General features: G+C 36.8%; 4 protein-coding genes across 4 annotated transcripts; 2 read left to right on the top strand and 2 right to left on the bottom strand.

The window, feature by feature from the left end:
• Positions 1-21,467: 21,467 nt before the first annotated feature.
• Positions 21,468-21,896, top strand: K441DRAFT_728277 (uncharacterized protein; the record flags this gene model as incomplete). Its single annotated transcript, XM_067654174.1, has 1 exon — positions 21,468-21,896. A coding segment is annotated over one exon (429 nt), but the record flags the coding sequence as incomplete, so codon positions are not given.
• A 13,298-nt stretch (positions 21,897-35,194) lies between these two features.
• Positions 35,195-37,474, bottom strand: K441DRAFT_698200 (putative cytochrome P450). The gene is made up of 3 exons (XM_067653044.1): positions 36,959-37,474; positions 36,104-36,903; positions 35,195-36,054 (listed from the first exon to the last, which is right to left on the bottom strand). The coding sequence occupies exons 1-3, from the start codon at positions 37,338-37,340 to the stop codon at positions 35,539-35,541; spliced, it is 1,698 nt and encodes a 565-aa protein (XP_067501331.1). The 5' UTR covers positions 37,341-37,474; the 3' UTR covers positions 35,195-35,538.
• Positions 37,475-48,243: 10,769 nt separating this feature from the next.
• On the top strand, positions 48,244-51,523 carry K441DRAFT_573163 (heme peroxidase; the record flags this gene model as incomplete). The annotated part of the gene is made up of 3 exons (XM_067644046.1): positions 48,244-48,422; positions 48,469-49,123; positions 49,178-51,523. The coding sequence occupies 3 exons, from the start codon at positions 48,244-48,246 to the stop codon at positions 51,521-51,523; spliced, it is 3,180 nt and encodes a 1,059-aa protein (XP_067501330.1).
• Positions 51,524-53,767: 2,244 nt separating this feature from the next.
• Positions 53,768-53,959, bottom strand: K441DRAFT_572849 (uncharacterized protein; the record flags this gene model as incomplete). Its single annotated transcript, XM_067644034.1, has 1 exon — positions 53,768-53,959. A coding segment is annotated over one exon (192 nt), but the record flags the coding sequence as incomplete, so codon positions are not given.
• Positions 53,960-72,089: the final 18,130 nt, after the last annotated feature.

The following is a 72,089-nucleotide window of genomic DNA, read 5'->3' as shown; positions in this document are numbered from 1 at the left end:
AAGACCCTAATTTTAAGATGGAGGAAGGATTACTTCTATACTAGGAGCGGCTTATAGTCCCTAACGTTAATAATCTATGGACTAAACTAATCCGCGAAGCTTATTACTAAGTCTCTATGGTATACCCTAGCAAGAATAAGACCCGTAAAATTATTAACTACTGCTACTACTAGCCAAGAATAGTTGTGGATATTAATCGATATATATAGAACTGTAAAGACTGCTAGAGAGCTATAATCCTATAGGATAAGACCCTAGGACTACTTAAGCCACTCTTAATACTAGAGCGCCCTTAGTAGTATATCTTTATAGACTTTTATAAACTACCTAGGGACCATAACAGATATAATATAGTTATAGTTATAGTTAACCGCTTTAGTAAACGCCTATTCTTAATTCCCTGTTATAAGAATATTAATACTAAAGAGGTAGCCCGGCTATATATTTATTACGTCTACTAAATCTACAGACTACTAGATACTATTATATCTAATTATAGGCTATAGTTTATATCGGCCTTCTGGAATAAGTTTACCTAAATCCTAGGTATTAAGCTAAAGCTTTCTACGGCTTATTACCCCTAGATAGACGGTTAGATAGAGATTATAAATTAGTACCTAGACTAAAGGCTTAGGCCCTTTATTAACTATTTTTAGGATAACTGGTCTAAACTACTACCCTTAATAGACTACGCGCAAGCAACCTTACCCTATAACTCTACAGGGTTTACCCTAATTTAGCTAGAAATGGGATACTTACCCCATATAAGCTTTAACTAGAAAAGGCTAGAAGAACCCTAGACTATACAAAAAAAGCTATCCTATACTAAGGCCTAATAGTACGCTAAACGATTAGAGGAAGCCTAGATAGTAGCCCACGAGAACCTAGAAAAAGCTTAGAGGTTAATAGAATAGTAGGCGAACAAACACCGTTAAGAGCCCGATTTTGCCCCTGGCGATATAGTATAAGTTATAATAAGGAATTAGAAGACCGAATAACCTAGCTATAAGCTGGACTATTAGATAGTAGGACTATATAAAGTTCTTAAGAAGATAGGCAACTTATATAAGATAAAGCTCCTAGATTTAATTAGGGTTTACCCTATCTTTTTACNAGATAAGTTACGGAAAGCTATAAANAACCTATTACCTANANAAAAGAANAAGCCTNNCCTACTAGTTTAAGTAAACGGTGATAATAAATAGGAGGTTAATAAAATACTGGCCTATAAGATAGTACGGGGAACGCTAAAATACTATATTTAATGGAAGGGCTACAATTTTAACCTAACCTAGTACCCTATATAGAACTTTATAGGCTACCCCTAAAAGCTTAAGGAATTCTATAACTAATACCCTAATATACCTAGACCCCTAAAGTACCTAGATAAATAAATAGAATGCTAATATAATAAAGATAATAAGTTACCGGAAGAATATAGGGACAAAAACGCCCCAAAGCCCTAATATAGCTATCTACCAAATTCTGCCATATTTTGCCGTTTTCTGCTAGTACCGTAAAATTTCAGATATTAAGGAACTTTAACCGCCGGTTAAAGTTATCTAATTAGTTAGATCCGTGCTAAGACTTTTAGTAGCTACTCTTTCTAGCCTAGTGCTTCTACTTAGCCTATAATTGCCCTTTATACTTAGTCTAGATATACTTATACCCCCTTTATCTCCTTATTTTATATTTTATAATCCTACCCTATTTCTAACTAAGCCTAAGGGTAGGCTTTTCTTTTAAAGAGGGGGGTGATGTAATAGCGCTATCGCACGTTACCTGCTAAATTCTGCCATATTCTGCTAACCTATAATTTGGCCCGCCCAAAGCTAGCGCCTTAGCGGCTCACCCTATATATTTGTTTATATCGGTCCTAGCGACCCCTTTTCCTTCTCTTTAGCTTAGTATCTTTGTAATATAGTATTCGTTTAAGCTTCGGTTTAGAGGTATTTGTTTAAGCCGTAATAATTATAGGTAGTATACCTAGGGCCAAATTTCGTACTTTTAGGATTATCTATTATTAAAACTAATTATAAGGGTTATCTTTAGACTAAGGAAGGTCTTATAAGCGGCGTATTAGGCTATTAAGTTTAGTACCTTATACTTCTAGTCTATATATAATTTTAAAGTTAAAACTAGAGAGGAACTCGTTCTAATATACTTAGCGTTAGTTTAGCTGCTTTATAGTTATAAAGTACTTAAGGTTATAATGGTCCGTAAGGACTTTAGTTAGCTAATTAAGCTCTACTAAAAAGAGTTCTAGTTAAAATTCTTTAAACGCTTATATAATTATAAGGAGTTCTTTATTATAGATTTTATAGTTATACTTTTATAATATAAACTTAGATAAGTAGAATACGATTAAGTAAAGAAGACTGTTATTACCTATCTAAAAGAGAACGCCTACATTAACGTGGTCTAAGGAGTCGGTTTTAAGGTAGAGTTGTTATCTTAGTGTAAAGTAAGCTAGGATAGGTGCTTTAGTAAAGGCATTTTTAAGGTCTTAGAACGCCTTCTTGCATTTAGGCATCTAGGTAAAGCGTAAGTACGTTTTTCTTCCTTTTATAGAAAGGCCCTTTATTCGCATTATTGCTCTAAATAGTACTACTACGCCTAAGAAGTTGTATATAAATTTGAATAGAAGTTAGTGAAACTAAGGAAGGCTTATATATCCTTAATGCAGTTAAGGGCTTACTATTTAGTAATTATACGTACCTTCTTAGAGTCTATATAGATACCCTTAGTAATAACAATTAGTCTAAGGTATTTTACTTCTATAATTAGGGTTTCGCATTTCTTTAAATTAATATAAAGTCTTACGTCCCTAAGGCGCTATAGGACCTTTCAAATATGTTTAGTATACTTAAAGAGGTTATTACTATAAATAAGTATGTCGTCTAGGTACGCAGAGTAGAAGTTATTAAGGTAGTCCCGTAAGGCGTTATTAATATAGCTTTAAAAGGTGCCTAGGCCGTTATATACGCTAAAGGGCATAATAGTATATTTAAATTAGCTAAAGTATAATACGAATGCGGTTTTCTATTTACTATCTTCCTATATTTAGAGCCAGTTAAAGGCAGCAATAATATTAAGCTTAATATAGATTTTGGCTTAACTAAGCCGCTTAAGGATCTTATATATAAGCAGTACTAGGTATTAGTTTTTAATCGTAATAGCGTTAAGTCCTTTATAGTTAACGTAGAATTAAATACCTTCTCCTAGCTTCTTAGTAAGAAGGATAAGGGTAGCTGCTAGTAATATACTAGGATAAATAAATCCTTTATTAAAGTGCTTATTAATATACTTTTTTATAACTAGAAGTTTATCTTTTAATATTAAGTAGGGTCTCTTATAAGGTGGCATTTTTCCTTATTTAATATTAATAGTATAGTTATTAGGTCAATATAGGGGGAGTATATCTACGCTCTTTTATAAGCACATATTAGTAAAATTATAGTACCTCTTAAGGAGGAGCTTATAGAGTTCTTTATTAGTAAGTCCTTTTTTAAGCTTTATAAACTTCTTAAAGTTTAAAGGTAAAAGTCCGTAGAGTTCCGTAGGGGCGTCGTCTTCTAGAAGGTTAACTATGTCTATTCTATTACTATAAAGGACATAGTCCTATTCTTTATTAAGCTTATATAGTTGTAATTAAAAGGCTATAGTAATGGTTTAGCCTTTCTTATATGCTATACGGTAGAAGGCTAGGGCACTTATATAGTAGTAATTAGTTATAGGTAGGATAATAAGAGGTTCCTTAGGTTAATATCCTAGGGAGTAAATAGAGGTAGCTAGGCTATGCCCTAGGTAAGTCTCTCTATAGTATTTAGAGTTAAAGATTACTTTTTTCTTCTTCTAGTTAATGGCGGGGTTATATTATTTAAGCTAGTTTATTCTAAAGATAATAGGGTAGTTAGTAAGTGGAATAATATAGGCCCAGAGTTCTTCCTAGTGCCTATTTATATCTAGGTAGAGTTATGCTATATAGGTAATCTTTTATATAGTATAATTACTATTAGCAAGTTATAGGGCGCGGGCTTTAGTAANGGGTAAGGTAGGTAGGTTATAAGTACATACAAATTAGGTATTTATAAATTTATTAGTAGCTCCACAATTAATTATAGAACGGCTTTTATATTATTTTTTGGTAGTAGTTCCTATTATAGGTAAAACTATCTATTTTCGTCCGTTTATCTTTATAGAGTTATCTATTAAGTAAGCCGATATATAGATCCCTCCGTTATTAGGGTATCCTAACCTACGACTTAGGGCTAGGACTTAGCGTTTTCCGTTTCTGTATTTAACTTTACCGCTATTACTATATCTTTATCTTAAACGGTAGTGGTATATAGTAACGTATTTAGTATTTAGGGTATTAGGTTAGATATTAAGCGGTAGCTACTAAACCTAGCTATTAGGCAGTTTAGGTTATTATAATAATAGCCTTTTTAATGGTATCTATAGCAGCGTCCTAGTTTTTAGAGTAGCTTATATTCTCTATCTAGAAGTTTTTATAGGAAGGTTAGTATAAAGAAATTAATATTAGTTCCGGTAGTACTTAAGGTAGTAGGTATTAGTGGCTTAGTATATATAGGTTTAGTAGGCCCAAAGGGCTTTTATAGAGAGGTATTTAGGTAAGAGTTAGTAGTAGTAATCTAATTTAGTTGTCGTTCGATCTTTTGTAAAGCTACTACTATATTATAAATATTATTATAGTTATGGCTAGCGGCTGCGTAACTAAGGCAATAAGTAACTTTTTTAAGAAGGTCCTCTTAGTCTTTAGTATTATCTTAGGTAAAAACTCTGGTGTATTCCTAGAATTTAATATAGAATTTATTAAATAATTTAATAGGGCTTATCTTTAGGGCACGTAGTTTAGTTTGGTTAGTGGCTAGTAGGTTATAGTCGTAGTATATTAGGTTAAGATTATTAAGGACTTCTTAGTAGGACTGCCACTTCTAGGGGCTACTAGTCTCCTATTAGGCGAAGAGTCTATTAAATAGTATACCCTTTATTCGCCCGATAATATAGCCAATTTTAATATCTTCTATAGAAAAAAGGCAGGCGCTCTAAGTTAGTTTTTTTTTATAGATTTGCATCTTCTAGTAGCTATATTTTTTATAGTCTCCCTAAAAGACTAGGGGATTAAGGTAGCGTATATTAGACCCTATAGTAGCAGTTTAGGTCTAATTATTATGGCTTTTATTATTGCTACTTTAGTAGGGGTTCCTATTAGGTAAAGCTGCTTAGCATTAGCCCCCCGTTAAGCGTTAAGTAGGTAAAGTTACTAGGGGCGTAGAGACTTAAGTGGTGTTATATATAGTAAAGAGGTGTCTAGCGTTGTTATAAATATACTTATTAAGCTAAGATTATAGGTATTTAATTATACCTTCTCTTTTAGTAACTATAGCAATTAGTATAATCTTAGCCTTCTTTAACTATTAAATGTCGCGTTTAGATATACAAAGGCTGTCTTTAGTTTCTTAATATATATTGTTAGTAAGCGCCTTATAAGCTTATAGGTCCTAAATAATATCGCAATCTTAGGTAGTACGCATCTCAGCTTATATAAGCTTTAGGTAGTAGTTCTATAGAAGGCGGTAGTATTTATTAGGGTCTTATACTACCATTTTTACAAATATCTTGGCGTCTTATATTTTAATTTTAATAGGTAGTAGCCCTTCTATTTGCTTATCTGTAGTTATATAGTTAATAAACAATAAGATATTATCGGTGTCCGTCTCCTTAGGGGTTAAGGCTAAGGCTAATAAATTAAATTCTCTTAGGATTAATTAGTGTTGTAGGTTAAGTATAGGTATTAGATTATTCTTTAGGTTTAATATAGTAGCTAATAAGGGATATTGTCTTACTATTATAGGTTCCTTAGAAGTATAAAGTAAGGTAATTTATAAATACGCTGCTTTTAGCAGCGCCTACAGTATTATAAAGACGTAGAATTAGTCGTAGGCTAAACGTTAGTAGTAAAAAAGGCGTAACGTAATATTATGGGACGGGGGCAGTGGCTATAAAGCGTATGTATTCAAGGAGTCTATAAGACGTTACGCGATCGATCGTAAGGGTCGAGGGCGTAAGGAGGTGATATACCTACGCGTAGCTGACATAAGCTATACGCGAGGTGTACGCGAGAGCACGGGGCTCTCCTATAGAGGCCCCTGCGGTGGGGTTCCGTAACAGTTACTTAAGTATAATTACTGTTATTATCTAGGCCTTCTTATTATGCCTCCATATAATATTTATTAAGGCTATATTAATATAATTATATAAGAAGCAATATAGCTTTAGTAATAAGCTAATTATAAGGAAAGAAAGCTTATCTAAGCCATTTATATTAGAGTAATTGCCTAGAGAGATTTATGCCTTTTACTTCTTTATTCCTAATAGAGCCTTAATAGCTAATATAGTATCTAGTATAGCTTTCTAAAATAGCCCTATCTCGTCTATATTGTAAATATCCTTTAGTAAATAAGGCTTAATAATTACTTAAAGCTTTACTATACAATCTTCTACTCCATCTATATTAGCTAAGGCAGCCTTACCATACTACTTTCTCTTATAAATACCGTTATAAGATTTAAAGCCTTTTAACTAGCTAAGCAACCACTTTAGCTTAGTTCTTATCGCTAATATAGGTATTTATTACTATAATTAAGTGGCTGCAGCACGTATAAGGTCGCTAGTAATAGAAATGCAAAAATTCTATAGGCGTTAGTGCCACTTAAAGAGAGCCTCCTCTAAAAGAGGATATTCGGCAGCTCTCTTTTACTCTTATATACTTTGCCTACGTTATAATTTAGCTTAATTAAGCTGTTAGAATTTATCGCTTAATATTTCTAATATTAAAGATTAATTAATATTATAATAGAGGGGGTTACTTACCTAGCAAGTAACCTCTAATTATAGTAGACCGGGGTATTTTTAGTAGTAGGTATTACGGCACTGGTAGAAAACGGCAGAACTTAGTAATAGAACTTAGTAGAACTTTATGGTTATATAACTAGAGGACTATATAAAAGAACCGTATTTTAACCGGCGCTGCTCTTCTTCTCCTTTCCTTTCTCTAGCTTTAGATTTTTGTTTATAGATAATCTAATTATATAGGCTTGCATGTCCCTTATACTATACTTATACCTTAATTAACTAAGTCGCTAATATTATCTAAAGTGTTACAAACGCTTTAAGTACGATGTTATAACTACTTGGGGAAGAGTCGGAAGAAGCTAGTTGGTTAATTTAAGCACGGTCTAGGATAGAGCCGATAGAGCTATGTGATGAGGAATGGTAACTAAGGTTACATAACATGCTACGTATTAAACGAGAGGAATAAGAGGAANTTANNTACCTNANGTATAAGANNTATATTACGTATAAGAAGGATTTTATAAGAGTACGGTTGTGTATTTAAGGACCCTTAGTCCCTACCTAGATAGTTCCTTCCTTATAGTAATTCTTAGAATATAATTAGAGTTAATCTATTAGGCAACTACTCCACCAGTTATTATTATGTTATTAACTTTATAATTATATTTCCTACACACCTAGCCTAATAATAGGACCTACCGTAGTTCTTGCTACAAGGTTCCGTTATACAATTACTACCTAGTTACGGTATTAATAATAATAAGTTAAATAACATGCCACTAAAAGCAGCCACTATAACGCCATTAATGGCGGCAACTATATTAAGGTTAGGTAACGACACTAGTATAGCAGACACTAACTTATAGTAACCTATAACGGTTAGATAGTTATAAGAGATAGTTAACTAGTTAATAGAAAATAATATAACGTTAAAAAATAGGATTAACGGGATAGGCGCAGTAAAGGTTAAGTTACTATCGATTAAAAGATACTTAGGAGAGAGATTAAAGCTTAAAGGATTTCTTACGCAAATGCACTTTAAGGTCGCGTAAGAGGGAGCTAAGCTGGCAATACCTATAGATTAAATAGCATATATAGGATTATTCTTAACAGGAAAAGCACTTAAATAATTTAAGCCTTACCTTATAGAAATCTAGGTAAACGGAATAATAACTATAAACTAAGAGGTACGGTTTATATTCTTAAGCTAGAATGGATTTATAGAGCGACTTATACAAATATTTGGAGACCTAGAGGCAGTAACTATAGCGGAAAGAAAACTCTAAGATATTACGCAATAAACCTTAGTAATTAAGTATATAACGTAGTTCTAAACGTTAGCAATATAAGTTAAGTAAAATAATAGGGCGCTTATAGCATAGTATAAGTAAGGATTTAAGGCTAAAGTCTAGGATATAATTATCCTAATAGAAGATGCGGATACCCTAAGGGAACTAATAGATTAAGCAATTAAGATTAATAATTAGATCTACTAAAGGGAATAGGCTAAGAAGGGCTAGGATAGAGTTCTATAGTTATATAAGGCGTAAAGTATATAACAACTAAAGCTAAGTTAAAAACTATAGTATAGTGTAGAGCTAATAGACCTAAGTAGTACTAAAGAAGCCTATAAGAGATAAAGTAAGAAACCGTAGAAATCTAGCTAATAAGAATTAAGTAATTAAAGGTCTAAGGAGCAGAGGCTAAACCAGGGATCTTAGTAGCAGAAGACGTTTAGGCAGACTCTATAGTAAAAGTAATAGTTTAGAGAAGGAGCTTATATAAATTACGGAAAATAAGGTTAATTTATAAGGGATTATAAAAATAGTTAGAGATACTATATAATAAAGGGAACTAGACTAATAGTAGATAACATATATATATAGAGGGATAATAATATACTGCAAGGAACAAAAGAGTATTTAATTAAAAGTTTTGCGTTTTATTATAATAACGCATACTAAATTTATAAGGACGCTAAGTACGGCGTAAGCTACTAGCTATAAGAGCTAATACCTATAGGATATAGAGAAATTAATAAACTAGTTCGCAGATTAGATATTAAAGACGATAAATTTAATATAGGCGAAATATTTTATAACAATAAGGTAATAAGAGCGGTTTACTAGGAACATATAGCTATTAGAGATATTATACTAAAAGCAGAGGATAATTCTACTATAGAATAGGGAATATTAGTAGAGATCGAAACCCTACTAGACATAATGTCTATCGCTTTATAAGATATAAGAAAAGTAGGATAGTAAACTACTTTAGCACTTAATAAAGGCAAAAGGCTAAAAGCTTAAGATTCTTAAGATAAGATAAGAGATAACTAAGATTCTTAAAATAAGATAAGGTAAGCTTAAGGACTTATAATAAACAATAACCAATAGAGCAAAGTAGTAGCTTAGTTTAAAGATATACAAATAAGCTTAGGACAAAGTTTCCTACAGGCACAAGACTCTTAAGATAAGATAAGTAAGATTTAAGACTCTTAAGACGAGATAAGAATACTAAGTAAGCCTAGTTAGACTAAGGCTAGAGCTAAGCTTAAGTTAGAAGTAAGCTTAGGATTAAAGAATCTAAGGGACTAAGAATTTAGAGAACAAATTAGGACACCTACAGATAAGAGGCAAAGAGCTTCTTTATAGATTAGAGAATCTATAGTATAAATAGTAACCAGACTAGGAGACAGACACATAAACCTAAAGGACTTATTAGTAGAATATAGTGTTTAGACTAAAAATCAAAAAGTTAATACTAAGATTAAGAAGTAAGAGAACTTTAAGGATTAAAGCGCGAGACGTAAACCTAAAGAAACCATAGAAGAATTTAGACAAAGAATTATCGCATAGCAAGAATAGAAACTAGATAAGAAATCTAGCATAGTGGGACATATAAAGGACAGAGCGCTAGTATAAAGAATTACTAATAGGCTAAGAATAGGCACACTAAGAGCTAAGTGGCTTACTAAACTGGAAAATAAAGAGGATTTAGGAATTCCTACTAGGTTTAAAGAACAACATATAAAGGGCTGTTATAACGCAATAATAAGAAGATACTTTCTTATAGATAAGCCGTATATACTCTAGCAACTATATTAAAAGTAGTATAGGCAGAGGCACAACGATAAATAGGAAGATTTCTATATATAGTTAGATAAGAAAGTTATCCAAGACCACCCAATTACGGAAAAGGCTATAAATTATATTAAAGGAGCCTTAATTATGACGTTAAAAGATCTAGAGAAACCATTAGAGAACTAAAGAAGCAAGAGACGCATCTTAGTACCTATAAATAAAGTTATAACATTTAGATTAGCACGATAAAGGTTTAAACTTAAAGATAAAGATAAGTTAAGAGTTAACCTAAAGCATCTAGCATATTACACGCTATTATGGATTGCATACATAGATAATATATGCGAGATACACAAAAATCTAAAAGAAAAGAATTGGAAATACCCTATAAGGATATACTAGATAATAGACGAGTAATAGTACAGAAATGCTAAATATATGCATAGATAGCATCCAGCAGAAGTCTAAAAGGAAGGAGATTTAATACTTTAACTAGGAAGATTCCTTACGGAAGAATGCTTAAACGGATAACAGTAGTAGGATTGCCTAAAGAATACGTATCTATAGTATATTAAAGATAAAAAGCGAACTAGATATTAGCTAAAGAGTAAGCCAAGTATAGCAGGATTAAGTAGCTAATATTTAGGAAAAGTAGAGGCCTATAGGACTAAAGGGAGCCAGTAATAGAGCCTTAGACCCTTAAAGGAATTTAAAGACAACACCTAAATTTAAGAATTAAATGGTAAGATTAGCAGTTTAAAGCGCTAATAAATAGTGGAGCCACGCGAAACTATATCTTACTAACAGTAGTTAAAAGAATAGGACTACCTTATAGACAGAAGGAGTAACCTTACCTATTAGTTACGATTTTAGGAGATCTAATAGCCTATAGAGGAGGGATTATTAATCTTAAAACAGGACCTATTTAGCTAACTATTAAAGGAAGGCAAATTAAGATATCTTTTAATATCCTACTATTAGGATAGGATAAGGTAGTATTAGAAATACCTTAGTTATAGGAATATAATCTAAGGATCAATTAGATTACAGGTTAAGTCGATATTAGAGATACTTAACGCCGTAAGATATAATAATAAGCTAAGTTAGTATAGTACTAAGTAGGAGCGACCTATAAAGAAATAGATAAGGGATTAAGTTACGTACTAAAGAGATACTATAAGTACGGTAAGAAACTATAGTTACCTAAAAGTGAGAAAGTGTTAGAATATACAGTATAGGACTATAAGATAGAGTTAGAACTAAGAATAAGTCTAAAGTTCTTTCCAATCTATAAGCTTACTAAAGAGGAAGGTAGAGTACTAAAAGAGTTTATCTAAGAAAATTTATAAAAGGGATATATTAGACCATCGCAGTTATTAGCGGGTTATCTAGTACTATTTATAATAAAGAAGAATAGCAAACTAAGGCTGTATGTCGACTATAGATAGTTAAACAGCATTACTAGAAAGGATAGGTATCCTTTACCCTTAATTAGTAAAATCTAAGATAGGATAGGTAATGCGTAAATCTTTATAAAGATAAATCTAAGATAGGCGTACTATTAGATTAGGATTAAGGAAGGCAATAAATAAAAAGCAGCCTTTAGGTTAAAGGAAGGACTATATAAACTATTAGTTATATAATTTGGGCTTATAAACGCACTAGCAATATTCTAGAAGTGTATTAATAATATATTAGGAGAATACTTAGATAAATTTGTTATAGTATACCTCAACGATATTATTATCTACTTAATAACTAAGGAAGAATACGGGGAATACGTTAAATGGGTCTTAAGGAGACTATAAAAAGAACAGATACTAATAGCAATTAAGAAATGCGAGTTCTTTACTAGGAAGACCGTTTTTGTTAGATTTATTATTAAACTAGGCTAACTTAGCATAGATCTAAAGAAGATTAAGGCTATAGTAAATTAGTAAAAACTAGAGAACGTTATATAGTTAAGATTATTCTTAGGGCTTTGCAATTACTGTAGAAGGTTTATAGCGTAGTAGTTAAAGGATATTAAACTATTTACACGATTAATAAAGAAAGAAGAACTATAGGTATAGGGAAAGGAGTAGTAAGAACTATTTAAGAAAATTAAAGAGTTATTTACCTAGGAGCCAGTTCTTAAGATCTATTAACTAGGACTAAAGACGGTTATAGAGATAGATATATTAGACTATATACTAAAGGCGTACTTTATATAGAAATATTAAAATAAATAGCACCTAGTGGCATATTATAGTTAAAAGATAACACTACTAGAGTTAAACTATAATATCTATAATAAGGAGTTGCTAGGTATAGTTACAGCACTAAAGAAATAGAGAGCATTCTTATAAGGTATAAAGAAACCATTTATAGTTAAAACGGATTATAAAAACCTAACGGAATTCCTAATAATAAAGGAGCTTAACTAAAGACAGGTTAGATAGGCAGAGATACTTATAGAATACTATTTTGAGATTTAGTATACTAAGGGTATAGATAATATGCGGGCAGACGCTCTGAGCTATAAAGCTAAACTACAAAATGATAAAAAGCCATTAAGGGCTTTACTGCGAAAAGATACAGACGGATTAATTAGATTTAATTATCTAAAAATTATAGCAACTTAAGAGAGTAACGAACTAGAGAAAGTCTATAAGATACTAGAAAGCTTTTAGGTATAAAGAATTCTAAAAGTATAACTAGAAGATCTATAAACGGATATATATAAAAACTAAGAAGTAAGGTATATCCTAAGAAGCATAGTAGAGTAATTTATGGAAGAGTTCTATAAGGGATTAACTTAAGGATATAATAGAGTTATAAGCTTAGTGTCAAGACTCTAGGAAGAGTATATTATTAATAGAATCTAGAATATTATAAGAAAAGTAATAAAGGAGTATCTAAATTGCTAAAGGAATAAACTAACGAGGTATAAGCCATATAGAGGGCTATAACCTATTAAAATACTAAAGAGACCATAGGAGGTTATATTATAGGACTTTATTATTAAGTTACTAAAGTTAAGAGATCCTATTACCGGATAAGATTATAATACGATTTTAGTAATAGTAGATAAGCTTACAAAGTAGGGATACTTTATAGCATGTATAGAAGAAATCTTAGTAGAAGATGTCGCTAGAATCTATATTAAAGAAGTGCTTATAAGATATAGAGTACTAAGTAAGATTATATTAGATAAAGATCTAAGATTTATAGCAGTATTCTGGGAAGTGTTCTTAGTAGAGTAAGGAGTTTAAGCAGTAACTTCTACCGCATATTATCCGCAGATAGACGGTTAAATAAAAAGACTAAATTAGATACTAGAGTAGTATCTAAAACATTATATTAATTATACATAAAATAATTAGGTATCGCTATTACTAGTTATATAGTTTGCATATAATACAGCACCTTAAAAAGGAATAGGTATATTACTATTTAAGGCAAATTACGGGTATAAGCTAAGAACATCGTTATTACTACAGTAAGTAAAGAAAATAAGTAGTACAGCTAAAGAAAGAATAAAGACATTAATAAATCTTTATGCAGACCTTATAGAATTAGTAAAAAGAGTATAAGAGAGAATAAAAAGGTACTATGATGCTAAGAGATCTAAGGGACTAGATCTTAAGGAGGGAGATAAAGTATGGCTACTATACAAAATTTTTAAGAGTTGATAACTAAGTAAGAAGTTGGACTATGTTAGACTAAAATCTTTTAAAATTACATAAAGGATTTCACTGGTTACGTTTAAATTAAACCTACTAGCTAAAATAAAGATCTACCCTATATAGTATATTATAATGCTAGAACCAGCACACGGGAATATTAAGCCATTAGTTTATAAGGCAGATATATATAGAGGATAGGAAGAAGACAAATAGCAAGTTTTAAAGATCGTTAACTATAAGGATATTAACGACAAAATATAGTACGAGGTTAAGTAGACAGGCTATAATAAGACTACCTAAAAACTACTAGAAAATTTAAAGAATGCTATAAGAAAGGTACAGGAGTATTAGAAGAAATTAGGTTAGGTAGCATTAATAAAGAAGGATTACTAAAGAATAAGTTACCTAAGGGGGACCTAAGAAGAGTAGTTACCGAATTACTTAGATCTATTTCCTTCTCTATTAAAAGAGAATCCGTTCTTTTATTACTAAGTTCCTATAAACCTTATTCTATAAGTTTCTACTCCTTAAAATAGACCTTTTTACGAACTTTCTTAAGACAAAGTAAGCGAGTAAACGCCGCGATCTAAGTATCTAAGGCCTTTTATTCCGCATTATAAGAACATTCTAGCTTAGCTAGGGCGTAAGATAGTTTACTATCTAGCCGCGCAGTAGTAGATTAAATATAAGACCTTAAGACAAATTAATTAAGGAACTAGACGACTATTAAGAGTAATAGGTTGTATATATTTAGCATTAGAGGTAGAGCAAACGTCATAGGACGAATAAATATTTGCTTTAGTGCACTTTAAATAAGAGGATAGTTATTACGAAGATGGGTTCGCTAACGTAATATAAACTAGCCCCTCTTTTAAATAACAAAAATATAGAGTTAGTATAATTTTACCAAGAGATAATATTGCAGTAATAGTGCGAGCACGACATTGGGCGTATAAGGAAGAAATTGCTTTAGGTATAATAAGCAATAATATTAACTAAATTAATTAGACGGATATTACACCTCTANTAAANAACTTANAGATANTNNGNATCTTTAAGGACNAAGATAAANAGGAGGGAGATAGTGTTATGGACGCTTTAAGTACAATATTATAACTACTTAGGGAAGAGTTAGAAGAAGCTAGTTAGTTAATTTAAGTACGGTCTAAGATAAAGCCGATAAAGCTATATAACGAGGAATGGTAACTAAGGTTATATAATATACTATATATTAAACGAGAGGAACGAGAGGAACTTATATACCTTATATATAAGACGTATATTACGTATAAGAAGGATTTTATAAGAGTACGGTTGTGTATTTAAGGACCCTTAGTCCCTACCTAGATAGTTCCTTCCTTGTAGTGATTCTTAGAATATAATTAAAGTTAATCTATTAGGCAACCACTCCACTAGTTATTATTACGTTATTGACTTTTGTAATTGCATTTCCTATACACCTAGCCTAATAATAGGACCCACCGTAGTTCTTGCTACAAGGTTTCATTACATAAAGCTTAAACCACCCTTTCTTCCTAAGAAGGAATTTAAATATATTTATAGGACCTTAAGGACATTAATAGGACCATAAGAACAGAACCTAAAGAAAAAAAATAGAACCCTAAGGAAAGGACCTATAAGATACGCATAGACTAGAACCCTTAAAGAAATTACTTAGAATTACCTAATACCCTAGCACTATGCTATAAAACATAGTAGTAGGTAAAGCAGCTATAGGACCTATAAACGCCTTAGATAAAGAAATAATTAATATCTTAACCCCTTAGGCGGAGCTTGTAGTAGCTAATACTAAAATTAAACGGCTATAAAAACTGCTTAAAACTAAAAGCACCCCTATATCTAGTAAGGACCCATTAAATAGACTTACTATAGTCTTTAAGGCCCTAGCCTAATATATAGTATTAGAATTATTATAGTCCGCAAAGGTTATAAACCCCCTATTACTTATAGACGGAGCCGACCCTATATTTAATAATTAGAAGCTTTAATTATAGGATAAGCTTAAAGTTAATGCGGACCACTTCCCTATTACTTAAGCTAAAATGGCCTACGTTTTTAGCCGTACTAGTAAAGACGTATAGACATATTTACGTCCGCGATACGCCTAAGACTTAGCAAAACCCTTCCTCTCTAAAGAAGAAATAATTAACTACCTATCTTCTATCTATAAGGACCCTTTTAGGGTATAAAACGCCCGCCTTAGCTATAAAAGTCTAAACATAAAAATAACGAAGACCTTTTCGGCCTTTTAAACCCGCTTTTTATACCTAGCTAGATAAGCCTAGATTTTTTTAAAAAGACCTACTTCCAGATCTCTTTAATAAGCTTACCCTAAACCTATAGCGGGCCGTATTACTAGCTTTTACTACTATATAGACGTTAAAAGAACTTATAGACTACTGCCTAGCTATTAACTAAGGCCTTTATTAAATTAAGGTATAAGCTAATTAGATAAAGGCTAGGAATCCCCTAAATTAAGCTATAAGTAATATAAGAACGGCCTATAATACCCTAGTTTAACCTATAATGCCTACTATACTAGCTACTAACCTAGTAACTAGCCATATAGCTAGCCCTACCGCTGGCTAAGTACTTACTTAGCCTACCTATAGCAACCCCTATATATAGGCCCTTAGCGATTAAGGGGCTTACTTTTTATATAGTTAAAAAGGCCACCCTATAAGGAACTGCCTAATAAAGGTAAAAGCGGATAAGGTTTTATTAATCTAGGAGGATAGTATAGAGTTAAAAAAAGAGGAACCCTAGAGAAAGACTCTTCTTTAGGGTTAAAAGGGATTAATATATTATATATTAATCTAGGTTGGCTAGTTAGTAGAAGAAGCTGCACTATCCCTTATACTTTATTCCGTAATAGATATTAAGTTTTAACTTTTACCTTAGCTAACTCTAAAGTAAATACCTTTACCCTAATTAATACCTAGTATGCTATAAAGCTAGCTAACTTTCTTAATATACCTATAGAAGACCTACCTAAACTAATTCTTATTTGCGGGTATAATGGACGGGTAAGGCAACCTATTATAAGTATTTTGCGAATATACCTCCGCGTTAATAGGCGAAGGTAGTATAATATCCCCTTCTTAATTACGGACCTTAGAAGCTATAATATAATCTTAGGAAGGAAATAGCTAGCCTATTTAGGCTTATAGCTTAATATATAAAGTAGACGGCTTATCTAGCCTAAAACCTTACCCCTAACCCCTTCTTTTATAAAAAAAAATTAGCATTATAATAGAAAACCTAGTATAACCCTAGATTAATACTATTTACTAAGCCGATGCTATATGTAAAGACTAGGCCTTTAAGAAGGATATATAGCTTAACCTGCAACGGATCTATATACTACGCCGCCCCTAGACTACCTATATTACGCTACCCGCACTATAGACTTAGGAAGTTAATAGTGACTTACCTAAGTCCCTAGTAGAGAACCTAAGCCCTATATAGCTATAATAGAAGGCTAGGAATATTAGACGGTATACTAAACTAATAAATTAAAAGGATAACTTATAGAAAATAGAATGCGAGCTAAGAAAGACTATAAACCTTATACCGCAAAATACGGCCTAATAAATATCCGTAAAGAAACCTACGGACCTCCTACCAGTTAATATCTGCTATATTAATGCTATAGGATTCTACTAGAACTTAGTTTAGCTAAATACCATTACCTTTATAACTAGCTTATATAAAATTAATTAAATAATTAAAGAAAAAGAGACCCTAGTCTAAGAGGAGGATAAGCTTATAAATAAGGAGCTAGTAGAACGGAAACTACCCTATTAGTACTAAGAGTTTAAAAATATATTCTCTAAGGTAGTATCTAATATACTCCTACCCTACTAACTATATGACTATAAGATCGAGATTAAACTAGATAAGGAAAACGTCTTTAGCTATACCCCCCTTTATAAATAATCTATTGCCGAATTATAGGCTACTAAGTAGTATATTATAGATAACCTAGTAAAGGGGTTTATTAAGCCTAGTTAGGCCCTATTTACCTTCCCTATTTTCTTTATAAAAAAGCTAAATAGAGGACTTTATTTCTATATTAACTACTATAAGCTTAACAATATAACCCGTAAAGACCGTTATCTACTACCTTTACTAGATAAGACGTTGGCCTAAATAAATAGAGCTAAGGTATTTATAAAGCTTAATATCCGCTAGGCCTTTTACCAAATTAAAATAAACCCTAAATTTATAGACCTTATTATATTTCGGACTTAATACGGATTATATAAATATAAAGTACTCCCCTTTAGACTAACTAACGAACCTATTATATACTAACAATATATAAATAATATACTCTTTAACTACCTTAATAACTTCTATACAGCCTACCTAGATAATATTATAATTTACTCTAAAAATAAGTTAGAATATAAGGAGCACGTCTATAAAGTTCTATAACGGCTCTATAAGGCTAGCCTCTAGGCTAATATTAAAAAGTTAAAGTTTAATATAAAGTAAATAAAGTACCTAGGGTTTATTATTAGTATAAATAGAATTAAGGTAAACCTAGAAAAGACAGCCGTAATTAATTAATAGGAACTACTATAGACCGTAAAAGGGATATAGTTATTCCTAGGCTTCTATAACTTTTACTAATGCTTTATTAAGAACTACAGTAGAATTACTTAGCCCCTTAGCCGCCTTATAATAAAGGACCGGCCCTTTTACTTTAATACTGTATATAGGCAGGCTTTTAATAAACTTAAGAAATAGCTAGTCTTCGCTCCTTTACTCGCCTACTTTAACCTAAAATAGCCCTTAATACTAAAAACGGATGCCTTAGATAGTATTATTGCTAGTATTTATTCCCAAAAGCAGATAGATGGGGAATAGCACCCTATTACTTACTACTTAAAGACTATAATAGATACTAAGCTAAACTACCCAATTTATAATAAAGAAATATTGGCTATTATTTATAGCTTTTAGAACTAGCGAGTATAGCTAAAAGGGACCCCTAAACCTATTTAAGTGGTTTTAGATTATAAGGCCTTAGAATATTTTATAATAATAAAAGCCCTTACGGCCTGGTAGGCGCGCTAGGCAGATATTCTATCTTAGTTTAACTTCCTAATTATATATAGGCCCGGCGCTATTAACTATGCGGACGCTTTTATAAGGCGTAAATAGGACTTAAATAACTAGATAGCTGTAAAGATCTTATTACGGATTTAAACGCTACTATAACTAGAGTATCTTAACCCTTAAATACGGGAAGAACTAAGTACTAAATCTTTAAGCGCCGAGATATATCCTATTAACCCTATAAATTTTAACCTTATTAATAAACTACTATAAGCAAACTATACGGACCCTTCTCTATAGGAGTACTGTAAAAAGGTAAAGGATATTACTAGCCTATAGTCCCTTAAAAATAGACTGCTTAAGTACTAGAAACGGCTAGTAGTAGTAAAAGAATAGAACTTATAAACCTGGCTTATTACTAAAGCATATACCTAGGTCTCTACGGCTTACCCTAAAAAAAATAAGACCTATAAAATTATTAGTAACCGTTACTACTAGCCCGGAATAGTTATAGATATTAACCGTTATATATAGAACTATAATAACTACCGTAGGTTTATCCCTTGCAACGCTAGCGTCTAATAAGAGTTAGTCTATGCGTAAACACCATTTTCAAATGTCTGTAAACGCGTCTATACAATTATATAGAAATATAATTAACCACTATGCCTTCTAATCGCGCCTGTAGAATTCCATTCTGCAGAAAGGACGAGTGCTAGGGCTTATATATTACATAACTCTCTACCAAAAATCAAGCTTATATAGCATTTTATATACATATTAAAAGCTTTAAATATCTTATCACGACTTATTTATCCTAACGATTTAATTAGCTAATCCTTATCAATAACCGTTAGACGCGAAGCAGCGTTATAAGGGATAATCCTACAAGATAAAACCCTAGGACTATTAAAGCCACTCCCGATATTAGAGCGCCCCTAATAGTATATCTCTATAGACTTTTATAAACTACTAGTAAACCGTAACGGTTATAATCTTAGTTATAATCTTAGTTAACCGTTTTAGCAAACGCCCTTTTTTAATTCCCTATTATAAGTGTAACGGGACTAGCCCAGTTATAGTAGGAATGTCTCGGTAAAACACTCGACAGATAAATTCTAACGCTTTAACCAAAATCTACTAGATTAATCGAATTACCGAAGTCCGTTAAAGACCGCGTGTATATATGCGCACGCATCGACCACTAAGCCCCTAACTATTTAATTATATAATTCTCTTGTTATTCCTTTCTCTTCTTTACGCAACGTCTTATTCTTAGCGAGAGCTATATACCCTTAAATTTAGATAGAATTTATATCATTCCTTTAAATCTTCCCTAAAGTCTCTTCGCGCCTTTATATTACGTTGCGTTAATACTAATACCCTTAAAATAGCAAACGAACTTAAATCCGCCACGTTAACTATTATGGCCCTAGTTAGGGAATAAATGACTATAATATAACAGTCCTTTATAGATGCCTTGGCCTAGTAACAAACTATACTAAAAGCTTAGTATTAGTAATTAATTAAAGCAATATATAAAGAACTTCACGACGCTAAAGTATTTGCGTTAGAAACCCTAATAATAATACCTATAAATAAAATTAAAATAACTATATGCGAACCCAACCTATTAAATACAAACCCTAAACTAGTAATAGTAGCTTAACCCATACCTATAATAAACCTAGTACCTACTATAAAATTTAAAAAGCTCCCTAACCCTCTAATGTTTAATAGATATTAAAATAACCTATATCCCTTTATAACTAAGCTCTATTTTAAACTTTTAATAAACTATAACTAATACCCTACTAAAGCTAGCAAGATTAGCTATAGAATATCTTATTTAAGCAAAAACGCTATACGAACTATAGACCTATTCTTTTATAACAGCACCTTTATTAATTTTAAAATCTTTATCTCTCTATTAGAACAAATATATAATAACGCCAGCCGCGAATATATAGCTATTATTAAACTTAAAAACCTATAATAACGGAACCGATACTTTACTAGCTTTTTTTCAGAATTTTTAGGCCTTATTAGTAAACTAGATTAAAATAAAGCCGCTAGAGTTACTGCTCTCCGTTAAGCTATTTTAGATAAAATTAGAGTATAGTTAGTAGGTAGAGAACTACATCGGGAAAATATTCGCAGGATGAGATTCAAGTTGACTTTAGTATTCGCGTTTCGCGTAATTGACATGCAATTTAACCAACTCAACACGCAATTAACCAACTTAATACGCAATTGACCAACTTAATATATAATTTAACCAACTTAACACGTAGTTAACCTACTTAATATACAATTTAACTAACTTAATACGCAGTTAACCTACTTAACATGCAATTTAACTAACTTAATATATAGTTAACCTACTTAATATATAATTTAACTAACTTAATACGCAGTTGATCTACTTAATATGTAATTTAACTAACTTAATACGTAGTTGACCTACTTAATATGCAATTTAACTAACTTAATACGCAGTTAACCTACTTAATATATAATTTAATTAACTTAATACGCAGTTAACCTACTTAACATATTTAAAAGTTAAATAATACGCAGTTAACCTACTTAATAACTTTAAAAGCTAACTATATATTCCTTAATATGCAATTAAGGTAAAGTTATATGCTAATTACGCAAATGAATTTTTATACAGTTTTATTACTTAAAGGCTCTGCACAAGGCTTTACACAAAGCTCTACACGAAGCTCTGCGTATAGAGGCTCTGCACGAAGCTCTGCACAAAGCTCTGCACAAAGCTCTACACGAAGCTCTGCACAAAGCTCTGCACGAAGCTCTGCATAAAGCTCTGCACGAAGCTCTGCACAAAGCTCTACACAAAGCTCTACACGAAGCTCTACACAAAGCTCTGCACGAAGTTCTGCACGAAGCTCTACACAAAGCTTTGCATAAGGCTCTACACGAGGCTCTACACGAAGCTCTATGTACAGAGGCTCTACACGAAGCTCTGCGTACAGAGGCTCTGCCCGAAGCTCTACGTACAGAGGCTCTGCGCGAAGCTCTGCGTACGGAGGCTCTGCACGAGGCTCTGCACGAAGCTCTACACAAGGCTCTACGCGAAGCTCTGCGTACAGAGGCTCTACACAAAGCTCTACATCGGGTCCCCGCTATATTCCTAATAGCCTCTCCTATATAGCTACCTTATTTTTTTTATCCATCTATCCTTCCTTATATCCTCCCTACCTAGGGAGGCACTAAAATGGTAGCTAGTAGAGGACCGTCGCCAGAACTAGACAACCGTTACTAGAACCAGACGACCGTCGCCGTCGCTAGAACTAGAACACCGTTACTAGAACCAGACGACCGTCGCCAGAATAAGACGACCGTCGCCAGAACCAGATAACTATCGCTAGAACTAGACAACCGTTACCAGAACCAGACAACCGTCGCCGTCGCCAGACGANCGTTACTAGAACCACACGACCGTCGCCAGACGACCGTCGCCAGAGCTAGACGACCGTCGCCAGAACTAGACGATCGTCGCTAAAACCAGACAACCATTACTAGAACTAGACGACCGTTGCTAGAACCAGACGACCGTCGCCAGAGCTAGACGACAACGACTAGCCAGCGAACACTATAAACGATTCAATCGATCGATTAAATCAAGGCAGCATAGACAGGTAGGCACAAACAGGGAGATACTAACGGGTAGGCAGATGCTGATAGGTAGGTAGATATAGACTAGTAATTAGATACAAATAGGCAAGCAGATGTAGACAGGTAAGTAAATGCTAACAGGTAGGCAGATATAGATAGGTAGGTAGATATAAATAGGTAGGCAATGCAGACAAGTAGGCGATGCAGACAGGTAGGCAATGCAGATAGGTAGGCGATGTAGATAGGTAGGCAATGTAAACAAATAGGCGATATAAATAGGTAGGCGATGCAGACAGGTAGGCGATATAGATAGGTAGGCAATGTAGATAGGTAGGTGATATAAACAAGTAGGCAATATAAACAGGTAGGCGATGTAGGTAGGTAGGTAAATAGGTAGGTAGGTAAGTTAATAGGTAGATAAGTAGAAGAGAACCATTACTATATTATATTAAATTATCTAAAATAATATTTATTTTGCTAGCCTTATAAATAGCCTTAAAGTAGCTTTTATTTATTTAAAATATGCTATTAGTATAAAAGAGGTAAATATAATTATAGTTGCCAAATGCGTAGATTACTGGCAGGTTTCGCGCAGGTTGCATATAGGTTGCGCGCAAACTACGCGCAGGCTATATATCAAAAAAACACGACATAGGCTAGTCGGTCAAGTTACCAAATGCCCTTAACTACGCGCCAATTGCGTCAACCACTAACCATTGAGGCCATTGGTAGGGTACTATATTTTACCAATATACCAAAAAACTTACCCAAATTTACTATAATATATTAACGAATTAATAAAGACCTCTAATATAATAAGTAGACTCGTTCTCTAAAGCTAACTATATCTCGCGCCTAAAACTCTATAAAACTAATATATATTTTAAAGCGCGACCTATCTTTAAGACCTAAAAGCCTTATGTATAACCCTATGGACCTTAACGCCACTTAATCCTATATACCCTTAGGAACTAATAAATAAAGAATATAAGCCGTAAATAAAGAATATTTCGGATATAGAAAGAAGGGATATATTTAAAGGGATTACCAAACTTACCCTTTTAAAAAGGTCCGCCGTAGCTCCTCTTAGTCCTTAAGTCGCACTTATTTTATAAATTATACTTAGTTGCTATAAAGCATCTTGCCTTTAGTTAACTTAGAAAACGAATTATCCTAGGGCTAAGTTACGCCTTAAGATAAAAAGTGGAAGAGTATAAGTGTCTAAGCTCTTCTAGCGCTAATATATAACACAACTCCCTTAATATACTTAGCGAAATTTAAATACTTAGAAAATAGAAAGAAGTATAAATCCTTATAAATAGCGGAGCTATTAATATAGGCTTTATTAATACAAACTACGCAAAAACTTAACGCTTAAATTTAAGGAAACTTAATAAGCCCTAAGGCCTATAAGGCTTTAATAGTAAGCCTTTAATACACAGTAAATTAATATACTATGCTCTTATAAAGATGCGAATAGGCAAACACCTTAAATACGTTTCCCTATTTATAATACCCTTAAAGCATTATAAAGTAATACTTAGATATAGATAACTAAAATAATATAACCCTTTAATTAGCTGGGTTAAAGAAATACTAAAATTCCGTACAACCTACTACCAAAGTTATTGCTTAAAATACTACCTACCCTATAAATATGCATATAACTATTCGAATTTAATATAATATAAATTACCCTTACTATAAACCTTAAACTAATATAATAAAGTTATAACTGCTAATCGCGGTAAAGAATGCGAAAATAATATATTAAAACCCTTTAAAATTCATATAGTATAAGCCGCACCCTTTTATTTATTAGTAAGAAAATGAGACTATAAGATCTTTTCTATAACACTAAAAGATATTAAAAGGGCGTTAGAACTAAAGCAATATATTAACCCCTAACCTCTTATACCTAAAAAATATCATAATCTAATTAATACGTTTAAGAAACAATTCGTAAACTAATTACCCCCATATTAAGATAAGCACGATTTTAAGATAGAACTTAAACCTAGTATAATACTAAAGTTTGGCCCGTTATATAGTATATTACAAGAAGAACTGCTTATAATATAATAATACCTTAAAGAGTACCTAAAGAAAGGATTTATTCGCCCTAGTTAATTACTATTTACCTTATTTATACTATTTATTAAGAAACCTAGAGGAGGCTTAAAATTCTATGTTAATTATTAAGCCCTAAATGTAATTATAATTTAAAACCAATATCCAATTCCTCTACTTTAAGAAACGCTTAACCGCTTAGTAAAAGCATAATACTTTATAAAGCTTAACGTAGTCGCCGCCTTTAATTAAATCCGTATTTATAAAGGAGATAAAAAGTATACGGCTTTCCGTATATAATAGGGACTTTTTAAATACCTAGTAATGCTATTTAGTGTAAAGAACGGTCCTAGTACGTTTTAATAATATATTAACAATATACTTTGCGAATTCCTTAATGTATTTATTACTGCGTATATTAATAATATTTTAATTTATTTGTCTTTACTTTCTAAGCATTAAAAGCACGTCCAAATGGTCCTTAAACGCCTATAAGACGCGGGCTTATAATACGATATTAAAAAATACAAGTTCTATACGTTTAAAGTCACGTACTTAGGCCTAATTATATCCTACAACGGAATTAAAATAGACCCTAAAAAAATCGCTGCGATTATAAACTAGGAAAGTCCTAATAGTGTATAAGACATTTAAGGATTTCTAAAATTCGCAAATTTCTACCATCGATTTATTAATTACTTCTTAAAAATTATTTAGCTATTAGTAAACTTAATAAGAAAGAATATAAGATTTAAATAGATTACTAAATATAAACAAGCTTTTAACAACCTAAAATATCGTTTTATAACTACTTTAATTCTCACCTACTTTAATCTAGACCTTAAATATATCGTTAAAATAGACTCGTCTAACCATATACTAGGAGGAGTATTATCGCAATATAATAAGAACGGCGAGCTGCGCCCAGTAGCCTTCCTCTCCTAGAAACTTACCCTTACTAAACTAAACTATAAGATATATAATAAGGAACTACTTATAATTATTAGATACTTTAAACAATGGCGCCTAGAACTTAAAGGATTATTATTCCTAATATACATATTAACGGACCATAAAAACCTATAGTACTTTATAACTATAAAGCAATTAACGCAGCACCAAATTCGTTGGGCCGAATACCTTTTATAATTTAACTTTAAGATTACGTACTAACCTAGCAAACTTAATTAAAAGCCTAACTTATTAATATAATAATTATAAGACTTACTTATAAACGCCTCTAATAAACGGATTATAAATTAATTATAAATTCTACTACCCCCTAAATGCTTTAAGAAACTACGCCCTATATTCCTAGACGCGGAGCTTAATAGGAATAAATTGGAAATTAATAAGTGGGACATAGAAATTAATAAATTAATAGAGCATAAATATAAGAACAACCCCTAAATAGCAGATATAATAAAAGCGATTTAAATAGGGAAACGGTAATATAAGGATATTATACTCGCTAAATGCGAAATCCGTAATAACCGGTTGTACTATTAATAGAAGATAGTAGTCCTAAATTCTAAACCTTTATAATTTAAGATACTCGAATTTGTATATAATTCCCCTATAGTAGGGCATCCTAGCCGTATAAAGACCTATAAGATTATTTAATAAGCATATTGCTAGCCTATAATACACAACTATATATGAAAATATGTTTAAGTATATAGAATATATGTATATAGGAAGACCTCTTATATAAAGAAGTAAGGAGTACTTCAACCGTTGCCAATTCCAATATAAAGATGGCAAGATATTTTAATTAACTTCGTAGTTAACCTACCTAACAGTAATAGGTTTATAAATGTTATAGTAGTTATTAACCGTCTTACGAAAATATAATATATAATTCCTATAGACTTAATTAATGTAATATTAGTAGCTAAATATTTTATTAAGTACGTCTTTAAGCTATACAGACTTTCTAATTTAATAATATCTAACTACGGAAGCTAGTTCGTTTTAGACTTCTAGCAAGCCCTATATAAATAATTAAGCATATAAATACAACTCTTAACTACATTTTATTTGGAGATAGATAGTTAAACTGAAATTGCAAACGCGATTATAGAATAATACCTATAAATATACTGCTCCTACCTACAAGACGACTGGGAAAAATAGCTACCGTTAGCTAAGTTTACTGCAAATAATACGAGAAACGAATTAATAGGCGTAACGCCGTTCTACGCAACCTACGGACAAAACCCTTAATTTAGATTTAAACTATAACCTAAAATTAATACAATAGGACCCATAATTAAGAGGATTTAACTAATTAACGTATATAACTTCGCTAATTAAATAAAGTAGTTAACGGAACTATTATAAAGTAAATTAGCATACGCTTAAATAGTATAGAAATAGTATATGAACAAAGAACAAGCTTCCGCGTAGGACTTTAAGGAAGATAATATAGTTTACCTAAATATATGAAACCTAAAGACTTAACGACCCTTAAAGAAACTAGACTAGAAGTTTATGGGCCTATACTAAGTTAAAAAGAAACTAAGCCTATATACTTATAAACTTAAACTACTAACTAAAATAAAAATATATCTAACGTTTTATGTAAACTTGCTATAACCCTTAAAGGGTAAACCTATAACTTGCGAAGTACCACCGCTACCTTCTATAATTGTTAACAACGGTAACGGTTCTTACTTTATTAACTTAATTAACGATATATAATAGAAGATATAATCTAAATAATTTAAACTTCTTATTAAATAGGAAGGATATAAAATATAAACTTAGGAAACCTATAACCAAATTAAGACTAATACGCCTTCCCTAGTAAAAGAATTTTATAAGGACTATCCTTCGCGGCCTATTTTGGCTAGATGGATATAATATAAAAGTAAATAATTGCTACCTAACATAAATATATAAAACATAATAGCAGGAAGCTTAAAATTAAAAAAGACTTAAAATACGTTATAACGTTTATAATACAATTATATAATACGCAAGATATTAAGGAACTTTAACCGCCGGTTAAAGTTATCTAATTAGTTAGATCTACCTTGCTAAGACCTACTATAAAGATATTAGTTCTGCTTACCGCCTTAACTAAGCCAATAGCAATTTTCTATCCCGGGGATAGAAAATCCTAATTAGTCCATTTAATAATAGAATTAGTAAAACCCTATACTGCCACCTAACGTAAAAACACAATACGCGATAAGTTATAAGTCTTAACTTAAATTAAATTATTTAGACCTTCGGCTAAAAGGGTGGGTACTATAACGGGACTAGCCCAGTTATAGTAGGAATGTCTTAGTGAAATACTTAATAGATAAATTCCGACGCTTTAACCAAAATCTGCTAGATTAATCGAATTACCGAAGTCCGTCGAAGACCGCGTGCGCACGTGCGCACGCATCGACCACTAAGCCCCTAACTATTTAATTATATAATTCTCTTGTTATTTCTTTCTCTTCTTTACGCAACGTCTTGTTCTTAGCGAGAGCTATATACCCTTAGATTTAGATAGAATTTATATTATTCCTTTAAATCTTCCCCAAAGTCTCTTCGCGCCCTTATAATAAGAATATTAATACTAAAGAGGTGGCCTAACTATACATCTATTATATCTACTAAATTTATAAACTACTAGATACTATTATATCGGACTGCGGACCGTAGTTTATATTAGCTTTCTAGAATAAGTTTACCTAGATCCTAAGAATTAGGCTAAAGCTTTTTATAGCGTACTACCCCTAGACAAATAGCCAGATGGAGATTATAAATTAATACTTAGACTAGAGACTTTAGCCCTTTATTAACTACTTTTAAGACAACTAGGGTAAACTACTACCCCTTATAAACTACGCCTAGGCGACCCTACCCTATAACTTTATAGGATTTACACCTATCTAACTAGAAATGGGGTATTTACCCTAAATAAGCTTTAACTAGAATAGGCTAGAAGGACTATAGACCGTACGTAAGAAACTATCTTATAAGGAAGCCTAGCGGTACGCTAAGCGCTTAGAAGAAGCCTAGATAGTAGCCTATATAAACTTAGAAAAGGCCTAAAAATTAATATAATAGTAGGCAAATAAGCATAGGCGAGAGCCTAACTTTACCGTAGGTAATATGGTTTAGGTTATAATAAAGAACTAAAAGACGGAACGGCCTAGCTATAAGCTAGACTATTAGATAGCAGGGCTATATATAATTCTTAAAAAAATAGGCAACTTATATAAAGTAAAGCTCCTAGATTTAATTAAGGTTTACCCTATTTTCTTACCAGATAAGCTATAGAAGGCTATAAATAACCTATTACCTAGATAAAAGAACGAACCTCCCCTACTAATTTAAGTTAGTAGCGATAATAAATGGGAAATTAAAGAAATATTAACCTATAAACTAGTATGGAAAATGTTAAAGTACCGTATTAGTTAGAAAGGCTATAACCTAGATCCTACTTAGTACCCCGTATAAAACTTTATTAGTAATCCCTATAAGCTTTAAGAATTTTATAGCTGTTACCCTAGTAAACTAGGATCCTTAAAGTACCTAAACGAGTAGATAAAGTGCTAGTATAGTAAAGATAATAGGCTACTAAAAGAATATAAAGATAAAAACGCCCTATAGGTATAATACGGATATATAAAGCCTAAGGGCAGGCTTTTATAGAGGGGGGTGTCACAGCGACTCAGTCAATCGAGGCACGAGCGCCGTTTAGAACGTATGCAAGCCTATACAATTGGAATGTCTATAGACCCGGATATCAAGATAAGGAGAAGAAGAAGATGGCGGTGAGGACACGTCTATATATAAGGGGGAGCCAAGCCTTTAGCCAAACCCTAACTAAGCCCCCTATCCAAGTTACGCATCAGGGCCGTAACATCACCCCCCCCTTTAAAAAAAGCTTGCCCTCAAGCTTTATCCTTAGGTGCTTATCTTCTACCTCTTATACAGTTGTAGTTATTTGCTGCAGGTGGGGCAGCAGTAGTCGATAAGATGCTGCAGGCAGAGCAGCAAGGGTCAATCATAGTGCTACGGGCGTAGCAGCAGAAGTCAATTATGGTACTGCAGGCAGGAGCAGTAGTAGTCAAAATAAGGTTTAGCTGCAGGCAGGAGCAGCTGTGTTCGGGTAGTAGTACGGTACTAGCGGTGGTAATAATAGTGGTTGAGCACAGAGCTCATCTATCGGTTATCTTATGATAGCAGGTTAAACGTAAAGGTCGGGCTATTAATTGGTCGAGTGATCGTAGGCGTAGAGGCACGATTATTGTCTCGTCAACTGTGGCAGGGTAGTATAGTCGTTTATTATAGCAGTACGATGCAAGCGGAAGTCGTGGATCGCAGGCGTAACGGCACGATCGTACGGTCGGTAGGACTGTAGGCGTACCAGCACAGTTGTTGTTAGGTCGTAGTAGCAGGCGTATTAGCGCTACTGTTGTCTAGTATAGAGATCGTATGCATATCGGCACGATCGGTAGTCAATAGTAGAGTAATGCCAGCGTTGATAGTCCTAGTGATTTCGTTCCTCAAAGCTCGTATTACTCAGTATTAGTTAGGGTCGTTTATCGCAGCTAGTGCATAGCACTAGTCTTAGTATCAACCGATTTCGTTCCTCACAGTATACGTGGCTTAGTGTCTGTTAAAAAGGACTATTTAGGTAGCAGTACAGTGCAAGCGTCCGATAGAGACGTACGGTGGTCGTTTGAAGGGTCGTCGTTCGATCGATCGATTGGTCAGTAGGTGTACGCGTTGCTCGGTCGGTCGACGAGATCGTACGGTCGGAAAGAGGTTACCGTTCAGCACGTGCTTCCCCATAGCATAGGCGGCCGTTTAGTAGAGAGAAAAGAAAAAAAGAAGAGAATATAAGGGAGGGTACCTATAAGTGTAGGGATTCTATACCCAGCCACTATAGGTCCACGGTAACAATGAGCATAAGGGGTGCCTGCACGGTGTAGGGATTCCATACCTAGCCACCATAGGACTTCGCACGAGTCTTGCTTTATCTTAGAGTATGCTCTTCTACCTTCTTTGTTATAGGAGTTAGGCTCTCCTTCCTTCCTTTGCCTGCTAGTATATAGGGCTCCATCACCTATTAACTACCCTAGGCCACAGGGCTTCTTTAACCTGGGATACAACAGCCTGCGATCGGTTGAGGGATCTTAATATAATATCACAGCGACTCAGTTAATTGAGGCACGAGCGCCGTTTAGAACGTATGCAAGCCTGTACAATTGGAATGTTTATAGACCCGGATATCAAGATAAGGAGAAGAAGAAGATGGCGGTGAGGACACGTCTATATACAAGGGGGAGCCAAGCCTTTAGCCGAACCCTGACTAAGCCCCCTATCTAAGTTACGCATCAGGGCCGTAACAGGGGGGTAATATTACAGCACTGGCAGAAAATGGTAGAACTTAGTGGCAGAACTTAGTAGAACTTTGCGGTTATGTGACTAGAGGACCATATAAAAGAACCCTACTTTAACTGGCGCTGCTCTTCTTCTTCTTTCCTTTCTCTAGCTTTAGATTCTCGTTTATAGATAATCTAATTATATAGGCTTACACGTCCCTTATACTGTGCTCATGCCTTAATTAACTAAGTCGCTAACAGTAGGCGCGTATTTTCTGGCGCTTATAATTAGTAAAGCCGTAACAGCGCTACCTCGTAGAATTTTAATGTCTTACTATAGTAAATAAAATAGAATTAAGTATAGAGAGTAAGATTTAAGGGTAATTTTAATGGATTTTAATCGTTATATAATATATTTAATGGCTAAACTTATGGTAAGCAAAGGTCAAATCTAATGAATCAAAATCTGCTTATACCAATATTAGTAGTAGGTGCTTAACAATATCGGCAAAAGTTAGATTATCGTAATATTACACCAAAAAAGGCTTAATTAAGGGGTATATATCGTTATATACCCTATATCGTATTAAGGAGATTTTACTATAGCTAAATCCTAATATCGAATATTAATAAAAGCACTGCTGCAAGGTGTATACGATTCGTGTAGGTGCCGTACGGTATATCGCTTTACCGCATAAGAAGAAGGGGGTCGCTGCCGTAGGTGGGTGCCGTGGTTCGAGTGTACTAGACGTGTACGTAAAGACGTGGTGTCGTGTTCGTAGGCCTCCGCTGGGGCTCACCCTCCCAGCAAGAAAACTCTTCGCACCACTACCACGTCGCAACGCCGGCGCTGCGCAGCCGTACGTACGTCCCTGCGTTTGTTCTAGTAGTCTGTTAGCAGACTTGCTAATAAACAAACAATTCAAATCACGGATCTTTGGTTTGGTTAATTGGATATTTTAAAGCTTTAAGCTTATTTATTTCGTTTAGTTAATTAAACTAGTAAACGGTTTAAATAGATTTAACTGTTTGGATAGATTTATATACATTTTTACGCGACGGTAAGAGGATCTAGGAGCTCTACGCTACAATCTGGTAATAGGCGTTTAGTATTATAATGCTCGCGCTAAGCTTAAAAGTCAAGAGGGAATAAAATTAATCACCCCTAGTATTAATAACAGTAAGGTCTAATTATATTAATCTAAAGCGGCAAATCTATTAATATTAGTTACTATAATAATATCTAAATATTATATAAGAATAGCTTACTATAGTATAGATTAAACCTTATTGTCGCTCTGGCGGTTCCTAAGGAAGGTCACATAACTTAAAATTTAATGCAGAGTTTTCCTATATAAAAGATGCCTAAAAAATTAATCGCCTACTATAACAGCAGTAATATCGACCTGGCTATATAGCCAATCCTCCCTATATATTATTATATGTATACAAAACAGCTCCTAAAGTGGGAGATCGCGCCTCTTAATAGCGCCAAAGTTAGAGGCCAGAATTGAAAATTTGGGTAGGACGTTGTACTATTTAAAAGTCAGCAAACCAAATTAAATGGCGCGATCTCCGGTTAAGTCTAAACCAGTATACGATTTCCTTATTAGGAAAGGTTATTTTTTATATTTAATAAAGTCGTTACGGTTCTAGCTTCGCGTATACTGTAAGGCTATAATAATATTAGGCCGTATTTATAAGTAATAAGGCTTAAGCATATTACCAAGCTCACTAAACAATCGTTTATAATCGCAGCTTAATAGTAGTATACTTAGTATATTAAGCGCTATTTAACTAAGGTTAGGAAACTCTATTACTATTATCCTCTAGTATAAAAATGGATCACGAGCCAATAGATAATCTTCTACTAGTAGATTAAGTTTCTTCTACTGCTTATACTCATCTTCTTAATCATTAGATAAGGAAGGTGCTATAGTAAAGGCAGTACCTATAAAGCTTCTAATAAAGTTATTAATATTAGATTATAAAGGCTAATTCTTTTTAGAGGCTTGCTCTACTAACCATAGCTTCTTTTCTTTATACTTAAGCCAGAGCTCCTAAAAGGAAGCGTTATAGCTAGTTATCTAATTAGGCCTCTCTTTCTAGTTGTTTTAGTAGAATCGCTTAAGGTTAGGGTGTAGTAGGCAAGCTATATAGTAGATAGGCGTCTAATTAAGCGCCACGTAGTATTTTTAAAGCTTTGCCTACCCGCAATTAACATTAATTTCGTAGTAATCCTCAATTGCCTCTTAATTAGGATAATCCTCCGTTATCGCCTTAGTTAATTAAGCTTTAGCTTCTTCGTAGTGCCTTATTAGAAACTCTATATAAGGGATAACTTCCTATATTACACTATTGCGCCTAGCCTTGCCTCTTCCTTTAAGCTTAAGTATAGCTTACTAAAGCAGCTTAAGAAGCTAAATATATTGCTTAATAACGTCTTAATTATAGGAAGCAAGGCCGCTAACTTATACGTAGAGAGGGCGATTAAAAGGCTTCTAATATAGGTTTAAATTCTTTCTACGTTATTAATTAGACTTAATCGTTGCGAGCTTCCTATTCCATTTATTAATATCGTGCTATATTATTAAGGAAATAGGGCCTTAAAGCTCAATAGCTCGTTTAAATATTATTAAATAACTATTCCACCTAGTCTTAACGGGCTTAACGAGCTTAAGGACTTTAAAATTGGCGCGCGGTAGTATAGCGTTCTCCTCTTACTAAAAGGTATAGAACTATTTATACTTTTGTGGTAAGTAGATTAAATAAATAAAATTAATAAGAGTTCCAAGCGGGCCTTCTTTTCGCCACTCCTCTAGGAACTACTGCTCTTCCTATAGAAGTCTTAGTTTTAATTAAATTAATAGTAAGAAAACGCCTACCGTTAAGTTCTTATCACCGTTCTTAAATATATCTTTATTAGTTCCAAATAGACTTAATTAAGCCACTAAATTAAATATATAGGTAGCACACCGCACCTAATATTGCTATTTATTAAATCTAAGCTCTACTGCAAGGAAGTTAATATAGGCGTTATCTATAACGAACCAGCCAATTTAACTACTAAGATTATACTTAGTAATAATATTACTAATAACGTTATAGTAGTTATAGCCGCTATATAGGCTAAGCTGCTCTAGTATAGTAAGCATAAAGTCTTAAATCTAGCCTTAATTGTCTAAGTAATAAATATAGATACTAGTAAGAGCTTTCTTCTTATCGCGCGTTGTCCAGCCATCAAATAATATATAAAATCTCGTCATTAATCGCGCCAGTTCTTCCGTTACTATACCTTTATTGCTATTATATTTAGCGAGAACTTAATTATAAATTGCCTTATAGTTTTAGTATAGATTAGGCTCGGCGTCTTTATTTACGGCCGCAATTAGGGCTTAAAATTTAGGTCGCTCAACTTCTCGTAGAGGGTGGTTTCTAGCGGCAATCCATAGTATAACCGCCTGTTTAAAGATATTGGAGTTATAGGACTTAATAAGCTCATTAGCAACTGCTTATAATATATAGTGGGTTCGTTAAATCTACTCTAGAATAGTTAAAGCCTTCCACTTCTAAGACACTGTATAATTAATAGGACCATAAAAATTAACCTAATGGCCATCTATATCCTTAGCAAGGTGTCCTACCGCAGAAGTAGTGGCTCTACTAGTCTTATATAGAGTTACCTTAATCTTATATAGATGGCAATATTTATATAAGAAAACGGTTATTTTCTTACTAAATCTTTACTAGAGCTGCCAGCTATGGTCCTATATAAAGCTTAGAGTTCTAAGGAGGTCTTAATAAGGCCGTTAATATCTCTCTACACGGTCCCAATTAAGGCCTTCGTATTCGTCCTTAAGGGGGGTTAATTCTAATAAGGTATTAGAACCTTCGTAGGCTTCGCTAGGCGCAATTACAGACGTATTCTCTGCTGAATTAATAGGGCCAGCTTTAGAAAGATGGGAAGACATAATATAGGCAGTATAGCGATAGGAATTGGTAGGTAAAAGAGGAGATTTTGGTAGGCTTAAGTCAAAAAGACGCGTTTGGATGTTTATTTTCGGCGCGTATATTATATCACAATCGTAGTATATTATAGAACTGCCCAAAATCAACCACCAAGAACCCCTATATCTTATGTATTAAACGAGCAAACCAACTCAATCAAACGAGACGATATAGGGCTTGATTGACTGCTAAAATCGGGCCTCTGGGTTTGATTGGTTGTTTGATTATAAAGCAAACAAACAAACAAACTAGCAAACGGGGTTTGTTTATCAGCAAGTCTGTCTGTCAGCACAATCCTGACGGAACGCTGATAGTACTGCTAGGTTCCCGGGCTCCACCGCGTGGAGGTGCAGAGGCCGATTTCATGGAGCCCGAACGACATATATATACACTAGAGTTACCAGATTATATGGCTCGTACACCTAATTCTAAAATTGGATTTTGTTGTTGACGTTACTAATTGGCTCTATCCTTTTGTTACGCCTGCCGAATTGGGTTAGAGAATTAGAGCTCCAAGAGCTCCGCAGCTTTAAATCCACTCTATCCAACCAATTAAATCGACAGGATCCAGTCCAGTCAAAATACGCCTCCACCATGGAGCTCCTGAATTAACCCAGCCCAATTCCATCACTGGTCCAATTTCGGGTCCTGGCAAACAGCCGCAGTCACTACCGCTGATGTCGATACTTCGCAGTAACCTATGACGATAGACTATTTTATAGAAGCATTGCCGCCCAAACATCTTTTAATACTCATTGTCTTTGTTTACGAAACGCGTTTGCACACCAATGATACTCTATCAGCGTCCTTCATCCTCAACAACATCTCCATATCAACGTCTTCCGCCGTAGCCAGAATTCGCATCCGGGCTTGCCCAAAACTCTCACCCGGATTCTGAACAGCATTGACTCGATGATCCCGCAGTAAACACGCCAGAACAGCAACGAATTCGACCTGAGAGAACTTTGCACCGGGGCAGTTCTGGGGGCCGTCTGACCAGGGAAAATAAGTACATTTTGCGGGTGTAAGGACCACTTCTCGTTGGAATCCAGCAGCAAATTCAGAAGTTGGCGCCGCGGGGCTAGAGATCCAGCGTGACGGTTTCCAAACAAGAGGGTCTTTCCAATACCTAGGGTGAGTTTGGACGGAAAGTAGACTAGGCATGACGCCTGTATTAGGGGGAATCACAATGATTTGATCTCCGACTTTCAGTCTTTGTGGGACATCGTTGGTCCATTTCGGAAGGGACATGATCGGGGGATATAGTCGGAGTGTCTCAAGCTGTCTAAATGAGCGCGAGGCAACTTGAGTAAGCATAGAATAACTTTACCAATACAGCTTTACACCGATTGAGCTTTGGGAACAGGAAACTATACTCCCATTTCTCGTTCGCTGGTGTAAGCTCCTGAAGCTCTTCTGCGACCCAATCTTGTACATCGGGATGCGCTGCAAGAAGTAGCATGCTGAAAGCCAAAGTATTGGCGGTGGTGTCATGACCTGCGAAGTTAATTACAAAGATGTTTCCAAAGATCTCATCCACCGTTAGACCCTTAAGGGGTGCTGAGTTGGCACTGCCCTTTGTGTCCTCTTTCTGCTTCATGTCTAATGCGCGGACAAACGAAGTCATGAGACCTCCTGAGCCAGATTTTCCTTCTTTCAAAGCGATTGTTTCCTCATCTAGCATGTGAATCATGAACTCTTTGAAATCTGCCGCGGCTCGTGCGATGCGATGCCAAGACTCTGGTGCGAAAGAGAGAGAGAGCAGCTTGGGTGATAAAATCATAAGCATGATGATGTTGTCCAGGACCGTCTGCAAAGCATCTCGATAGCTTCCCACCTGGTCAGCATCTGCCGCTGGCTCGTTGGCGCTGCGGAACTTGTAGGACCGACGGAAACCCGTTGCGGCAAGTATGTTCAATGAAAGAGTGCGCGTATCTTTGGCAAAACTCCGAATATGCTGTACAGCTGGGCCTGTCCACGATTCCAACATTTGGCCAGTTTGCTGAATAGTCTCGTCCCAGACAAATGTCATAATATTTTCATTGAAAGGCGTTGCAAGGACTTTTCTGTGGCGTGGCCAATCCGTCCAACTCGCAGTAGAGATGCAAGGCCCGTAGACTTCAAGCAGCTCTAAATAGCGTTAAACATTGCTTACATTAAGATTAAATCTAAATTGCCCACTTACTGTACATCTTGCTTGGACGAAGGAAGTCTGTCCGCCGATCAAAGATATCATGGATACTGTCGGCGTCGGCGACGTGGACATAGACGTCAACAGGAGTAACTAGCGCCCAAACTGGTCCATATCGTAAATGAGAGTCTGCTTTATCGCCAAAGTGCCATCCTCTCCGGGCGTAGCGACCAAAGTTGCCCAAATTGATAGGAAGACGGTCAAGGTACGGCCAGAGGTGCGATTCGAGTACCATCCAAAGGAGATTTTGGGGATCAATTATAAGGCGAACGAGGGGAATTCCCATCGATGAAGCGCGACGATAGTTGATTTCCATAGTCAGCAGACTCCACGCAAGGCAGCTTAACGCCAGACTACTAAGAATTTCTAAAATCATGGTAATTGGCGGTGCTGGACTGAGTGAAAAGACGATTTGGTAATGAAGTGAGTTCTTTCAACTGAGCAGGTGATGAGCTTTGTTGCCCTAGTACTGCGTGTCCTCTGTGTTGACAGTACTAGTATGTAAAAGTTGTACAGTGCACCTCAGCAGTACGGGGTTGGCTGTCACTTATCTCATAAATTAGACCCCCCTCGGTGGACCGTTGGTACGTGCACTACGTGCACTGGTGGGCATACTGCTCCTTATCACCAACGAATTCTCCACCGAGAGTCTGAGAGCTTATGGGCGCAGCTTTGGTGATAACCGAGCGTCAAAATACACCAAAAATCACCCATTTCACTGCCGTATCTTAACCATTTTACAACGTCTAATTATTATAAAAACATTACAAGGTAGGAGCTCTTTAGCTTCTCTATCTATTGCATTAAATAACAACGTCGTAGCTATATTATATAACATATTAGATATAGATAGTCGGTTATATTCAATTAAATTTTATCTAAAGGGCGCGTTCGGTTGCAGCTCCAGATTGAATCTGGAGGCTTCAGAAGCGAGTTGATCTGGAGCCTCAATCTGATCTGGAGGTGTCTGTTCGGTCAATCTGGCGACATTCTGACCTGGAGCTCCTCCAGATCGGCAACCGTGTCAAATTCACACGCTTTACCGTATATAGTAGTTGAACTTGAGCTCTTGGCGTCAGATCAATCTGGAGCTTTTTTCTCCAGATCAATCGTCAAGTCGAATCTGGAGCTCTGCTCGTGCGCCCGTCCGATTGCCCACCATGCCCCCACCGTCACCGCCCTTACCGACGACAGTATTACTGCAGCAGCTGCAGGCCCTATACGATGTCCTCTCGGAGCGTCTCCGGGCAGAACCATCCCACAGAACCAGATTACTTAGCAATTAGTAAGCTCGCACGGGCCACTATCGCCAGCGCCAAATTAAATTTAAATAACAAAGCACTATTTACATATGTAATACTCCAATATTCGGCCGTCTATTTTAACAGGATCCTTTCCCTTTTTACTACTACGCGTGCGCTTGGCCTTAGGGGACCTAATAGCAAGTGCGCTAGCTTTATAGGCCTTATGCACGTCTATAGAAGCTCCCTGTCGCGATCGCTTTAATTTCAACAGAATACTAACCTCTTTTGGCTTAGGATCACTAGGACCCTTGTTAGTATCACTTATAATTAATATAAAATTACCACGAGCTAATTAAGTATAGGTCCTTCGAGCTTTAGTACGCGCCGCTCTGCCAGATTAATGGAGTAGGAGAGGTGGCGGCTCTTAATAATTGGCAGGTGCCAAATGGTTCTTAATAGGCTCCTTCTTACTAATATTTTGGTAAGGGTCGTCTAATATAGTACCTTGGAGTACTTCCGCGTTATTAAGCCATAAGTTATCGTCCTTCCCCGCTTCTAAAATAACCACCTTGTCCTTTAACCCCCTTAAAACTTCGTTATATAGTACCGACGGCTCGTTAAACGGTTGCTGCTTATCCTCCTTAATATTTATATCTACTTCGTCAGCTAGCTCTTTATTTTGGATTAGAAATTAGCTAAGATTTACGCCGCCACTTAGTACCTGCTCCTTTTATTTCTAGGCCTCCTCCTACCTTTCCTTTTAGAGCTCTTATACAGTGACGTCAGCAGCGCGTTTAGCAATCTTAGCGCTTGTTTTACCCCGCTGGTTAGCCTTACTGTGCTTCTTTTTAGGTGGTGGCTGCTAGTGAGCCTTTGAAGGAACCTTAAATAGAGCGCCCTTAGGTAGCGATCGAAGCTCTACCTGTTTACTTAAAATAGCTATTTAAGCCACCTTAAAGTCTTTAAATTTACTAGTAAGCTCGCCCATTTCTTTAGTAGGAAGGTTCTTAATAATATTAAGGAGGCGGAGAACTAATAGCCGGATCCTAGTAAGAGCTTCCAGGTGCTCTAGCAGAGGGTCGCCTTAGAACGCCATATTCTTAATATATCGCGGTTGCCAATTTAGAGCGGCAATTAGCTTTATTGCGATATACTAGTAAGGGTAGATTAAAGCCGGCGATATAGGAAGCCTCTATATTAAGCACTAAATAAGTATATAGCAATAGGGGAGGCCATATCGGTAGGGGTCTTTGTAGTCGCAGTTGTCCTACTTCTACTCCCAATTAGCCCACTCCTGCTTCTCCTTATTTGTTAAAGCTCTTGCGCCATATATAGAGTTAAAGATTCGCTTAAGCGCATAGTGCGTTACTATACCGTTAATTTGCGCGAAGTGGTGCTAAAAGAGATCTAGGGTAATAATTTGGGGGAGGGACGTTTCGGACATATATTCGGATTTAATTAACTCCTTATACAATATCAAGATCTATTTCTTTAGCTTAATTATAGTATCCTTAAGGCTTAATTAATAATTGGTAAAGCATTTTAACCCTCTATTAATACCCTTACCTCGTTAGCTTACCGCTATACCTAAATTTGGAAGGTATCTAGTAAGGGAGTAAGCGGTTAAGGAAAAGTCGACGTTAAAATAAGGTTTTTAAGCTGGGAAATAGAATATCGCTATAATGCATTTAGATGAGCTTTACTATAGGGCAGCCTATAGTAAAGCTTATTCAAATGCCTTATAGTAACATTTTATTCCCAGCTAAAAAGTTAACCTTAATATTAAAAGCTTACTAAAACTTACCTAATATAGTAGGTAATTATCTAGCTCTCCTTTTTAACGTATATAGTCTAAAACCACACCTTATCGCATAGGTGTAGCTTATTTAGGACTGCCTTTTGATTGACTTTAAGCTCTACTACTGTTTTGGATTTTAGGTAGGGCTAAAATAGTTCTTTTACTACCTTCCTCTCTTCCGCCGAGTAGCCATACGGCCTCTTAGCCTTTGTCTAAATCCCCTTATTAATCCGCTTCTTTATTGCCTTTATGGCGTGCCACTAGCAGTACTAGAGAATAACTATAATTAACTGCCCTACTAATAAGGCGGCTGCAAGGCCCTTACTAAAGTTGGTAATAATAACTTTAGGTGGCCGTTTCTAAAGCTTCTACTAAGTAGACTTTAGGAAGAAGGCCTAATCTGGCTAAGACTCGCTCTTAATAAATAACTATATTGCTAGAAAAGAGGACCCCATATTAGTAACGCTAGTAATAATAGCTAATAAGAGCTTAGATCGATTGGTATTAAATATAGCGTCTATTTAGCAGCTAAAGTTGGTAATAAACCTTTGCGCTAAATTTACCTAAATAGGAAGCTAGAATATAAGCTGCTAGAGACTCCGGGCAATTAGATAACTTAATTCTAGATTAATTATATAGGTATATTGAGACCGGTACTTAAATCTATACTAGTAGAGAAGCAGCTTAAGCACGCCAAGCGCCCGCGGCTGGCCCTTAGCTCCACTAGGAAGGCCGCTTAACGATCGCGCTAAGCTATAGTATTTCTTCTTGCTTATATATAACTCCTAGGCAGAAAGTTAACGCTACGTAATAAGATAGGTCTTTCGTATTACCCTAAGAGCATAGGCTTCTGCGGCTACCTCTTTAGCCTCTAGTAGTTAATCCTAGTGGCCAATATAAGTAAGAGGATTAGCAATAAAGTCGTGCGGATAGGCCTCTGGATTGTCTGGATCGCCATACTTAGTATAGGTAAGAGTCGCCACCCACCTATATACCAAGCCTATATGCTTAATAAGCTGTTTCCAGGCCACCTGAATAGTCCAGCCGCACCTTATCTGGTGCACCTTAGTGGCCTCTTGCTAACGGTTGCTATTTTTGCCGCGAAAGTTGTCCAATTTGCGGTAGTTTCGGGTATACTTGCTATAGTGCTTACAGACGAAAATAGTGCGCGGCCGTAGAGTATCTAGGCTAGATACTGACAATTTAACAATAAAGAAACCTTTAGAGAATGTATAGTCCTAATATTAATTAAATGCGGCGTTAATATCCTTAAAATTTTCACCCGTATATAGCTCTAAAAGATATTAGGCCGGCATTAAGTTAACTACCTTTTTTACTACTAGTAGTAAATCTGGGTGTAACTAGGGGTTCGGCTTTTACTCTAAACGCTTAATTTTAACTTCTGGCAATAGCAATTAAAGCTATAGTAGAAGAGGACTTGTGGTATAGTATTCTAAGGTAACGGAAGCAGCCTAACGTTTATGGCGGGTATAGGGTGGTATTCTAGGTGGTAGTAGAGTAGGAAAAGGCTCCTCCGCAGAAGCCTATATATCTACTTAAGACGCTATTAGACGGTTCTGTACTGTAAACCAGGGCTTGCGGAGCTATAAAGGACCTTAAGTAACCTCGTGTGAGGGAGTAGGGACGGTTTAGCGAGGTGGTGGTGTATTAAAGAGCTTAATTGGATTACTCTGGCTGTTGCTAAGTTTTTAAAAAGGTGCAGCTAAAGGAGTACCCAAGGGGGCAGCGGATGTAGTAGTAATAGCTAGACGGGCCCACCTAGTCTGCAGGAGCTTATTAAGGTTAGGAAGGGACGAATTAATATTAAATAAAGAGCTATCGGCCATATTATGTAATAGGAAATTAATATAGGCTTAGAAGAGGTAGATTTGACATAAATTTGCGGTAATAATCCTTTAGAAATTAACTATTCTATACTCCGACTTTAGCCTTTAATTTTTTACCCCGCACGGATATGTTCTCCACAAGCCGTTTAGGGCTTATTGTTAGTATACTAGACTATTAATTTATCACCTTAGATAAGCATATATGCTATATGGTTGGTGGAATATTAAGCTATTTAGATTGCGGTAGACACTGGCTTTTTTGAAGTTAATTATACGCTAGCAATAGTGGCCCGTGCGAGCTTACTAATTGCTAAGTAATCTGGTTCTATGGGATGGTTCTGCCCGGAGACGCTCCAATGTCCTCTCCTTAATTCATACTGTCACCGTTCAGATCCGACTAGGCAGAAGGCGCCTAATTTTAAGTCTCATCTAAGGCCTTTTTATTAGAATGATCAACCGAACAGTCGGCTTTATTTCAGATTGAGTACGACCACCAGATTAAGCGCCACTAATTATCTTCTAATTGACGCCGGTGAAAGCACGGATCAACATCAGATTGAAAAAGCTCCAGATTGCAACCGAACACACCCTAATTAACGCCAGTGAAAGCACGGATCAACGTCAGATTGAAATAGCTCCAGATTGCAACCGAACACGTTTTTAGGTTAGAAAATTTAGAGAATTACTTACCTTTTTTAATAATGTATCTCCCCCTTTAATATTAAAGATATAGGGCTATAATATATATAAAAATATATAAAAATACTTAAAGAATCTATTACATTAAATAATTTTTTTTAACTTATACGTTCGAGTTGTGGGGTATAAAAAGACAAAAAAAAGGAATTTTTAATTTTTAAAATAATGGGTTACTATCAAAGCTGCGCCTATAACTAAGCTCTCAGACTTTCGGAGAATTCATTGGTGATAAGGAGCAATATGCCCGTCCGCACGTACCAATAGTATATCCACGGTCCACCGAGAGTCTGATTTATGAGATAAGCTGCCACAGCAATGGAGCGCAAGCCATCCGGGCCCCAACTGATGGCTCGGAGCTGAATTCGTCTTCTGAAAGGGTAAATTAGTAAAATACCTAGGTCGTTACATTCTGCTTGCCGCAAGGGTCTGTGCTTGGAAGAAACGTACGCTGTGAAAGCTGTGGTTCTTTTCACGTGATTTCCCAATTGTATATAGTATATTCTTAGCACAACAAAATTTGACAACAGTGAAGTTGGGGAGAGCGACGAGGATGAAAGACGGCGCGGTCCATCACGAACTAGTCTTAAACCACAGGGCGGGAGCACCATGCCCATAGGGACATCGCGACGACTGAAGTCATCCCATCACGGCACCAGTCTAGGCCCAAAGCGGACATTGCGACTCAGTCTGGTCTTCTCCGGACATCCTCTCCAGGAACGAGGACAGTATATGATTCTAGTATCAACTATGGATCAGGCAACAATATGGAATACTGTAAGGGTACTTTTGGTCCCTTACTCGGCTACATCCCGGGAGCTCTCAGGGGCTGCCAAGGCTAGCCTTCGGCTAGGCCTTGGCCACCCCTTATAAGCTCCTCGGGCTTGCAGCCTCCTTCCTCCCCTATCGGTTTGTCTCTCTCTGTACCTAGGCTATTGCCTACCCTCATTACCATATCGTCCTCTTCCATCGACTCCCTATGTGACTCATGCTNGGCTTGCCTGCTCCCTACCGTACACCCTGGCAATACTGCCTTACAAATACCAATTAACTGATATTACATTTTGTCAGGCACCAAAAGACTCGTTGATGGTGGCGGCAATTGTCCGTTGCAATGAGGCAACGTTCACCAGCGGCTCTCTTGCGTATGTATTACAACGTATGGTGTAAATTAGTCTTACGTTTACACATTAGTATCCTTCTACTACACCACAAAAGCTTCCTACTACACCACGAGAGCTTTTAGTCGTTATATATATATATTCATAATTTTACGAATATTCATTTATAAGGGCCGTCAACATATTTAATTATTATCACTCCTTATGAATGAATATATCTGTTGGGAATAAAGGCAAATGGTCACCATATGAGGCATATTGCCGTCACGTGTGGCAAGTTGCCATCACGTGCCGCCGCGGCACTAGCGTGGTGAGGAACCTTAAGTTCCTCACCCCTTTCTTCAAGAAGAACACAGAACAATCATCATACTATCTACGAACCGTAGCTACGTGATATCCCCCTTGTGTAACCAACAATATCGTTAAGAAGCAATGAATAAAAATATTATCGGGACCACTGGTTACCGGGATACCGATATGATGGTGTGCCGAATCCATGTGCTAGTCGAAGCTCAACGCGGCGAAGTGTGGACTGGAAGAGGGAGACGAGAATGGAGATGAAGACATAGGGAACGAAAACGGGCGCGTCTGCCTTGGTTAGAGTCGGACGAAGAGCGCTTACGCTTATACAAGGACAAGATGGGCATGGGGTGGGATGATATATTTAGACGTTTCCCAGATCGGACGCCTGGGGCAGTGAAGGCGCGCTGGTCATTGGTGCCTTTATAACGGGTGGAGGGAGGAAGGAAGCAGTACGTAGTTTCTTTGCCATTGGTAATGGTTTACGTTATGTTGAGAACAGTGATGTCAACGGTTAGGTTAGGTTTCAGGAATGAGGCCAAAACCAATCCAAAATACAATTTTGAGGCTTGAACCGGTTACAGAACCGGTTAAACCGGATTAACCAGATAACACGTCTTTCAAGTGTTTATTTACGTGTTTTAGCGTGTTTTTTGGCCTTGGCAGAAGCTAGCTCTATTTAGGGGTGGCGCTTATCCCCGTAGGGTAAGGCTTAGTAGGTGCTTATGCAGAGGCTCCTGCAGAGGCTCGTTTTTGTATTGTAGCCAGAGCTATCTGGTTTTACTGGATAACCGGTTTATCAAAATATCTAATAACCGATCCAAATTGAGCTAATCAAATTGACGAACCGGTTACTCTCAAGATTTTGCTTAAACCGAACCAATCCAAAGAGTAACCTAACCATTGACATCACTGGTTGAGAAGTCTTTTCTTAGAGAGGCACGAGAACTAAATAATATGCCACACACTCTTCCTCAGGCAAATTTAGCAGAAGCACATAAGCCAACTTCTAAAGGTTCGCTGCAACAGGAGACCTCTATACTATATAAGACGGTGTGGTATGTTATAGAGGCGTGGAAGTATGTGAAGCAGAGAGGATGCTGAAAGCGGCCATCAGAGCAAGGAAGGTTATAGGAACAAACGCCGTAGAAACGCTCGCCAGCATTGGTATACTGGCGTCGACGTACTGGAATCAGGAGCGGTGGAAGGAGGCTAAAGAGCTGGGGGTGCAAGTGATGGAGATAAGAAAGAGGGTGCTTAAGGAGGAGCATCCTTCCACGCTGACCAGCATGGCGGCCAAGGTCGTGACGAAGAGGCTGTTTTCTTCATGGAAAAATACCTCCAACTAGGGAAGCGGGTTCTCGGCCCCGGGCATCCTTACATACTATTATCCCTTGAAGCCGTAAATGAATGGCGTATGAAGAACCTGGACATTGAACTTAAAAGCGACTTTCTTTTGTAGGTTACATACTCGTGTTTGCCGGAACGGCACATCCTAGGGGAAAGGCTTATTGGATCCAAGTGGCTTGCGGTCCAAGCGGTGTATCGGAGTGTCCCTGGCGATGGACACTGGAAGCAGCCTGTTGAGCAAGTCTGAAGGTTCGGTCACAGAGCTAGAGACCGTATGAGACCGGACACGCCCGAGATATGCGGCCGGGAAGGCCACAGCTGGTATAATACCGTAGACCTATGCTGCAGAACTCTAGAGGCCCATATCTGAATGCCCTATGTAAGCAGAGGAGAAGAGTAGTATTCCTTTTGGCGTGCGCGGCGTTGGGCTAGAATGCGCCTATGGAACCAACGCTATTTCTCTAGGGATCTACAAACTTTATCGCTTGAACACATGACGTGTTGATTAAAGGTCTTCTAGGAGAGTAGAGAAGGCAGCCAGACTAAGTGCTTTGTGTGAAAGATGCAGCCGTGGCGCTTTTGCAGGAATTTTAGGGCACACTCAACTTAAATGTGAGTGAACGCTTACCTATATTTAGCCAATAAATCAGACCTTAGCGCCCAAGGCTCATGCGTGGAGGCCGTAAGCGGATCACTTCTGTCAGATGCACCTTTATTCAGTCCCATTAGATTAAAGTTTCAACATTATCTGCAGCGGGGATTCGAAGACGGGGAACCGGAGAACTTGGGGAATGCATTGTGGCTTCGGCTTTACTGGGCGTGGCTAGCGCATTTTCTTTCTTACGAATGAACAGCCCAAGTACCTGCCGCCATGGAAGGCAGGATTCAGGACAGCACCGTTGCATGCTGTGGACACTCTACCGCGCCTTGCGCAATCCTGGGAATGACACAGTTCTGCAGCCGAATGCCCCGTTAAAAACGAACCGATTGTCACTCACGGGTTCACAAATGCAAGTCGGTCAGCTACAGAGCTGCCAGGCCGGAAAGTTACTTAAACAGCACAGCATTGATACGAGTGCAAATCCTTCTGGGTAGTCCTATCTTCAAAGCTCTTTTAGATCATTATAGTTTGCTGTGTGGGATGAAGGTATGGTCTCTACCTAAATTGACAATCCCCGCACGTGTTAATTGCGACTTGCCTTGTTATATCTCGTGTTCACTGGATAAAGGACAAGCCTACCATTGTCACCGAGTGCAGCTGCACTTTTATGTGACGGCAGCGACCAGAGTGGTCGCAAGAGTCTGGGCGCAAACCAGTTCCACTAGTAGAAAGGGTTGCGGGATTTTTGGAGCGTGCCTAAGGATGTCTCGGCGCCTCTGTGACCAAGGTACTTCTACATCACAACGGACCGTGCAGATCGCCCTGTGATAACCGTTCAGCTCAGCCCAGCCCAACCTGGCTGCTGTGTGCTCTTTTCATAACTTCGTAATAGCCTTTACAATCCGCATAGTCTCCCCGACAGCAATGACCGACATCGCGCCGACGGTCACCACAGGCGCGACGGACTTCGGTGCGATTTCGACAACTGCGGGGTCGTGCGCGACGCGTCAGGCATGTGCAATAGAAGGCATGTGAAATGGGGGGTCGCGCTTAGTAATAAGGTCTCTATAACGTATCTTACCACTCATCCGCCCACACCAGTCACCCGCCCACCCTAAAAACCCACCAAAAATCGGAAAAACTGCACCTTAATATCTTAACAACGGCTTAATAATAAATTCTGAAATTTTATAATTAGCCTTTTATATATATTTTAAACCTCTTATTAGATTTAAAAAGGAATCTATTAAGTAGCTCTAGAGATATTATAATTTAGCTTAAGATTAGGGGCTAAAACCTAATATTTTAATAATGGCCAGGCTTATTACGCTAGAACTTTATTAAGAGTCTTAATATAGGTATAAAAGGCTAATTATAAAATTTCAGAATTTATTATTAAGCCGTTGTTAAGATATTAAGGTGCAGTTTTTCCGATTTTTGGTGGGTTTTTAGGGTGGGCGGGTGACTGGTGTGGGCGGATGAGTGGTAAGATACGTTAAGCTGCCCCACTGTCACGCTGCGCCTGGCATGTTGATTCTAATGCATGGCGTAATCACTTTTTTAAATGTGATTGTTCCATACACTACACCGTCCAAGAAACGCCAGCCAATGGCATCCAGCTTTTGCCAGACACATGACATAAGCGAGGTGCGTTTACCTCAATATGCTCTGCCCATAGCTGACATGTTGCATTTAGCCTCAAGTTACTTGGCTAGCACGTTCCCAGGTCATTCTGCCTATGCCACAGCCCGAGTCTCTTTATGCGTACCTCTGGGGCTGTCGAATACGAGAGGCCTACGATTCAAAGCTCTCCATGCTTACCGTACGATGTTGTTCATAAGGGTAGCTTCTAAAGGGCGGCAAAGATTGTCCAACTGGCCCGACCCTTCACATGAACAGCTTCCAGCCAATTGCTACTATCTTATTCCATCCTACCGCCTTCCAACATCCGTTGGAGGCTGTCCTAGGAGTAACCTTTACGAACGAGATGCCTACGGTAGGACGCCGCCGTCTGAGCCAGATCCGGCCAGCGAGATGCTGGAAGCGGCCAAGACCTCAGCTATTCTCAGCCTATGCATTATGGCTGACGCCGCTTATGTAGAACGCCTTAATAAACGACATGGAGGGATGGTCATGTGAAAGCGATGAGCTCGGAGGCAGAAGCTGTGTCCTGTCATAAGGAGACCGCTCTCACCCCTTCGTGTTGCTTAGCAGTCTGGTAGGCACGTTCACCCATTCCGCCTGCACTGATCGTTTCAAAGCTTTGCTACATTGACTACATTTCACCCATTTTTGCTTGCGCCAACAACCCCACAGCCCGGCATGGCGTTAACCAGCGGTCCCTCCAACGGCCACTCCAATGACGTGCCCACCGTTAAAGAGACCATCCATAGCTACATCACTGATATCAAGAGTCAACTCGACCGTCTCCCGGAAGATTTCGGCGTCGTGAAGTCATTGGTCGACGGTCTCTTCACAGAGAACGTCGTCGATGATCGAAAGTAAGACCGCTGCACCTCAGTCATTCGCTCAAGCTGATCTCTCCAGACAACTTCTAGAGAACACCGTCAAATGGGCTTCCTCATATCCCGCAGGCTCACCCACCGCCGGTCTCCTAACAAACGCCATGCTTGGCAACCTCTGGGACAACCTCAAACACCCTCCGCTCTCGTACATGGGCGATGCCTGGCGCTACCGTACGGCTGATGGCTCTCATAACAACATCCTCTATCCCGAGCTCGGAAAAGCCGGCTCGTACTACGCCCGCAGCGTGGTCCCGCAGCGCTCTCCCCCTGCTGCTCTACCAGATCCAGGGGACATTTTCGATGCATTGTTCGCCCGCAAAGGTCTGGCAAAGGAGCATCCGGCCAAGTTCTCCAGCATAGCAATCTCAACGGCCACCATCATCATTCATGATATTTTTCGCACAGATGATGTTGATCCGAATAAGGTTGCGTCCTCGTCATACCTGGATCTTGGGCCGCTTTATGGACATAATCAGGCTATGCAGGATACTGTGAGGACGTTCAAAGATGGAAAACTCAAGCCAGATACCTTTGCTGAGCCGCGAATTTTGGGACAGCCGCCCGGTGTTGGTGCCTTGCTGGTTTCCTTTAACAGGTTTCATAATTATGTTGTGACGCAATTGGCCGAGATCAATGAGGGTGGTCGGTTCACTGCTTCAAAGCTCGACAAGGCCAAGGTAAGCCTTCGAAACTACTGTTGTACTGATGATCTTTTGCTAACACTTTCCCAGGGTTTGGACGGCGAAAAAGCGGAAGCGAAGCGCGACAACGACCTCTTCCAGACCGGAAGACTCATCACATGCGGCCTCTACATCAACATTATCCTCCGCGACTACGTCCGTGTTATCCTGAACCTCAATCGTACTGATACCACCTGGACGCTGGACCCTCGCGCCCAAGCTTTCGATGCGTTTGACTCAGAGGGCATCCCCAAGGGTGTCGGCAACCAGGTCAGCATGGAGTTCAACCTGATCTACCGATGGCACGCCACCATCAGCAACAGAAACGAGGCATGGGTCAACGATTTCATGAAGAAGTTGTGGCCTGGACAGGATCCAGCGACGCTTACTCAGACGCAATTGTACGAGGGCTTCAAGAAATGGGGACACTCCTTGGACTCCGACCCAGGAAAGTGGACCTTTGGTGGCTTGACACGCAATGCCGCTGGTGGTTTTGACGATGCTAGGCTGGTTTCGATACTGTCTAGTACTACTGAGGATGTCGCTGGAGCCTTTGGAGCCAGAAATGTACCTACAGCCCTTCGCGCCATTGAAATCCTCGGCATCAACCAGGGTCGTAACTGGGGCACAGCAAGCCTCAACGAAGTTCGCAAGTTCTTCAAGCTCAAACCGCATGCCACCTTTCATGACATTAATCCGGATCCAGATGTCGCTGCGTCTCTCCAGGCTTTGTACCAAGAACCTGACAACGTGGAACTCTACCCTGGCCTGGTTTGCGAGGATACTAAGAAGCTGGAGGTACCAGGCTCTGGTCTCTGTGCTGGCTTGACTGTTGCGAAAGCTATTCTCTCGGATGCTGTCGCTCTAGTCCGTGGTGATCGCTACTACACCATCGACAGTTCTCCCGCCAATCTAACGTCTTTCGGATATAATGAAATCGCGTCGGATCCAAATGTCGGCTTTGGAACGACCATCTACAAGCTTCTTCAGCGAGCATATCCCGGATGGTACCGAAGCAACTCGGTCTATGCCTTGTTCCCTTTGACCGTCCCGTCTGAGAACAGAGCTATTCTGGCTGCGAAGGGCGTGGAAGCGGACTATGACTACGACCGGCCACGCTTCATTCCCCAGCCAACGCCAATCCTCAGCTGGAACGGCGTCAAGGGTGTTCTGAAAGACCAAGAGTCTTTCAAGGTTCCGTGGGGTCTTCACGTGGGCGAGCTGATCAAACACGACTGGATGCTCAGCGGCGACAAGCCGTGGAACGCAAAGCAGAAGAAGATATGCATACACGCGCTCTACGATCCTGTCAAAGGCCTCAGCCAGATCCGCGACTTCTATGATACTGTTACGACCGATCTCATCAAGAAAAAGAGTATCAAGTTGCGTGATCGCTATCAGATCGACCTTGTTCGCGATGTTGCCATCCCTTCGCATGCCATTGTCACCGCGCACATCTGGGGCATTCCGCTCAAAGACTCCGAGGACGAGAAAGGCGTCGGTTTCACACCTACCGAGCTCTATGAAGCCACGGCCATCGTCTTCTGGTACACATTCCTCGACATTGACGCAGCAAAGACCCTCGCCGTTAAGGCCAAAGCGAAGAAAGCCACAGCCGCTCTAGCTGCTGCGGTCTCCACCTCCTGCACCGACGTCCAGGGCGGCAACCTCTCCTTCTTAGAGAGCATGTTTTCCAAGCTACATGCAGACAAGGGAGACCCGGCGCTCCCAGAATTCGGCACCAAGCTGATCCAGCGTCTCTTCGACTCCGGCATGTCCCTCGAAGAGGTGATCTGGACCGTCGTACCCACGTCGGCTGCCGCGGCTCCCATCCAGACACAAGGCATCTCCCGCCTGCTCGACTTCTATCTCTCGCCCGCGAACGCCGCCCACTGGGCTGAAATCCAAGCTCTCGCCGCTTCTGACTCCGCCGAGGCACTGGAAAAACTCCGCAAATACGCCCTCGAAGGCTTCCGTCTCGATCCCGCGGCCGCTGGTGCTTTGCGCGTCGTTGCCGCGCCCAACGCTTCCATCCAGGACGGCAAGAACACCCTCACTCCCGCTGCGGGAAGCACGATCTTCGCCGACTTCAACACTGCTGGCTTGGACCCTACCGTGTTCCCGGACCCGCTGGAGGTGAAGCTCGATCGGCCAGATGATTTGTACATCCATCATGGGTACGGGGAACACGTATGTCTTGGACAAAAGACTGTGATGATTGCGATGGCGGTGCAGCTTCGTGCGTTTGCGCGCCTGAAGAATCTGAGGAGGGCGGCTGGGCCGGCGGGACAGCTGAAGAGTACGACGGTGAATGGGGCGTTTAAGGTGTTTATGACGGAGGACTGGAGCCAGTGGACGCCGTTCCCTAGTACTTGGAAGTTGTACTACGATGAGTAAGGAATATGTGAAAGTGGTAATGGAACTTTGTTGAGTAGCTCTCTTCGTAATCCTGATGAATGCAATATCCCTTGCATTAATAAACCCCTCAGAGCTGTGCTCCGTGCGCACCAATTAGGAAGCTGCACACGCAGGCGGTCAATCGTTCTGCCAGAAAACCAAGGCCTCGTAGATGAGGCTATAAATATGTCAAATTTCGTATATATATTATATATAGAGCTTTATTGACCCGAGGTACGAGCGGTCTATTGTAAGGGATATTATTGCTGTCACGTAACTCGTATTGAGCTGTTCATTGATGAAATGGGTTGATTGATTGATGATCTTGTAGATGTCTTGATTGACCTTGGACCTAGGGCCCTCGGGCTAAGATAAAGAGGTTTATAATGCACGTGACTCGTGCACGTAACTCGTGCACGGTCTACGCCTCTAGAGAATATAGGTTATCTGACATACCCCCTTAGCTTTGAGCTCTTTGAGGTTAAAGCTAACCACCTTCCTGCCAAATTCTGCCAACCAATTAGGATTTTCCATGCCTGGCATAGAAAATCGCTATTGGCTCGCTTACGGCTAGCGCCTTGGTGACCCTTCTCGTGCTCGTTAATGCGTCAATTGAACTGTAATCTTATCTAAATCCTTCCGTCTTGCTCTGATACTGTCCCTAAGGTCCTCCAGTTGCTTCTCCTTATTTAGCCGCTCCTTAATATCCACCATTCTAATTATATTAACGAAGCTTTAAAACCTCTGCTTGGGCAGGGCCTTTATAAGTCTATCGGCAATCATCTCCTTCGTCGCTGTCCATTAAAATTGTACTTGTCTTATTGCGTATTCCTAACGTAGCCAGTATCGATGGATGTTAACGTGTCGGAGCTTCGTGATTAGCTTTGCCGTGTCTTCTGTGATCAGTTGGAGCGTCTAGGTGTTGTCGCATTTAATAATTAAGGGCTCATTCAGGCGTAGCGTTATTGCTTTAAACAGCCTGCTGATAAAGATAGCTTCCTTTACTGTCTGTAATAGGGCTAACAACTCGGCTTCTGTGCTTGATGTCGTAACCATACCCTGCTTATTTACTCTCTAGGCGATCGGCCCCCTAAATAGCTTTATAATGTATCCTTGCGAGCTCTTTCTGTCGACGGAGTTGTCCGTAAATGATGCGTCGCTAACATAGATAAATGATTGCGCACCGTCTCTTCCGTCGTCTCGTCCTTTGTCGCGTATTCCTTTGTCTCTCCCTCTACCATTTATTCCTTCCTCATCTCCTCTATAGCAGATTGCTCTGCTTTTCATGCTATATAGGTACTGGATGACTCTTTCTACCACTTAATAATGCTCTTAGCTTGGGTTCTGATTAAACCTTGCTAGCTGTGATACTGCGAAGGCAATATCCGGATGTGTTATAGTGGCTACATAGAGTACTAAACCCAATTTTCTCTGATATAGTATTGTAGAGGCTGGTAGGGATATAGGACGGACTAATAGGTCTGTATTAGGGAACGGAGGCGTTAGACGGATTATACGGTGATTAGTAGGGAGGAGTTCCGATTCTACTATAGGAGTGTTTAAAAGACGCCCTCTGAGATCTATTTTATACTGGTTAGCTATCTTCTTAATATAGGCTTCCTAGAATAGCTATAGGAGCCTCTGGCTACGATCGCGTAGTACGTAGATTCCTAGGAACTATTTTAGCTCGCTAAGGGTACTTATCTAATATTCCTTGCTTAGCTCCTTAATTACTTCTTAAGCTTTCTTCTTATCTGTCTTTCGGTAGTAGAAGACAATATCGTTGACGTAGAAGAAGACGACTATTCTACCTTTTAGCATAATATATGGCCAGGGGTGCCAGTAAACCTTTCAAGTCTTCCGAAGAGGTTCGAATTGAATTAAATTACTTGGCGTTCTATATTAGGCGAATTAAAAGAATTAAATTAATTCGGAAGGCTCGAATTGGAATTAAATTAACAAATTGATATAATGCTATATAAAGTCTTAGCATAGTATTTTGCGCAGCAGTCACCCGAAATTACTTAATGCCCGCCTATAAATAAGGCCTCTTATTTAACCCTTCCGCCTATATAAGGATCTTGCAATATATAACATCACCAGCGTAGTGGAAGCGGTAGAGGAGGCTTCGGTAGAGGCTCTAGTAGAGGCTTAGGTAGTAGTAGGGAGGATCAAGTCGTCGTTCCTATACAAATATTAGCACTCTATATACTTTTAGAACACCTCTATATTAACTTACCAGCTTCAGCGGCTTATATTTATAACCTTATTTATATCCCAATGCTTTAAGCTAATTGCAGCGCCAATAACGTCAGCTTTAAGCTTTGCTCTATTAGGCCGCACTATATTACCAGTAAGGCTAAATACTTGTTCTAGCTTATCGCTTATCGCTAGCGTACTAAACATATTAATTGCGAAGCGTAAGAGGCGTGGATAGTTAAATCAAAGCTCCCACTAATACTTAATTGGATTATTAACCTTCCTATCCCGTTTTAGATACTTCCTTATCCATGCTTCGTACTCGTCCTCCTCCTTATTATCTTCCAAGTCGTCGCTAAGGCCTTCATCTAGGAAGGCTCTTAGACCCTCTGCCTCGCGTTGCTAGCGCTTAGATGGTGGTATACTAACTCTCCTACCTAAATTAAGGCCTTTGTATGTCTCCTATTCTATTTAAATACGCTCTTTTATATCTCTAATCTATCTCTTCTTATTCTTCTACTTATCCTTAATCCACTTCTATTTATATCGCGGGTATAGAGTAACGGAGGCGACGTATACGGCGGATTTATTAGTAAGCTTATAGTACTTATTAAGTTTCTGCCATCTAAGTTAAAGGCCCATGTAAAAGTAAGACTCTGGGTTATGCTTATATTAAAACGTAAGAAGGTTAATCTACTTAATAAGGTACTCTAGGGACGGGAGGACCTCCTATAGAGCTCCATTTCTACCTAATTTATTATAAATTAGTAGATATTTTTAAACCCTAATTAAGGTTAACTTACCGTTATAAGCCTTGCCTTCTAGAGTCTTAGTAACCTCCTTAAGCGGCGCCAATATCTGCATATACTCCTTTAGAATCTACCATTCCTCCTTACCTAAGGCGTTGTCGATAATTAAAGGCTTCTTCTTGCCCTTTTTTGGGTAAGGCTTTATGCCGTTTTTAGTGGCCTAATTATAGTAAGCCTCCTAATCCCGTTGCTCCTTTTTAATAAAGGCGTTAATTGCAGCCATAAGGTATAGCGCGCGCTCAATTATATCAAAAGTAGAGTTCCACCGCGTATTAACGTTGAGGATAAGCTTCCAGGTAGTTTAAGTCGTAAAGCCATCTAAAAACGATAGCATAGTAGTTAAATAGATATATTAAAACTCCTTAAATTGCTGCTCGCGTTGGGATAACGTAGAAATATATAAATAATAATATTATAAAGCTTTCTAATTGGGCCCTGCTTCCTCTAAAGCTCTAGGTGCTTAATCTTATCTTTAGCCTCTTTAAGCTCGTCCTCTAAAGCCTTTGTATCCTTACTATAGAGGATTAAGCGAGCCACTAGGTTAATTATATAGCCAGCGCACCGAAGTTAACGCTCCTTCTAATTGAATCCAAGCTCCTTACCTAGAGCCTCCATATAGGTGTTATTATTTAACGCATTATCTAGTATAAAATACCCGATTTTATTACTAATATTAAACTCCATAAGAATCGCGGCTACGCTATTAGTAATATTAACGCCTATATATCGCCTAGCGAGTTTTAGTATACTAAGTAGGAAGGTTCTATAGTTGCCCTTATTATTAATAAAGTAAATAACAATTCCGTAGAGGCTTAGGAGGTTTCAAAAGGTCTATATATCTATAGAGACGTATATTTAACTATACGCGCGCTTAAGAAGCTCTATTACTACACCTTTATATCGTTTAAAGTCCTTAATAATCCAATCGCGTATTATTATTTAGTAAGGGAGAATCTCTTTAAAGTCCTTATTTAGGTAGATAATTAGCTTACAAAAATACTTACTATTAACTTAATTAAATGCAATTCCGTCCTAAATAACCCACTGTATTAGAAGCTTCTAAAATCAGCGTTCGTTAAAGCTCCTACAACATTAATTAAACTCGGCTTGCTCGGTAGGTGTTTTGTTTTGTATACTGGCGACTAATTAAGATTAATCTAAAAGCTTAATTGGCCCATTCTTGCCAATATTATGCTTTTTTAGGAGGTGTTTAGCAGCTCTACCAGTTAAGGCGTTAAGCCAGCGGTAATCAGTGGCATATTTTGTTTTATATTTTATATAGCAGATCTAATATACTGCATAGAGATTTCCTGTTTCTGTTTGGTAGATCTTATAGCAATACTTCCAGATATACGATCGGCGGTCTCGTTTTAATAAAGGAGGAATCTGAAAGCCGGGAAACTTCAGCCAATTAAGGTCTTTGTATTTATCGTCACTAGAAGAAGATAAGTCTCTTACAGTGTCCTAGGCGCGAGAATCGAAATCAGAGGTCTTCTGAAGCTCAGTAGGTACCTCAATTGTACTAGGAGGCACAGAAAGTGGTTCAGAATCGGATTTAATGTCCATTATAATAATATAGAGTGGTAGTGTTAAAAGGTTAATAAGGTGGCAATTTTGGAAGGACCTTTATAGGTGCGAATATCTTTATATAGGTTATATACCTAGCCAATGACTCGGATCTAGCTTAATAATAACGGCAATTACTGGGTTATATAGGTTTACCTAATAAAGTTTAAAGAATCGGCATTTTATACGCCAACCGAGAGCATCTATTAAACATTAACACTAAAGGTAAAAATATTTCTATATTCTATATATTTATCAATTCAATTCAGCCCTTAATTTAATTTAAATTGGCTTGGCAGAGGACCTTAAACTGATTTAATTTAATTTGATTTATAATTAATTCAAGTCAATTTGGACTTAATGGGAAGATTTACCGGCACCCCTGCATATGGCTCCTAAGGTACCTCTTTAAAACCCAATTCGTTTAACAAGCTCATGAGATTCTTCTGCTATAACAGTGGTGATCGTTATAGTCCGTATAGGGCTTTTCTTAAGCGCAGTACTTTGTCTGTTTTTCCTTTATTAAACCCTAGCGGTAGCTTTATATAGACGACCTCGTTAAGATCGTAATGGATAAACGCATTGACTGTATCTTTCTGTGTCGTCTCTAGGTCGAATTTTGTAGTGATCGCTATAAGGGTTCGGAAGGTTATACTAGCTAATATAGTAGCTCTTATAGGTAGGTCTCCTGGGGCCTATTAATTTCCGCAGACTATTAAGCGTGCCTTGCATTTCTGGAGAAATCCGTGCTTGTCTATCTTGTAGACGAATACTTATATTAAGTTAAGGACCTACTGTTCCTTTATATACTTCTTTTCTGTTTTTTAAAACGACCTTATTTGATAATAAGATTGTAGATAAGCTTATTAAGCTTTTTGGAACTAATCTTAAAGAGGATGCGTATTAAGGTCGCGGATCGACTGAGGTGGCGGAGGTAAGTTTTTCCTATGTAATCTAACATCGCGTATTCTACCTGATTTCAGCTTGCTATTATTAAGTTAACTATTAAGGTTAAACTTCCTTCCTACTAAGAAGGCGCCGTAATAGGCTGAAGTGATCCTTTTAGTAATAAAGTCTTTAAACCTATAATCGCTAGCTTCCGTAAAGGAGTCTTTAACCGAGTTGTTAAATACCCCCTAAGTGTGAAACGCATTTCCTGCTTAATAAGCGACGTCTTAATTAGTACCTTGTATATCTGACTTCGTAGGATACTTAATATAAAAGGTATATAGAGATTCTTTGTCTTCTTCTATTAGAGGTAATGTATAGTATATATCTTCGAGAGCTCTTATAAGCTTAAAATCTGCTAACTTATTAAAGGTTTAAACTGGCTTATCAACGTCATCGTTTTCCTCTTAAATTAACGGTTTAAATACTTCTTTATTATCTTCTAGAAGAACCTTATTCTTAGTTAGGGTATTAGGGAGTTAAATCTTCTTAATTAGCGTGTCTAATTTAGCGTGTAGGTCCTTTAAGATGTCCATTTGCTTACCATTAAAGAACGTCTTTTTGTTAAAGATGATATCCCTTATAGAGATAATGATACCCTTATATGGGATCCAGATCCTATAGATATTGGTAAAGTTATAGCTAATAAGGTAGCCGATATGGGCTCGCGGATCTAGCTTGCTTAGCCTTTTCTTCTTTAGCTAGGCGTCTAACGTTATTACGTACGCCCTATAGCTGTAGGCTTTTAGGTGCGCCAGTTGCGGCTTTCTTAATCTCCTATTGGCTAGGAAGGTATAAAACCTCTTATATGGCGATTTCCAACCATTGCTTTCCCGTGGCGTTTGATCTTAAAGGTAAACTGCATAGTTAACTATCTCGTTTTATAGATTATGTGGTAGATTAGCAGCAATTCTTATTACTCGTACTCTCTTAATAATTATACCCCTTAAGTGTTTGGTGGTACCGTTCTAAGCTTAGGTATATGGCGCCGAAGGCTTAAATATAATCCCTTAAGTTCATAGCTATTTAAGGGTTCTCCTTCTCCCTAGCTCGTTGTCCGATCTAATAGTATTAACTTTAAGGTTATACCTTAGACGAATCCACTAGGTGAAATCTTTAAGCACTTATAGTGTCTCCTTCTTCTTACTATACGTTGTTATAAAATATGGGAAGGATCTTCCTAAGAAGGTGTTGTAGATAAGTATAACTCGTACAAAACCAGTATGCGCTTCCTTAAGGTCAGTCTAGTTAATATGGAGGTTAAGATAGGGTTTATTAATTTTCTGTTTTAAGAACCTTCGTAAGACCTAATACTTAATTTTGGCGAGACTGCAGTATTAATATTCCGTTATCTTTAGGCTATAAAGCTTAACTCCTAGGGCGTTAAGACCTAAATAGTAAAGGCTTATAGGTCCTAGATAACCTAGACGTAGATGCTATAGACGTGCATTACCTTTTAAATCTGGATAAACGTCTCTTAACGATATCCGCTTCCGTTGACGGCGCGTTAGACGGCTAATATTAAATGCGGATTTTAAGTTTCCTAATTAGACGTATTCAATAGTCTATTATCCGTGACGTTCTTCCATTTAATATAGGATTGTATTGTCCTTTCAAATAAGAAGATTGTTGTCTCCTTTATTGTCCTAATAGTATCTTTGTTTTTGAAGTAGACGGAACAACACTAGATTTGTATTAAAGTCGGTATAAAAGGCAACGTCCTTAAGACGTAGGATTCCCTTACTCTTATCTAGTTTTGTAATTTAGATAGTGATATCGCTATAGCCTAGTATAGGCACTTCTAAGCTGCCGGCGATAATATATTTGTGTCTTAAAGCTTTCCTAAAATTATAAAAACGAGAGAGGTTATTAAAGATGTGGAGAGTGGTTCCTAAGTTAAGAATAGTTAATAGCTTTAGTGGATGGAGTTAACTGGTGTGATACGATTCTAGGAATATTGCATTAGCTTCTCCCTTAATCTTAACTGTCTCCTAGCTCTCGTCCTATTATTATTAAGCCTCGTCTTCTTATTCTTCGAGTCTAATCTTTATAACTTAGTTAGTAAGATTCTTATTCTTTTCTACCTTCTTTAACACCCTTTTAATGCGAGTATCTCTAATTATAACTCCTTCGGGTCTCTTGTCTTTAAATAAATACTAACAGTTTTGAAGGGAATGTCCTCGTTTCTCGCACGCCAAGTATACGGGTAGTAGCTTCTTATAGGACGTCTCCTCATCTACTAGTGACCCGGCTCTCTTTAAGCGTCTAGTACATACTAAGGTTCCTTTCCCTGGACCTTTAGTAGTATTAGAGTGATCCATCATAGCTTACTCTGCGAAGTCTACATTAAAGGTACTCCCTTTTGTAGTAGTATTGGCTTTTTTTGAGGGTATTCTAAGTCCTTCTTGCAGCTCCTTTGCTACTCTACGGTATTTAGAAGATCTCGACTTCTGAGGGTTATTTAACTCGGTAGTGTACTTTATATAGTAGGCGTCGCTAAACGGTTAAATAACTTCTACTAAATCTTAAAGCCAGATTCCATTGGATATTTAAGGGATCTTATACTTCTCTCCTAGGGATATTGCGTGTTCCCATTGATTTAGCTATTAGTTTAATTTTGACAACTGTTTGAACCCCTTAAGGGCTTCTATGTACTGGTATTATACCTTCTTCCTGACGAACGATGAGGTAGGTTCTGTATTCTCCTTCAGCCGAGATATCCATTCTTTAACTGTTAAGGAAGGGTTAAGCAATAGCTTCTTCTAAATCGATACTGTAGATATAATCTGGGTGCGGATCTGTCAAAGATGATCTTCCTGTCTTAGGAAATACTTTATGTCCTGGTCGTAGTATCGTCTGCTGTTCTTGTACGCTTTCTGTTGATTCGTCAAGAGCTGTACATATGAGGTTGCATTCTCATTGAAATCTGTGACCTTTAGATGGGGTGGTTTTTTAAGTAGACCTTCTTGAGGTGCTTCTGTAGCTGGGTCAACGTGTGCCCAAATTTGCTGATCCACGAGGGCTCGGAGTTGCCATAGCCATTGTTCCCAGTCTTCTGGCTTATTGAGGATGATCGTGGTCGACGAACTTGACGTCAGTGGAGTCATTTAACTGATAGGCAAAGGAGGAATTGAGATGGTATTTTGTCGTCAGGATCGTCCTGGTCGTCAGGATCGTCCTGGTCGTTAGGATCGTCCTGGTCGTCAGGATCGTCCTTGTCGTCAGGATCGTCCTTTGACGATTGAGGTAGAATCTCGTGGAATCTCGTGGAACCTCGTGGAACCTCATCCTGTGACAATTGAGGTAGGATTTCTGTCAGAGTCTGCGTCTTGACGATGAGGTGTTAGAGTCTGACGATGAGGTAGAATTTCTTCAAATGATTGAGTAATAGCTAAATAGCTTCTTAAGTCGGCGGACCGGGCTTATAACTGTCACGTAACTCGTATTGAGCTGTTCATTAATGAAATGGGTTAATTGATTGATGATCTTGTAGATGTCTTGATTGACCTTGGACCTAGGGCCCTCGGGCTAAGATAAAGAGGTTTACAATGCACGTGACTCATACACGTGACTCGTGCACGGTCTACGCCTTTAGAGAATACAGGTTATCTAACAATTGCAGCCACCTCAAGTTGCCCTCAGGACAACCCCGAACGCCCCTCAAATGGTCGCCGGTTACGAGCCGGAGGCTCGTGCCCGTAGTATATAGTCTCAATGATCCCAGATGCCTAGTATTATATATAATTGACAAGGCAACCCACTATTAAGCCGCCCGTTAGTTATAAAATATATCCGCAAAGTATACTTAAGATATTTTATAGACCTGCTAGATTAATATATACGTTAGATCCCCTAAGTATATTACCTACAACACCGGTAGGAACTTTATTAGTAAGGAATTCTAATAATACACTACGGCCATAGCTATTTTAACAAAAGCCATTCTAGTTAAGGCGTACTAGTCTATTAGGCTTATTAAATAAGCTTACCTAGCTTTATAGAGAGCTTACTAGATTATTACTAATAAGGGTAAGGATATTTAAAAGGAACTAGCTTTACAGATAGCTGTAAAAGCCATTAATAACACCGCTAGCCCTAACGGACTAGTACCTACCCTTTTAGTTTATAGAGCTTACTTAAGGATAGGCAAACTGGACCCTTCTACCCTATCTATTATAGATTAAGTAGCTATAATATAGAAGGTAATAGCTAAAATAGTTAAGTTACGGGCAAAATAAACTGTTAATAGCGCTTTATACTACTGTAATGGACCTAACACAACCTTAGTATATAACCTCCCGCTTAACTCTAAAGTCCTTATATAGCGTAAGAGTGGTAATTAGACTAGACCTTATTATTTACTAGCTATAGAAGACGGAACGTACTATATATAACTCTCTAGCGAACCGACTAGCTTTAGAAGCACGTCTATAAAACCCTATTTTCGGTTTAAAAATACCTATAACGTTAAACTAGACAAACTAGAAGCACCCTTACCTACTCTAGAAGTCCCCCGTAAACTTACTAAACCTATTAAACCTACTATAAAGCGTGGCCGAGGACGCCCCTAAAAGCACCCTATAACTAAGAACCCCATAATAAAGAATTATCTAACCTCCGTAGGTATATCCACAAGGCAACTTACACCTATAGATATATTAGTCTTAGTATAGGAAACCCCTTTTACGGACTTATAATGTAAAGAAATTAACGGACTACTTAAAAAGGGCGTCTTTACGGTTATAATAGAGAGAGATATTCCGTAAGGCGTCCGTATATTTAACTTACGCTTTATTAACAAGATTAAGTATCCTAGTACTAATAAAGCCTTTAAGAAATTAAGGCTTATTATATAAGCTTATAATGACTAGGGAAAGGATCTAATCCTTACGCAATCGCCTATAATTTAATGAGTTAGTTAATGGATTATACTTATACTTATGCCTGGACTATAGTAAACTAAACCTATAGCCTTTTACTTACGGGATATTTCGTAAGCCTATATATAGTCTAACACCTACCTAAGTAGAGACATCTATATACGACCACCCCTTAAGCTTAATTTATAACTAGGAACAATTTTATAGGTTATAAAACCCCTTTATAGAGCACTAAAAGCTAGAAACTACTGGTTTAAAACGTATTACTAGCATTACGTTAGTAAACTCAAAATGGAACAGTTAACCTACGACCCCTGCCTCCTATATACCCTATTAAACAGCCTTAGTATTATTAGACTTTAAATAGGTAATACCCTCTTCCTAGCAGACTAGACCTTTATAGACGCTAAAAAGACTAAACTATAAGAAGCCAAGTTCCTAGTAAAGCTGTAAGAGTAGTTAACTAAGCAGACTCTAATTAAGTTTAATAGAGGTTTAATTATATAAAAGGGCAACTTAATCTAACTAATTTAAGAACGCTAAGCTTAAAACCTAAGGCTTGTTATAGTAAAGCCTATAGACCTTACTAGTTTCTATAGAGAGACCTATAAGACTATAAATATAAAGGACTAATACGTTGCATAACGTGTAAGAGGCGCCTATATTGCTATAGTCTGTTAACCTAAATCTGCCTATAATTTATCCTTTGCGGCCTAGGTAATAGATTTATAAAAGGAAAATATTAAGCAGCTTAATAAGTGTATTTAGTGGCAAATTAACAATGCAATAAGAGGATTTACTTTTATACCACTAGACCTAAATTCCCTTAGCGTACTAGTGTTTATAAACGCCTCCTTTGCTAATAATAGAGACCTATCTCTATAAATTGGCTTTATAATTATACTTACGGACCATAATTAGGACGTAAATATACTGTATTAGTCTTTAATTAAATATAAACGAGTAACCCGTAGTGTGCTAGCTTCTAAACTATATATACTAGCTTATAGCTTTAATATAGCAGCTACAATTAAATTAACAATCTAGAAGATTCTATAATTAGAGCAGTTACCCCTAGTTTTATATACTAATTTAAAGTCCCTTTATAACTGCCTAGTTAAACTAGGTATAATATAAGAGAAAAGGCTTATAGTCAACCTAATGTGCTTACATTAGGCTTATAAATGACGTAAGATTATAGAGGTTAAATAAATTAGTGGTAAAGACAACCTAGTAGACGCTATAACTAAGGCAAAGCCGTACTAAGCTCTTAAAACCCTAATTGACACAAATAAGCTTAATTTAAAGGTTATAAAATGGGTAGAATAAGACTAACGGAGCACTTACGGTTTATTTACGGCCCGTTAGAAGGCCATACGGTTTATTTTACGGTCCGTAAATAGGACTTATGGCTAGCTTAGAGCACCGCTTAGAAGGCAGCCTAGAAGGCACCTTAGGAGGGATTTCCTATATATTTCTTTTATGTTCTACGCTTCTATTAAAGTAATTACGGGGGCTATATATAAGTGGATCTATCTTTAAGTGCCGCCAGTATATAATTATAGCACGTAGTATACCAAACGCGTAGTTACGCGTTTAGTGCATTAACTACTTGTTTATAAAGTGCTAACTAATTAGGGGGGAGGCGCGTTAGTATATAGACTACGTAGTCTACCTAAATAGAATCGATAGTTACCACTATCTAAAAGAGCATACGATACTATATGTATTTTGTGCCCCTGGATATAACTTACTTGTATTATTAAGTTAATATAAACAACATCCTATATTATACCCTGCTATTTCTAAATAATATTATAATAAAAGGCCTATAGATAGTATATAATAGGGAAGAAAGCCTTTTAGGTATTTATAAATATATTCTAGAATATATTATAGGTAATACTCTTTAGTTACCCCCCAATTGCTAGGTAGATACCCCCCAATTACTAGGTAGATACCCCTCCCCCTAAATTTAGTTTAGCGCCTACCTTAATAGGTTAGAATATTATATACGTTTAACTTATTTGCGCCTATATTACGAAAATCAAAGTGCGCGCCATAACTGTAACATCACGATTAAGTCTTAATTTTAGTTATAGTATAAGTAGTAAAGTCCAAATCCGGACCGCGCTAAAGGAGCGATTAATTAGATTGCGTAGTGCTTTATAAAGCATCGCGCGAACTAATTTAGATGCTGCTACCTCCGCGCCTATGCTTGCGCCGCGCCGGTATATACGCCCGGTAGGACTCTAGCTAATATTTCGCTTAAATACTAAGGGCTCTCTATAAGTAAATCTATTAACGCGATTGGCAATTATAGAGCTAGTTATAGAGCTAATTGGCTAACTATAGTAACGCTCTATAATTGCAGGCTCTTAGATATAATGCGGTGTTAATTTAAGCGGGGCGCGCACTTTAATTTTCGTAATGTAGATGTAAATAAGTTAAACGCACGTAATATTTTAACCTATTAAGGTAGGCGCTAAACCTAATTTAGGGGGGTGTCTACCTAGCAATTAGGCAGTGTCTAAATAGCATCACCTTATATTATATAGCTAAAAAAGTACTTATAGACTTAAAACGAGCTAGGTATATAATCTTAGGCGTAAAGTCTTATTTCTATAAAGACGAGATTATAGTGGTTAGTTCCCGCTATAATAAAAAGAAATAATATCTAAAAGAGTTGAAGGTCGCGAAGATGATTTACTAGAAAGACTATAAAGATATTATATTAGCCTAAGCGTTCTTAAGAGTTATTATATATTATTAAATATAGGTAAAAGACTTTGTAATTAAGGCGGAGCTAATCTTCTAACTACTATAAGTAAACGTTTTGTTTATATAGAGTATAAAGCAGATAACCGCTATAAGGACTCTAAAGTATATAATTACTACTACACCCGTATTAATTTATCTAAATTATAGTAAGAGGGCTAGACTAATTATTCTCGCCATTAATAGATATAAGAATAGATAGGGGTATAGCCTAATATAACTAGATATGCAAGGTTATTATTACCTATATTAATATAAAAGCGGCATTTAGTCTTAAGCGGAACAGAAATATAACTTAGAAAAGCTTAAATATTAGGCGTTACTATACGCGTTAAAGAAGTATCGCGTATACTTATATGGCGTTTAATTTATAGTAGAGATAAATATAAATACCTTAGTTATATAGCTAAATTATACTACTACTAATTTACCTAGAGCCTTCATAATAAGATGGCTAGTATAGATCCAACTATAGGGCTTTAATATTAGATATATTTTAGGGAAGAAAAATAGCCTAGCTAATAAACTTTTGTAATAACCGCCTAATAGTAAACGGCCTAATAAGTTAACTAAAGATATTAAAGAGTTTATTAACTTTAAGCTAAGTGCCTTAGAATATACAGCTACCCCTCTTAAAATAGAAGCGGGTCTACTATTAGAAGACTTATATTTAAAGAAATCTTAAAAGATAGCGAAATAGCTAGTAACCTTATAACGCCTAAAGGAGATAAATACTAAGGAGTTTAAAAGATTTAAATAATATATACAAAAGTTCCTAGTGTGTAATTAATAGCTCTTCTATTAATAGTTAAAAAATATATTAATATAAAGAGTAGTTAATAACAAGGATGCTTAATAGGAGATTATTAAAAGCCTTTATAACCGGAGTAAATATCGCAGATAAGAGGAAATATATTAGAGGGTTTTAAATTAGTATTAGTAGTTAAGACTATAGGATTAGATATTATAGTATATTAGGTTATACCTATAGTGCTAGGAGCGATAGTTAAAATAGGAAGAAGAAGTAATATACCTTATATAGGAGTCTACCTTATAACAATAAGTAATAGTAAATATTATATTTATACCGCTAAACCATCTTAGATTCTGTAACCGACTACTAGTACTATACTAAGACGCCTACGTATTACCTGCGTATCGACTGCGTATTAACTGCGTATCACTTACGTATTACGCTGTTTTAGTTATAAAGTAGTCTCCCCTTTTATCTTATTACCAACACCTTCCTTATGTATTTATATTACTTAATTTCTATAGATTTACAATTAAGTCGTTCTTGCAATTCTTCCCACACTGTAAAGCTTATAGTTATAAGCCCGGCCTGCCTACCGTACTGTATCTAATTTGTATATTTAGCGCTTACTAAGCAATTAATTGCTACCTCATTTAAGAAGTCACTACTTCTACTACCTTTATAAGTGTCTTAAGCTTCTTTATCTACTAAACAAACGGACAATTGACCTTAAATAACGACCGTACCTAATTAACGAATAAACTGACGAATTAAATTAAAAGTTCGAAATGTCAAAATAAGGGTTTTGCTAAGCCACCAATTGGACCCTGCTTGACCCTATAAATTCTAAAAATAACGACCTCTACCGAATTAAAGATTAACGTTATCCTCAACCAGCTATCTGATTGGATTTAATAGTTCTTTATTATCTAAGATATAGCCACAACTAATAAGGTATGGCAGTATATCGACCTATTTATAAAAGACGAGCTTCCAAAGCTAGAACTACCGTATTAACTTATACTAGCGGACGTACTTCCTAATGCTATATTAATAGCTTAACTAGACCAAATTAAGCTTACTGCCTATAATTAGCTTTACGCTAAATATAAGGATGATTTACGCGTACATAAGAAGCAAAAACGGGCTATAAACGATATCAGTAATTATATCGTCCGCACCACATCGGTAGCCTACCTTCTACTTATTAATAGCCTTAACACAGTACACAAACGGCTTAAAGCATTGAAGGCTGCACTAGCCTCTATCTTATTAGGTCGAAAGTATAACGTCCTTAATTAATATACGGTACTAAAGGTCTATAATAAGAAGCAGAGTATTAAAAAATGGCTAAATAATTGGCGAAATGTCTATAAGCTTACGGAGTAATTAAAGCTACTAGATGTGCAGGGATTTAGGCCATACTACGATTTTGTTTAAGCTATTAAATCCATCTCTTTTAGTTTTGTAGGAGTATTAAAAGTAGACCTTATTCGTAAGGAACGTAAAGACGAAGCTGCACTATCTATTATTAATCTTATCAAGGAATTTAAGGAGTACTACCGCATGTAGTAAGCATCCTCTACCTCTACTGCCAATAGCTCTGCATTTATAACCCTTTAAAACAATTCTAATCTAGATTCTAACGGCAATTTCAATTCCAACAGCAATCTAAATTCAAATTTAAGAGGGTATAAGGAATGCATATGCGGCCTTAAACATCGATTTGGTAATTGCTACTATATTATTAAGTATAAGCGCCTTTAAGGATAGAGACCAAGGGCAGATATCTAAAAGAAAGTAGATAAAATAATCTCATCTATACCTTCGATTAAACGCGCGGTTAACTGAATTTAAAAAGAAGAATAGGAAGTAAAGGAGAATAATTAAAAGAATATAGAATCTATAATTGATTTAATTTTAAAACCCTACTGTCTAAGATACCAACTAGCTATACTGCCGTGTTTAGTACTAGTTAAATTCTATTTAAACTCTAGAATACCTAAATACTTAACCCTAGCGTAAATATACACGTCTACAATAATAAAGAAGACTTTACCTTCTCGTACCTAGTAGTAGAAGACGACTACCTAATTATTAGCGGAAATTTCGAGAAAATATAAGCTTACGGAATAGTAACGATTACTGTTAATACACCTACTGGGAGCTTAAAAATGAAGCTATTCTATATAGTATTAGTACCCACTATATTTACAAATATCGTAGCACTATTAAGAGCTACTAATAACGATATCCATTTTGACTTAGGACGAAATGTGCTATACTATCTAGTAACTAGCGAAATAGTATGCTATACAAAACAACTAGGGGGCTATTGGGCACTAATACACAAAGAGCCTACGCCTTTAAATTCCCTAGATTCGACTTAATTAACATTCTTAACCTTTAAGAGGTACTAGCCTAGCCGTATAGCCCGTAAACTAATTAGAGCTACAGCTATAAAATGGTATAAAATATTTAGCTATATAAGGCCTAATACTATTAAGCAGCTTCCTAAGTATGTTAATGGCGCAGAGCTAACCGAATTAACTACTAAACAAGCACCGCTTAAAATTGAATGTAAAACTTGCTTAATAGTAAAGTATATATAGCAGATCTCTCAAAGACAAGAATATAAATTTCCGGCCACTCAACCATTTAAATGGCTCGTATTTAATATTATCAGCCTTAGAGAACTAGGCTACAACGGCAATAAATATATTATGCATTTCTATTGCACGTATTCTAAATTTAATTTTATCTTTATATTTAAGAATAAGGATAAAGCTACTATCCTACCTACTATCTAAAAGACTTACCGTTTAATTAAAATACGATTCCACTAAGACGTCGTCTTCTTTTAAAGCGATAATAAATAAGCTTTTAGATAGACGGGAGACACCTTATAAATATAGTGCGCAGATAAAGGCATTACTTTTAAATATTAAGCACCATATACTAAAGAACAAAATGGTGGAGTAGAACGATCTAGACGAACCCTTATAGAACGGTCTAGGGCTATACAGCTAGAAGCTTCCTTACCCCTATTTTTAGAACTAAAAGCCTTTTTTGCTGCTAGCTACGCACTTAATTAAACCCTAAATAAGAAACTAGGGTGGAAAACTCTATACAAGATTGCCTACGGTAAGACACTATTACTTATCTATATACACGTATATAGTTATAAGACCTATACGCTAAATAAATAAGTTAAAAGGGGAGATAAGCTAGGTCTTTATATATTGATTAGACACCTAGTCGGCTATAATTTAACTAGTATCTACTAAATCTAAATTCCGAGTCTCTACAAAGTTATTTAAACTAGAGACGTTATATTTAATAAGACCTTATTCTATAACCCTAAGGGTTAAAATATCGACTACCTATTAAAGGAAGTATTAGAAGACACTATTTAGACGATTAGTCTATTAAAACCTCTCTATAAGGATAAATTTAAGGATAAATCTATTTTATATAGACCTACCTTAAATATAGATTAAATAACTATACCTAAATTAAACAATTTAGTAGAGCCTCCTATAAAGGATACTAAGCAGCTACTAATATAAGGGGATCTTGTAGATAGGGGGCTATAAGGACACGATTGGAATAAGATAAATTAGTAAAAGAGACAAATCCTTAAGGAGGTAAGGCCTCTAGGATTGTAGAGACTATATACTGTAGGCACGTGCCTCTAGTACGTAATTGGTAACTATCTAAGGGGCGTCCGGGGGTTGTCCTAAGGGCAACCTAAGGTGTCTACAATAATATCCCTTACATTGCCCCCCCCCTTCTTACGGTCGGCCCCTAATTGCTATTACCTTACAGTAGGGAGATTATAAGGGCTCGTCCCAGAAGAGGTTCGGAGAAATATTAAAGAGGTATTAGTATACCACTATATATTATCTATCTATCTAACCCCTACTTTAAACTCCTAAAAAACCTTAATAAGGAAAAAATATAACTAGAGAAAAGACGCGAGGATTACTAGAAGACCTATTAAAAGCCTACTAGAAGTATACTAGTGACTATCTAGGCTAATATAGGGATTTTTATACAACTCTACTTTTAAGCCTTTATACTAGTCTATAATTAATTATAAGTATTATAGGCAATTTAGTGTTCTAATATAGTTCCGTAAAACCTTTTAGTATAAGATTTAACGTATAGAGCCTTAGCTTACTGTTATCTTTAACTACTAAGATATAGTCTATAATCCTTTCTTATAATCCTTTTCTTATAATCCTCTATGTCACTAATATATTACTCCCGCATTTGCCCTTAGACTATTAGATACGGTTAAGATATTAATTAGTTAGTTAAAGAGGCTTATCTCTTAAGATTTAGTGTATATACTTTTAAATCTAATAGTCCTATGCTATATATTTAGCGTATCTCTACTACCTAGCAAACAGGGATATGTTATAATAGCAATTATAGCTATTATACAATTATTAAGAACGTCTATAACGTTATTCTTTAATACTATAGTATTGTTTTAGGTCTAATTTAACCTATATACGTCTTTAATTTAACATCTTAATTACCTTCCCCCAGCCGCGTAGTTAGTTTTTATAAGGAAGTAATAGTTAAATAACTTATACATATATTTCCTTCCTTCTAAATAGCGCTATTATAACGGAGTTATATTAGTAAGGTTGCAGCTATTTACTAAATGGGTATTAGACAGTAAAGTATAAAGACACTTTACTTATTAAGCTTAATCCTTTTCCTTAATACCTTACTTCCCATCATTAACCTTCATCTAATTTAGACGTATCTTCAATATATTATTAAGATTTTCTTCCTTTTTATCATTAATTCAATATGCCTCTTTATTCTCCCGCTAATTACTCTTCTAAGCAAATTCCACAGCGTATCTTAGCCCTACCTTTATATATAGAACCCCAACCTCCGCTAACCTACAACTAGTGCTAGTCCTACCTAAATAATTTTACCTATATATCTTTAGAAGACTAGAAATCTAATAATAGGATTCTAGAGGCTTATAATAAGACGCACTGCGTTAAATCTAATACCTTTAGTCCTTATAATTAATGTATACGTACTAAGAGCGGCAGTTACGTTAAGGTAAGCTTTTCTATCCTTAATAGATTTCCATTACTAACTTTAAGCTTTAATAGCCTAGGCCTAAGTAGCGACAATCCTTTAATGTTCTTAACTACTATATTGCCCGGGCTTTGTCTTATTCTAGCGCTAATACTAAACGTTTTAGTCGAATTTAAGACTATACTATAGCTATCTACACCGCCTACAATTCCTAGTAAGCTAGCTAGTAACGCCTAATACGAGAGTAAGGTTAGTATACTAAGGATAGGGTAAGAGATAGGGGTAATAAGAAGAAGGTCGCTGTCTACTATAGGAAGGAGTTTACGTATATATATTAAGTTTTAAAAGAGTATAATATAATACGGTATTAGGTAAGTTACCCTTTAGGTACCTAGCAGATAGGTAACTAATAGTTGCTATAGCAAGGTCTCAGTAGTTCTAAACTATACTAGCCAGCTAACATCTCTATTTATTCTAGGCTTAAGCGTATCTTTATTAACTATAAGCTTACACTATAAGAGCTTCATTAGTATTAGTTTAGACCTAATATTAGTGTTAAGCGTTTAAGAGTCTCTACTCTAGCTACACCTTATCGTCCTACCCCTATTTTTATACCTACTTATACGCCTACCAAGGTATCTAGATCCCATTCTCGTTAGCTATTACTTAGTAGCCTAATAGATACTAATCTTACTCCTAATAATAATAAGGCGTAGTAGCTTTTCAGATTAGGCATTTATGGTTTAGACTTTTAGGATTCGTTCTTATATATAGTAGCAATTAAGGACCTCAATTAGGTGCTTAGGAAGGCCTTATAAGGCTTTTAAAAAGGGCTTAGAAGCCCTAAAAACAATATTCCTAGTATAAATTAATAAATAGGAATATAATTCTAGTAAAATGCCCTATTAACTTTATGCTATATACGTAAAAAGGCTAAGGACCTATCCTGCCTTAGGCCGTAGCCCTTTCCCTATAGTTTCCGGAGCCTATTTATTCTATATTCAATTTAACCTATTTACTCTTTTCGCGAGCTTTCTTTATAGGTCGTAATGACACTATAGTATTAAAGCGCTTTCTGCGACTTATAAATTATAGACCTTAGTCCCAATATTCTTTTAGAATATCTTTATAATAATTAAGGTAATCCTCTAGTTCCTATATAGAGTCCTTAGCGGGCTAGCCTAGCCATTTAACTTTAAATTAAAGCTTGTTCTTAATAAACTTATAGTATAATATAGCTTTAACCTTATATCGCTCGCCTACTACCTTAGGGTGTTTAATTAGGCCTAGACNGAAGTTNTTTTCCNGNNGTAGTCTATNCTATAGCTNTAGTAGGTTTATATAAAANACTAAATANATATAGGCTATAGATAGGGATAGCTAGAGATAATAGGCTAGCTTACTAATTCGTTCCTTAACTTAGAAGGGACCTAGGTATCTTATATTAAGCTTCTTTAATAGTTAATAGGTTTTAATATTTGTTAAATATAATAAAACCTTATCGCCTACTCCAAAATACTTATTTTAGTACTTACGGTTATACTAAAGTCTTTACTGCTCTT

This window comes from Cenococcum geophilum (assembly GCF_001692895.1).
Source record: "Cenococcum geophilum 1.58 unplaced genomic scaffold K441scaffold_36, whole genome shotgun sequence".
NCBI classification, from domain to species: domain Eukaryota; kingdom Fungi; phylum Ascomycota; class Dothideomycetes; order Gloniales; family Gloniaceae; genus Cenococcum; species Cenococcum geophilum.
Note: the sequence above shows the minus strand (reverse complement) of the source record. Positions and strands in the feature narration are given on the sequence as shown.

Excerpts from the sequence above, each read along its gene's own strand:
- K441DRAFT_698200 (XM_067653044.1), bottom strand. The coding sequence starts at position 37,340 with ATGATTTTAGAAATTCTTAGTAGTCTGGCGTTAAGCTGCCTTGCGTGG. Across the intron at positions 36,904-36,958 it reads TCGTCCAAGCAAGATGTACA|AGCTGCTTGAAGTCTACGGG; the intron begins GTAAGTGGGCAA and ends AACGCTATTTAG. Across the intron at positions 36,055-36,103 it reads ATCGGTGTAAAGCTGTATTG|CTTGAGACACTCCGACTATA; the intron begins GTAAAGTTATTC and ends TCATTTAGACAG.